At 41.8% G+C, this 72,089-nt stretch overlaps 2 long non-coding RNA genes across 6 annotated transcripts; one reads left to right on the forward strand and one right to left on the reverse strand.

Annotated features, from left to right (window-relative positions):
- Positions 1–5,274: 5,274 nt before the first annotated feature.
- LOC139041489 (uncharacterized) lies at positions 5,275–34,057 on the reverse strand. 2 transcript variants are annotated; one of them, XR_011496722.1, is made up of 3 exons: positions 33,843–34,055; positions 29,059–29,173; positions 5,275–8,156 (listed from the first exon to the last, which is right to left on the reverse strand). It is a non-coding gene; the product is annotated as an uncharacterized lncRNA (long non-coding RNA). The 2 variants fall into 2 exon arrangements; XR_011496723.1 differs by lacking the exon at positions 5,275–8,156 and adding an exon at positions 19,542–21,578 and having other exon boundaries at positions 33,843–34,057.
- A 393-nt stretch (positions 34,058–34,450) lies between these two features.
- Positions 34,451–47,931, forward strand: LOC106836574 (uncharacterized). Of its 4 annotated transcripts, none has more exons than XR_011496718.1 (8): positions 34,451–35,006; positions 37,428–37,532; positions 38,072–38,193; positions 38,800–38,882; positions 41,848–42,132; positions 42,532–42,690; positions 43,989–44,338; positions 44,594–47,931. It is a non-coding gene; the product is annotated as an uncharacterized lncRNA (long non-coding RNA). The 4 variants fall into 4 exon arrangements; XR_011496721.1 differs by having other exon boundaries at positions 38,075–38,193; XR_011496720.1 differs by having other exon boundaries at positions 38,107–38,193.
- Positions 47,932–72,089: the final 24,158 nt, after the last annotated feature.

A 72,089-nucleotide genomic window follows, 5' to 3' on the forward strand; every position in this document is an offset into this window, starting at 1 on the left:
AGCATGCGAATTTAACCACTCAGCCATGGGGCCAGAACCTATGTAAATGTTTTTAATGGAGAAATTTGCAAACATTTGTAAATGTGCAGAGGACCAGGTCGTCCCCAGTCTTCTATCACATATACCCCCATCCGCTCAACCCTTCCTCCTATTTTTACAGGAAACCTAGATTTCATATAGTTTAGTAAATATTTCTCTATGTGTAAGGTAAAGACTTTTTAAAAACACAATCACAGTAATTGTATCTCTATTTTTTTGAAGTTACTTTTATGACTTGCGGTTAGTTATATTCAGTAACCAGAATTTGCTGACAAAGTTAATTTTTCGTTTAGAATGGGAGATCCTGATTTGACCTGTTTCCATGAAAGGATGACTCATTTGAAATTGGTAATTTGTTTCATCATTCAAAAAAACCCCAAATGATAAATGCATTCTTTTAAATAGATTGGACAAGCTTTAGGGTCTCATTAATAGAGTTGGTTTGTTCAGGACACCCTTGTCATGTATCAAGGGGGAAAACATGGCCCCCTCTACTTCTTAAGTCTCATGGGGCAAGGATTCTCATCAGCAGTGTCATCTGATATTCATTCATTCCACAACTTTTGGAGCATTTTGTACTTTGCAACCTAAAATACTTTAAAAATAGTTATTTCATTCTTTGCAACAATCCTCTAAGTTGGTTTTTGTTAGATTCATCTCCATTTTAAAGAAGAGGAATTACAGCTCAGTGAGATGAAGTGCCCTGCAAGGTCTGAGTCAGTCTCCAAAAATCCTGGGCCATTTTACCCAATCACAGTGTTTTTCTATGAATCCTTCCATTACGGCTCTCCTGCAAAGATGTCCGTCTTTTCCATGATCAAACTTTCAGACCCTTAGGTCAGGAGAAAAGGGAAAAACGAGCATGTGTCTCGCACTCCCAACCTGACGAGGCTGCTGATGCTCCATGCAGGTTCTTTTTGCATCACATTCACACGTAACGTACGTCACAGCTTGTGATGCTAGGCTGGGAATATTGCCGGGGTCAGAAGGTGGAACCAAACAAGCATCTTTTCCTCCTGCAGAAAAACGATCTCTTCTGAGAGGGATTTCTTGTCCAACGCAAAGTTCTCTTCCTTCAGCTTTGACTAAAGTTATGTTCTTAAGGATCTATAGGATATAAGATTTGCTAAAACAAATAGAGGAACTTGATTCTTGGAAAACTTGTAATCTCTCCTGATGATGCTTTTTTTTCCTCTTCCCATCATATTGGTAAAGCTCATTCCTGAATTAATTTTCACCGTTTCTGTTTTCAATGACAGTTTTGTATTGTGTTACTATGAATCAGTACAAGAAGATTCAATTCACGTTACAGATCCAGAATTGATCAGTGGAGCACTCAAAACAACACAAATTGAGATTATGATGCTTCCCCAGAGCAGGATTGCTCTTTTTCAAAAAAGATTTTTTCAGGGAAAGATTCTCCCTGAGCTAACATCTGTTCCCCGTCTTCGTCTGTTTTGGCCGCAGTGCATAGTCTATCATATTCTAGTTGTAAGTCATTCTCGGTCTTCTCTCTGAGCCTCGGCCTCAGCATGGCTGCTGACAGAGCAGTGATCTGGTTCCGAACCCGGGCTGCTGGAGTGCAATTCAATGAACTTTAACCTCTAGACCCTCAGGACTGGGTCCAAGCAGAACTGCTGTTAGTCAAATAAACTCTTGGTACATGGTCATTTTATGAAGAAAAAATGATGTTTGAACCTTGGAGAAGGAACAATTAAATTGACCACTTGAGATCATTTCGAAATTAATATGCTAAATAATTATTGCAATTTAGTGATCATCATCATCAATTGTTTGTCTGTTTCTTCTTTGGGGGAGAGCTTTACTGCTCTCTCCTCCTCCCCCTGTAATTGCCCTGAGGGCCTTAGCCTCATCCGTGATTCCAACTCCTTAGCCACAGTGGTATGTGGGGCAGGTCGCTGGGTCAGGCTAGTGTGGTCACAGTGCCTGCATCCCGCACTCTGGAACCCGGTGACTGGCCTGTGACTCAGGCCAGCCAGAAGAATCTTTCCACAGAGTTCTGGCAGCTGCAGCTGTGGATGAGTGTTTGTTTCCTCTGGTCACAGGTAAGTAGAGTATAAATCAGGAGCTTTTAGAAGCCCGATCTGCTCCTCTGAGACATCTGTCTTAGAGAGTGCAGCCCAGGGCAGAGGGCAGTGGAGGAGAAACCATGGCGGGAGAGTCCGGGCAGTGCAGGGCCGCAGGGCTGCTGACCTCTGGCTCCTCCCCGCTCTTTCCCACATTTGGAATATTCGGCCAGCAAACACTTCCTTCCCACTTTTCTGCTTCGGCTGGTTCGAGTGAAATTTTTTTTAATTAAAAAAATTTTTTTTTAAAGATTGGCACTTGAACTAACAACTGTTGCCAATCTTCTTTTTTTTTTTTTCTGCTTTATCTCCCCAAACCCCCCGTACACAGTTGTATATCTTAGTTGCAGGTCCTTCTAGTTGTGGGATGTGGGACGCTGCCTCAACGTGGCCTGACGAGCGGTGCCATGTCCGCACGCAGGATCTGAACCCTGGGCCAACGCAGCGGAGCGCAAGAACTTAACCACTTGGCCACGGAGCCAGGCCCTCAAGTGAAATTTTTGTCATTTGCCAAAAAAAAAAAATTGTGTCTGTAGTACCATGCACAATCTTTATTTCTAATGCAGAAGTAGTTGTAGACTAGAATCCCTGTTCTACCGCTTACTTGCTGTGTATCCTTGAGTAATTGACTTAAACTCTCAACACTCCAATTTGTCATCTGTCATGAGGATAATATTTATTAATGACTCATTTACGAGCTGGTTGTGTGGATTAAATGAGACACTGTATGTAAAATGCATAACTAGTTGAGACTAAATTATACCTGCTCTTATTGGTATCTGTGGCCCACTTTGTTTACTTATTGAGTCAGAAAACGTGGTAGATTGAATTCTTGGGCTCAATTGTCCATCCCTTCCTGTATCCATCTCCTTTGTCTGTAGCTGTGTGATTTCTCCCTCTAAAGGCAGGTATATTTCCTCACCCCAATGACTTTGACCTTGGCCACATGACTATTTTGGCTACAGCTTGCTGGCAGACGTAATGTAAGCAGAGTGTTGAGTAGTAGTTGCATGACAGGGTGTGCTCTCTCGCACTCTGCCATTGCCCTGAGAAGAGCACATCCCAGCTGGTCTCAGGAGGATGTGAGGCACGTGGAGCGGAGCCATCCCCAGGGACTCACAGGATCTTGAGTAAAATTAATACTCCCTGTGATTCCAAACCTTTGAGATTTTGTGGTTAGTTAATAGCCACATTCCAGTAGGTTTTAATTCCAACTGATTTCATTATACCAGGAAAAACATTCAATACAAGTGCATATATTCTACTAAGGGAAAAGAATAACTATTCATTAAAAATACTGGAAGAGAAAGGTTTCATGTCTACAGACGTAGCTGAAAATGACCAAAGATATTGATTCTTAACCCCTGGGGATCATGGACCCTTAAGAGTATGAGCAGAGCCCTGAACCCTCAAGAGTCCTTTGCAAACACAATATTTTATACACCGTTACATGGAGCTTGCAGATGCATGAATGCCCACTGAGGCTGAGGAGTCTGTAATGCTCAGACAGGATTCCCAGCGTGGTGAGTGTCAGTGTGAAAACACTGAATTAGCTGTGTATCTTTGGGAGTCTGTAGCTTTGAAAGAAAGTCTGATTCTGGGAAATGATATATAAGCATAGTTTGCAGGGGCTGTGACTTAAACGTATATTTCAGCCTGACCTTACCTGATGTCCCCAGGATTATTCAGTCTGAAAAATAAGCACATGGTACCAAACCTCTTAATCTCAAGTTGTGTGCCCATGCCCAGTAGGCCAATCGCTCAAACATTGGTGCTTGCAGATGGAGAAAGGTCTATTCAAACTGGCCAAAGCAAGAAGGCCAGAGGATAGGTTCTCTCAAATCTACCTTAACAAGAGAAAAAAGCAGGGGGTTTTATAGAGCAAAGGGCTTGGCAGGAAGAGTTTCCGAGAAACAAAGGGACCATCCATGTTTCTTTCAGTCCAGATAAGGCCCTGGGCAATCTCACTTTCTGTGTTCAACAGCAGCTGGGGGCTGGTTAGCTAGTGACGGCAACCTCCTTGAAGGCCTCTCCTTCTTCTGTAAAGCAAGGTCATAAATCCTTGTGCCCCTTATGTCACCCCTCAGGTTAAACAAGAAAACAGCAAATTGACAAGATTAACTTCTTTTCGTCTGAGTCTGTGTTGGGAAGAAGATCAAAAGGTAATCTTATTGAATATTTACAGTAACCCTCAGGTATCCAGCTTCACACATAGTAATTATTTAATTAAATATGGATTGTTAGTTGGGATTTACTGTTTTATATGGTATTTTTTCCTTTATCATGTGTATATACTATACATATCTACACATCAATGCTATAAGACTTCAACAGAAAAAACAATGACCAGGGGTTGGGTGTGGTTGAGAAGGTTTCCTGAAATACAGAGGCTTTGGCCTCACCTTGAAGGGAGTATGACTCAGAAGTCAGTAGAAAAGATGGAAAACACCATTTCACGTGGACATGAATTTGAGGAAATGGGTAGAGATGAAAACATACATCATGTGTTGTGATGGTTAATTTTGTGTGTCATCTTGACTGGGCCACAGGGGTGCCCAGATATTTGGTTAAACTTTATTCTGGGTGTGTCTGTGAGGGTGTTTCCAGATGAGATTAACATATGAATTGGCAGACTCAGCCGAGTAGATTGCCCTCCCTAGTGTGGGTGGGCCTGATCCCATCCGTTGAAGACCTGAAGAGAACAAAAGGCTGAGTAAGGGAGAAGGTGCCTCTCGGCCTGACTGTATTCCAGCTGGACATCAGAATCTGCCTCTGGACTTGGGCTCAGGCCAGAACTTGCACCATCTGCTCTCCTGCGTCTCCATCTTGCCAACTGCAGATCTTGGGAACGTCAGCATCCATAACTGTCTTGGGAACCAATTCCTTATTATAATAAATTTCTCTCCATAAATATAGACACATACATCTTGTCAACACAAAATGATCAATAACTGTTATATAGATAAGAGAGAGAAGGTAAGTTTTACTTGAGCCAGGGTGAAGACTATAACCTGGGAAGACAATCTCCACAAAGGAAGAAAGTGTTCTGGAGAAGCTTGGTTTTCAGTAGAGTCTTAAAGAATTTTATTTATTTATTTATTTATTTATTTATTTATTTTTTTTTAGGAAGATTATCCCTGAGCTAACACCACTTGCCAATCCTCCACTTTTTGCTGAGGAAGACTGGCCCTGAGCTAACATCTGTGTCCATCTTCCTCTATTTTATATGTGGGATGCCTGCCACAGCATGGCTTGACAAGAGGTGCCATGTCCACACCTGGGATCTGAACCAACAAACCCCGGGCCACCGAAGTGGAACATGTGAGCTTAACTGCTGCACCACCGGGCTGGCCCCATAGAACAGAGAACACATATTAAACACAATCAGGATACATATTCATCAAAGTCTCAGAGAGGTTCAGTTGCAAATTAGCAGCTCAATATGACCCTGATGTTGGGAAAGGGACTAATATGGACATGTTGACGAAAATAATCCATAACCAATCCATAAATGAAAATTTGGGTGAGTTTATTCTGAGCCAAAATCTGAGGGCCATATAGCTGGGGGCCTTTCTTCCTGAGGGAAGAAAGGGCACCAAAGAAGTGGGGTGAGCAGAGTGGTTATCTACCCTCAAAGAGCATGTTTCACATATGATTGAAATGTCCCTTTTACAATAGTCATGCTGACTCTATAGGCCCAGCAATTAATGGACACAGCAGGTAGCCGGTCTGCTGTCCTGGTGGACACAGGAGGGTGGCAGGTCTCTTGTCTTGAGCTGGGTGGTCACAAGTGAGCACAGCAATCAGTTCCTAGCCTAGGGAGAGATGCTTATCCTTAAGGAAATGCCACTGTGGGAGAAGTTGCATCTTTATCCTAAGGCCATTTGTTCTTGTCTTTGGGACACAGCAAATGCTTAAGCGGATATACAATGCATGCTCAGTGGAGGGCCTTGAACATTATGTTAAAAGTGACAAAAAAGTGTCTATGTGCGTGTTGCTTTGGATTGGAGGAGTTATGTGCAAAATCATGATTTAATGATAATCACATGAAAACACAGACTGATGGATTGGAGAACAAAAATCACCTGAATTGGCAGGTCCATGCCGCACTGTCATTCGACATAAATTTAGAATGTACAGAACACTGTGTTGGGGCATTCAGAAGACGCAGTCTTTCCTAGCTCTTTCCTAGCACGGAATTGATGACACGTGGAATGGCACCTATGTTATAACAGCACCTGTATATTTAAGACAGTATTAAAGTACCTGTAATATACTCAGAGGAAAATGACAAAGAGAGAGAAACAAATGAGTAAGTACTTTCATTGTTAATATCGCATGTGGAGGATTGGAGTTGGCCACCCCAAGATATGTCTTTTTGGCATGAGGATTATTTTGTGCTGGTTACTTTTAAAAGCTGCAGACATGAGAGAAACAATGGAAAGTAGAAATCACCCTTTGTAAGAGACATTCACATTTGTGAGGGAAATTGCCATCTGTAAGGGTGTCTCCCTCTCTGTACCAGGAAGAAGGGGGAATGACCTTATCTATAGAAACTCTTATCAAAGTGGAAGGCAAGGACTTAAATCTGCATAATAACCTTACCCTTGTTTACTGTGCTTTTCCTGTAATCTCCCATAACTGACTCTCCCACCCCCAACATCCTCCTTTGCCTTCAGCTGAGGATGGTATTTAAGGTGAGAACCTCCGCCATTTTGGAGAGTTGCTCAGTTTTCCTGAGTGTCTCCCATGTATACATGTTATGAGGCTTTGTTTGATTTTCTCCTACTATTCTGTCTCATGTCAACTTAATTCGTAGCCCAGCCAAAAGAACCCAGAGTGGGCAGAGGAAATGTCTTCCTCCCCTACATCTGTTTCCAAAAAAAGGTGACAATCAGGTAGTTTGAGATTAAATGACGGAGAGTTAGTGCCACCAGTTCTCAGGGAAAGGTAAGATAAACGCAGAACAAAGTCAACCAAGTACGGATGATTGAGGGGCTATGGTTTTCTTTCTTATTCTTCAAAGAGCCTTAACATGAAAATTTAATATTTTTTCAAAATATAAGAATGAAAGGATTCATAATTTTAGTTTTTTTGAGAAATTATGTTTTCATTTAACACTGGATGAGAAAATCCAATTAAGTATACTTTCACTATTGACCAAGTGATGAGGCAGCTATGGCTCGGCTCATGTGCTCTCTTTGACTTCTTGTTACCTCGCCTCTGGTGATTTCTGAGAACGGTAATGAACTACCGTGTAAACGCTGCTTCTCTAGCTCCCCCTCCATTAGGGGAGCAGATTATTTAATGTGGGCGGCAGTCAATAGGAGTTCACCGTACCGGCTCATGTTTTGCTTTGGTTTCCAGCATAACTTGCGAATGTGGACAGAACCCGGGGAGGAAGCATTGCTGATAAACAGCACTAGAGCCCTGATCCGTTCTGAACTCTCGCCTGCCTCAGCCTCGCACTGTGACCTCAGGTTCCTGACTTCCTACCTGCATGGTTGAGAGATGTGGACTGGCGGCATTCCTGTTTGAGAAGCAGAGAGAGGATGCATTTGGTGGAGGGCAGGGATAGAGGAGCTTAACTGAGGCATGTGGATTTGGTTTACTAGGAAATTGAAGGAAGAGGAGGCTTCATTTGCAGGGTATGAGGACAATGTTTGCAAAGCCATATTGTAGGCTGCAGGGGGTTGCAGAGTGAATGATACAAGAGGCTGAGAGGAGTGTGTGGGCAAAGATCTCCAAACTGGGGAACCCGGATGCAATAGGTTGCTAGATGGGAGAACAGCCAAGACGTGAAGAAAGTACAAGAGAGGAAGTGGTGATGAGATGACAGGGGAGGAAGCCCTGGTGATAACAACTGCTTAGGAGCTGCATCTTGAGAGCGGAGTCACTTCAGGACTGCAGGAAACTGTCCTGTGAGGGTGACCACACGTGAGCAGGCTGACCAGCAGCAGGAAGTACAGGGTTCAATGGAGCAGGCGGTGGGAGGAGTCAGAAGCCGATTGCCGTGCTGTGTTAATTTACCTGGAGATCAGCAAAGAGGAAGAGGAAATAAATTTTGAACCTTAGACATCAAAACAGTTTTTCCTTTTGCAATAGAATTTGGGGCACTTATTTGGTAAAAGATTTATTCCGACAGAGACATAATAAGGCATTTTTCCTACACAGAGAAGAAATATAATTAGTAGAAAGTAGCATATGAGATTGTTTTCTTCTCTTTTTGATGATTTAAAATTGAAAACAAAGGCTTAATTATGTTATAAATATCAGATGCTGAATAAGCCAAGGGAAACACTTTCCATAACAATTTTTAAAATAAAACATTATTTCCACAACGTTTAAGAGATTTTGAAGATCTATTGTCAATATCAACAATATAATGAATGTGTCCAAAGGGTGTAATATTTTATTGCTTCAAATTTAAAGCTCCAGTCTATATCACTCTTTTTTTTTTTGGTGAGGAAGATTGGCCCTGAGCTAACATCTGTGCCAGTCTTCTGCTATTTTATGTGGAATGCCAGCACAGTGTGGCTTGACTAGTAGTGCTGGGTCCATGCCTGGGATCCAAACCTGGGAACCCTGCGCCTTTGAAGCAGAGCGCGCGAAGTTAACCGCTACGCCACTGGGCCAGCCCCTATATCACTCTTAATATGACGGTGTTTTACATTAATAAATAATTTACAAAGTTAATTTGCAAATAAAGAAACAAATGATGCCTCACCAAGTTATTTATTAATGTGTCAAAATACTGAGTTTATGAACGCTACATCTTTGAGTTATGAATGGTTTTTTCTTCTTAGTCTATTCTTTGAAGTCAGATTCATGCTCTACTTTTATAGATTAATTTCTGAGCAGGATAAGAAGTCACAGAAAGTTTGAAGGTCTTCATTTAGCTTTGCTTCTTACGGATTACAACATCTAGAAAAGCTGCTATCACATGAAACCCCCGTTGGCTGAAGAAAACCTTCACATAGGAGGCAACTCCCCCTGCTGTGATGTCTGGGAAAGGGAAATAGAAGCCTGTGGCTGAGAGATGTTAAAATGTGGAGGTTTCCATAGAATTGATAGTGCTTGGGTTATTGTCTTTTTATATCCAGGATGGGATGAGTAAACACTCTCGTTGTCAATATCATGTTACTAAAAAGAAAACAGAAGCAATCGTCAACATATGAACGTGCAGCTTTTTGTTATCTTCAAGAGCTCTTTAGGCAGAATGTTGCGTTTTATTTCATTCTACCACACAGCGCCCTTCACTTCTGCTTCAGCTTTAGTCACTCTTAATTGTGTTAAAACTTTTCCACCCGGCAGGCAGAGGTTCAGGATAAACCACATTTTCAAAAGAACGTCTGCTTTTGGATATGGAAGAGAGGGAATTGTTTCTAAATTTCATCTTTTATCAAGCATGTGTGTGTGGTTAATGATTTTAAAGAGGTTTTGTTTACGGACCATATAAACAGTCAATAAAGCACCTGTAAACACTCAGAGTGAAATGACGGAGACAGAGATGCAATGGACGGTGTGGTACAGAACCGGCTCAGTGTGGCTGGCTCTCGACTGATAATAAGAACATTCAGTTTCTAAGCAATAGGCACTGCAGGCATCTGTGTTCTTCAAAACCTTTAAACACATTTATCTTGATAACAACACACTTGGATAGCAAAGAGAAAACATTTCTTCTTTCGATTGTTCTTTCTAATTATAAGGGGCTGATGAATCTGGTTTCTGGCTGGCCTTCCGACTGAGTCAGCAGAGGGAGCCAGATTACCTAGCCAGCGGTCCTGACCCAGCAGCTGCAACTGGGCAAGAAAAGGGATGTATGTGGCCAGCAAGCCTGTGCTCCAAACGATGGCACAGGTGCAGCGAGGGTGGCAGAGGTCTTCTGAATCAGACGTGGCGAGACTTTTGTTGAATGCTTTGGTGTCTCATAAAAAAAGACTCAGCATTAACAAATAGGATCTCTATGATTTCCCAGGATAAGAGCTACATTTGTAATTTGTGCAAATTAGGCCTTGCATAGTCTACTTATACGCGGTTCTGTTTGGAAGTACACTATGAGCTTGTGGAAGTTGTGTTGTCTTAGGCACTGATGTGAGAGTAAGTATACAGAGTAGCGTGGGGGACTGGAATTGGCCACGCCAAGATATGTCTCTTTGGCATGAGGATTATTTCAGGGTGGTTACTTTTAAAAACCGCAGACATGAGAGAAGCTCAGAAAAGTAGAATTTACTTACCCTTTGTTAAGAGACATTTACATTTGTAAAGTTAATCTCCTTCCGTAAGGGTATCTCCCTCTCTGCACCAGGAAGAAGGAGGGATGACTTATCTCTAGAGACTCTTATCAATGAGGAAGGACTTAAATCTGCATAATAACCTTATTCTTGTTTACTGTCCTTTTCTGGTGATCTCCCATAACTGACTCCCCCACCCCCAACATCCTCCTTTGCCTTCAGCTGAGGAGGATATTTAAGATGAAAGTCTCTGCTATTAGGGCGAGTTGCTCAGTTTTCCCGAGTGTCTCCCATGTATACACATTATAAAGCTTTGTTTGATTTTCTCCCATTATTCTGTCTCATGTGAATTTAATTCATAGCCCAGCTAGAAGGACCCAGAGTGGGTAAAGGAAATGTCTTCCTCCCCAACAGTAGTAAATGGCTAGGTTTCATCATAGTTCTTAATTAGGTTCCCATCAGAGCCATGGTTCTCTCTCTTCTGGATGCTGCCATGGCCTCTGACGTGACTGGTGCTCTCACTGTCACCCCTCCCTCTGCCTTCAACAAGGGAGCCGGAGCGACCCTTCACACACACATGGTTGTTCAAAGATCTGCAATGGCTTCCCAGCTTGGAGAAAGAGCTGACATCCTCACCGTGGCCTCCAAAGTCCCCACTACTTGGTGCTTCCTAATCCTCTGACTTCGTCACCTGCAGCCCCTCTGCTCCTTAGGCTCCCGCCAGCAGCCCTGCAGCTCCACAGACACCAAGCTCATGCTCACCTTAGAGGCTCTGCAGTGCCTGTTCCCCCCCACCGAATGCTTTTCCCCAGGCAAACGCCACCCTCCTAATTCCCTGCTCAACCACCCTCTCCGTAGGAGACCCAGCGCTTCTCCCAGCTCCCATTACCCTGCCCTGCTTTCTTCTGTAATACTTCACTCTCTAACATACTATACAATTTACTTATTTACTATGTGTGTTACTTTTTGTCTGTCTCCAGCCTCAAGAATTTAAGCTCTGAGGGTTAGGGATCTTTAAAAAACGCATTTTCAGATGATTGTGGATTCATATTCAGTTGTGAGAAATAACACAAAGAGATCCTGCAGCCTGGTCACCCGTTTCACCCAGCGGTAGTGTCTTACAAAGCAATAGCACAGTATCACAGCCAGAAAATCGTCCTGATACAACTCATCCGGCTTGTTCAGAGCTCACTAATCTCACATGATGCATGTGTGTCTTCAGCTCCATGCGGTCATATTGCGAGTGTACACTTGTGTGACCATCATCACAGTTAAGATACAGAACAGCTCCCTCACCAGGACCAAGGGCAGGAATTTTTGATTGTTCAATTCATTGCTGTATTTAATGGAATGGCACATAACGTGTACTCAGTACATATTTGTTTAATAAATAGATCATTTTATGCAAAGGAACTCATATAATAATATCATCAGCATTATGTCCCAAATAATTTGAAATCATATTCAAGTTGAGTTTTCTGTTGTTCTTGGTGATTTAAAATGTATTTATAAACATGATTCTTTGAGAACATACACAATGATCTCTGTTTCTGAAGGCCTGGCTGTTATGATGTGATGGCTGCAAATGTGATTTAATATGAATCCTAAAAGCATTGCTGCTCAAGAACTTAGGACATTATTTAATATCCTTGATTTTCTAACTCTCCATTTTAATGTAGTGTTTTGGGGAAACAAAACACAAATATTCTACTGATAAGCTAGCCACATTTCAAATATATGCCGGGAGTATGAGAGTGAGTCATGGCAACTGAACTGGCAAGCCATCTTGTCATCGTTCTGCCCTTTCTTAAGGGGACTCATGAACACGCAAAACTGGAATCAGACAAGGCTTTTTCCACAGGGACAATATTCTAATCATTATTATCTACCTAATTCTTTCTTGTTGTTCTGTGGATTCCTCCACAGTGACAGCAATGGTCGCTCCATCTCATCTGATTGGTAGTTTATGAAAGGCTGACATGCTTGGTTAGTCTGGAAACCAGGAGAGTTCTTCTTTCTGTAAAGTTTCTTGGCATGTTCAGGCATTGAACTCAAATTTTTAACCGTATTAACAGCATAACAGGACAATAGGAGACTGGGGTAGATAACCCTGAAGCAGCCTTCTAAGTTCAATGATTCCTAACAAGATGGCTCTCCAACCAATGGAGTAAAAGGACTTGACACCTATCAGATTCTTCACAAACCGGTAAGGCTTCTTCTCATCTCCTATATGCATGAGTTAAAGATCAGGAATCTAAAAGCAACCTGACTTCTTCCTATTTTTCCTACGATTGAATATCTCTTGAAGTTTTGGAGGATATTATTTAGTAGATCAGAAAAAAAAGTAAACCAAACACACACCAGCTGAGATCCAGGGTCATCTCAGAACGCAGCTCCCTGCACTTAGCCGCTTCCCAGTACTTTCTCTTTTGTGCTAGAGATATAGCAAGTTTTGACTAAGTCTAAACTAATTTTAATAACTTCGTTTTTTCATCCAGATCGTAAGTCTCATAGCTTATGTGGAATGTTAGAGGAAAATGTAGCTAAATCATGTGGCATTAAAAATAATCTAAGGTCTATGATTTAAAAACAGTAAATGAGGAAACTGAAGAAAATATTAGAGGTCTAGCTGGGGTAGGATTTCAGCAGATGAAAACTGTTAGAGGAAATTGCAAACAAAAGGATCAACAGATGTGATTAAAATGCAAAGTTTTACATTTAAAAAGAGACCATATGTATATATTTAAAAGACAAACCACCAACAGGGAAATATTTAAGGCAAATAAATAGGTAAAACTTAATATCCTTAACATATGAAGCATCTTTGCCTTCAGCTCTATTTCAAGTACCTTATAGGGTTTGTCACATCATAACTTGTAAATATATATCAAAAGTCTTAAAATTATTAGCATTTTTTTACCAAGTAATTGCATTTCTGGGGTTCTGCTCTAAGCAAATAATTACAAATGAAGACAAAGATTTATTCTAGAAAGGTACTCATTACATCAAAGAACAGTTAGACACGACAGCATATTTATAGAAATCAGCTTTTATACAGCTATTAAAGTCATATTTAAGAAGCATTTTGAATGATCTAGAAAAATTTATATGATGGAATATAAAATGTCATTTAGTTTGATCACAACTATGAAAAAAAGGCATAGAAAGATTTTGGAAAGAAAAATTCAAACTTAAAAATAGCTGCCTTTAAGTGATTTTAGGGGGGACATACTTAGAAAATTATATAATTTAGATAATCATGTACATAAACTATAATTATATAATTTCCCTAAATTATACAATGTCTGCATTGCTTTTATAATATAAATCCATAAAAAATACTTTGTCAGCTCAATACCTTAGTTTAAAGCCTTTAGTTCAATTCTTACATGGATATAAACTCAGAACTCTTATTTTCAAATTTTTCCTAAATTGATTAAAAAAAAAAAAACCAGCCACCACAGCAACAATAACAAACCATGACACTGGTACTTTTACTATCTTCATTTTATACATGAATAGATGATGGAACCAAGGCACAGAGAGGTTAAGTAACTCTTCCAAGATCACACAGCCAGTAAGTGGTAGAGCTGGGATTCCCACCAAAGCCATCATGCTACGTACTGCCAGGACTGGTTTGAAAGATACTAAGGCCAGAAAGTAAACAGGACTTGGCAACCAGAGGACTTGTCTTCATACACCTCTTCACATACTACTTATAACTGCTTGACTCTGATGGATTTATTTATGCAAAATATCAACTTCCCAATCTAAACAATTGGTATAATAATTCTCACTTTAGAGGAATTTGGTGAATATTATAAGTGAAAATGTCTAGCCATTATGGAAGTCTGATAAATGTTAGTTGAATCTGAACATAAATTAAACACAATTATTGCTCTGTATTCCACTTGGCCATTTTACTCAAGAAGGCATAAAAGTATTTTTCAAATTAAATATTTGACATTTATATTTGAAGTGGTGATAAAGCACATGGCATCACTTAATCATCTTTAAACGATGTTTAGAGAGGAGGGAACCCACACACCATCAGTGTATCTATCTCGCCTTCTTTTCCGTTTTACTTTCAGCTATCGCTATTTTTCTAACATTTCTGTATTCAACCATAATCCCCCCCCCCTCCTTTTTTTGGTTTGCTGTAGTTTCCGCTCATAAAAGGAATTAATACTCATTGCCCATCAGTTCCCCACAGTGTTTCCAGGCATCTCATGGTTGGCTGAAGTTTGTCTTCTCACAGTTTATTTTTTTTACTTAACCTTGTTGTCCAGCTTTACTGAGATATAACAGACATTTAACATTGTGTCCGTTTAAGGTGCACAACGTCAGGCTCTGATACATGTGTATTGTGACCTGACAGTTTTGAAGAAGAACTGATGGGAAATTCATTCTCTGGGTCCTCACATATTCAGAAGATTTTTCAGTGGCATTGGTACTTGCACAAGGTTTGGCTACACGCGTGCTGTTTGGGTCGCACTTTCTTTCTTGGTGGGCTTTGTGGGTCCTGCTCCCACCATACTGAGAGTGGATGTGTCTCTGGAAACGTCTGCTTGTTTTCTCGCAGATGAAGTGATTGTTACGCCTGCGGGTTCAAAGGATCCCTTATCTCAGAATCCCAAAAGTTTACTAGGCTGTATCTCAACGTTTACCATCCTTGCCTTCCTTTTTTTTGGGTTTGAGATACAATGTGCCCTTTCAATCAGTAGATTCAACTCTTCTTTTCTTTCTGGAAACTTTTCTTGAAGTTAACCCTCAAGCATCTGTTGTCTTTATTATTTTAGTTTCCTTTCTTGTGACACCAGTTACGCACCCGTCGTCCATCTTCTGCCCATCCTCTATGTTCATTATTTTCCTTCTAAAAATATTTTTAAATGTTTTGTTCATTTATATTTCATTACTCACTTGTCTCGGTCCTGTTCTTTACATACTTTCTGTATTTTTCATCTGCTTTCTGTATGTTTCTTGGCCTTCATTTCTGCAATATTTTCATCTTTTTTCTTGAGTTCTGTGAGCTCACTTTTCCTCTCCATTTGTTGTCTCCCCATCCTCAGCTCTTATATATCAGTTAAAGCTCTTTTTAATTTTTAAAAAATTCTGCACCAGTAAGTTTGATTATATTTTCGTTTGTTTCCTGGCAGCTATTTTTCCAGTTTCCTTACTCTCCATGTTTGCTATGGCTGTCTTCCGTTTTTCCTTCCATTATTCTGCGTCACGTCTGTGTTCGTTCCTTTTCGATTTTTATTCATCTTTAAATTGGGTACGTCCTCCTGGACCGGCTCTTCGCGGGAAGTTCGTGAAGGGTGGGACAGGCCAGCATTTCACAGCAGCAGACGCTTGCTATTGGCCTCAGGATTGGTGCCTGTGAGCTCTCTAGGCGCTTTACCCCCCAAAGGCCACCCAGCATTGACCCTGCAGGGCCGAGAGGAGGCGGGCGCTCCGTCTGCCCCGGGGGCACCTGGGCCTGTGGCACGTCCTCCCGCAGCCCCTCCGCTCTCGCCGCGCGGGGGGCAGACAGGCTCCACCCCCAGACCTCCCACCCTTTTCCTGGTGTCGTGATCAGGGGCTTGTTAGTTTTGAAGCCATTTCTTTTTCTTGCAGCGGGAGTGCTGCCCTCCTTGTTGGAGCACGTGGTCTGCGGGACCGGCTTCCAGCTTCCCTCCAGCCTGTTCCGCCTGCGCAGTGTCGGCGGCTCTTTGCTCAAGTCCTGATTCGGGGTTTTCTTTGTTTTCTAGATTCCTCGGGCATGGAGTTTGCATTTTGCTTCTTGTTCTCCTTGTGGGTTTTAGGTGATTTTTGAGAGGGAAATGGGGAAGATCCAGGTTTATTGAGACTACAAGTCTGGCTGTAAACATGTCACTGCTTTTTGTTTGTGTTCAGAAAACAAGTGGGGTGAGTCATAATATACCCTGAAGAGTTTTTGGAGTTTTGACTTGTTTAGGAACAGTTCCAAAAAGAACCAGCGACGCTTAAATCTATCTGCTTTTCACTTTTTCCTGGTTCTTTCTACTTGTTCTTTGGATAGCAGTTTCCCGGTTTTCTATTCACTGGATTCCCGTCTTCTCTCATCGTCTTTTCATTCCGAGTAAGTTTAGTCATCGTGCTGATTTCGTGACAAGGGCTCAAAGAGAAGGATGTAGAGCGAGGAGAGGATGGTCGAGGAAGGCGGCGGAGAGCCGGAGAGCAGCGAGGATGGAGGGGAAGGGGCGTGAGGACCATCTGAGCTGCTTTCAGCGGGAGCCTGGGAGGCATGTGCTCAGGCCGAGGGCGCGCGGATGTTCACAAACCGACTCCAAGGCCGCAAGCGTGGAAACAGGAAATCTCCGCATCATGAATTTGTTTTTACGAAGACAAATCATCACGGAACGACTTTGGACATGGAATATTTCACACACACGTGCTATTTAGATACTTTTGGATGGCACTGCATAATAGAATCTTGTCCAGTTTGTCCACATCAAAGTCCAGAAGCCAAAGGAAATTCTCTCTCTGAGTGTTCATGTTTTTAATATAAAATAAAAATTGCACCTTTTTCTTTTCTTTCTCAAAGTGAAGATCGGAACTCCTTTATTAACCTTGGGGTTGGTCCGTGGGCTCCCCTGGGAGGGAGGTGACTGCGGGGAAGCTCGTGTTGGCTCTGGAACAGACCCGGAGGCGCTGGTGACTGCGCTCTGCGGCGGACCCCACACGGCTGGGCAGCAGGTCGGCCACGGAGGGTTCTGGGCGCCACGTGTCGGTGTCTACCACAGAGGAAATCTGGACTTGCCCCTGTCTTCCAGCAAGGACCCTGGCAGAGTGGCGTGCTCTTGGCTGGCCTTTTAAACTTGGTGATTTCTGTATCTTGGGTAGAGTGGGATGCACAGTTACCCTCTGGCCCCTTTCCTCTTGCTTCTCTTGTTCAGGGCTCACTGTCGCCAGGGTGAAACGATGGACTGTTTGCCTTTGCTCACGAGTTGTATGAATTCCATCTTTGGTAAGAAAACCCATCCTCCAACACTGGCTTAGCGGTTTTTGCAGTTACTGACAGTTCCTAATACTTCCAGCACCATGGCTCTCATCTTACGTTGTTATTACTTATTTAATTCTCTCTTTTCCTGGGGTTAAGGATGCGACCTTCCTGGTTCGCTAAAATCCCTAACACCTAGCAGAGTGAAATAGAATAACTGTTTATAGCATGAATAAACTATAGTGTATGTTAATAAAAACTCCCTAACTTCCTGGAGCCATGGTGAGGAGGCAATACCGAGTAATATCTAAGAGCATAAACCCTGTAACCTGCTGTGCTCCTGGGCAAATTCCTCTCTCTAACTCAGTTTCCTTATCTATAAAAAAGAGGACACTAACAATGGCCACTTCTGAAGATTGATGCGAGTACTAAACAAATTAAATATGATTTATTTAGCACAGGACTTGGCATAGCATCTTGTCGTTGCTGTTATAGTTAATGTTGTTGCTGTTATCATTATTTGGCAGAAGGGAAGGAGAAATAGAAAGTATAAGTTTGACGGGTTTGTTATTGACATAAAACAAAAAATCAATCTACTGCTGGTTCCTGGAAAACAAGAGACAGGTGCTTGTATGTACATGGCAGCCAATGACATTCAAGACTTAGTCTGGTCATAGAGAAGTGAAGCATTTTATAAATAGAGGAAAATAGCTTTTGGGAGTAGATTTTTTGATGAACGCCTTGCCAGTCATCGGTTAACTAACATCACTAACAAGTCACATATGACAAAGACCATCTCAAGCAGAACTTAGTTTTTAAGCACTTTAAGCCTACAATTTACCATTTCTTTAAATCCATCTTAAGATTTCTCTTTCTTATAATCTTGTTAGTAATTTTAATTATAAATATTTCAAAGGTAATAAAAATAGTGAAAATAACGACTACCCGCCTTTTTAATGCACGACTCTCATGTTAACTTTTGCTATGGTGTCTTTAGATCTCTCTCTCTCCGTCTTGTTTCCCGCGTCAACTCTGCCGCCTAAAGAACTTCTGTCTTATTTCACGAGGCTGAACTTCTTAGGAGCTGTCTGGATCTCATGGGCACTCCTTCCCCCTCACTAAGATTTGATGGCATCATTTTGGTGACTAAGACTGGGTAGCACAGTTGTTTTCCTTCCCGACTGAAAGATTTAATTGTCAAGTAATATTTCAAGTCTTTAACCCCTTTGCTTGTGAATGAGGCTATAAATTCCTTTATTTGGGAGGGGTGGGGAGGGGTCCTTTGGGGTCCAGTGTTAATTGTTTCTACTTCTGCCTCAACTGTCTTCATCTCGCTTGAATGTTGGTACGTGCTCTTTTCCTCTGTGATAAAACCTCATATAATAATGTAAAGAAAAGAAATAATCACCTTTGGTAACTTAAAAGATGAAAAGAACTGTACGTTGCCATGGATACTGGAGTCTTGCTGGCCTTCTCTCATCATTAAAACACCAATATTATAACATTCTGGTCTAAACTTCCCCAGAGTTACAATAATGAGTTAGTTAAAAACGTAATTATTTCAAAGCTTTAAGGCAGGAAAATGCCATGGTTCCTACAAATCATCACATATTTGGTATAAAAGCCATAATCAAAGTGAAAATATTAACTTTGTATTCAATAATTTGCAAATATGCTTAAGGCTGCCTTGAAGATAAACACAGAGCATTTACTAATCTATCCTTTGGAAAGTTAGTCAGGCCTCTTCCCAAATATATGAGCTCTTTACAGTGGAAGAAATGAGTTGCATAGTCACAGGTTGAGCCGATGAAATGTGTGCATATGAGCACATATGCCTTATTTATCATTCCACAAATATTTATTAAGCGCTTACAGCATGCAAAGTACTGTTCTAGACGCTGGGGATGTAGTAGTGAACCAAACAGAGGAAAAAAGATCTGCCCACACGGGGCTTATATTTCAGGAAGGAGATGCTGATAATTCATGTATTAGATAATTGCATGTTTTTCTCCAGCCATCGTAACTGCCGCAAAGCAGTTAGGGGTCAAGCAGAGAGTTGAGTTTAACCGGAGTAGGGGTTTTGCCATGTGAGGGCAACGAAGAGAAGTCAGAGTGAGGAGTTCCGAGCGTGTGCGAAGGACTACCCTAAGGCTTGCCCGTAGAACTGAATCTTCTTGGGTGAGAAGTGACTTTTTGGCAGGGGGTGAGTGGGTGGGGACGTGGTTAGAGAGGGGAGGGAGAAATGCCAGAGAAAAAGTACTTGGGTCAATGGGTTGTAGGTCCCAGTGCAGTTGAAGGACTGAGGGAGTAAGATGCTTGAATGGGTGCTTGGAGCTAAGATTTTAGAGGGATTGCTTCATTTGTAGTGACAAGGTCTGGGATCAACCATGGGAGCGTGGGGTTGAGGTATTCTAGAGGACACAGTCATTGGAGCAGAGGAATTCTGAGCCTTAGGAGATGAGGGTGTTGGAAGGGTGATGCAAACAGATTAAATCACTAAGGGACAGTGTTGGACAGAGTGCCAATGAGCTAGGGGATAAGATCTTCCAAGAGTGAAGGGAAGGAGTGTAGAGTCAGTGAAAGACTGCAGCAAAGAAGTAAGTACAGGATTATCTAACATTTTATACATGAGGGAGCTGAGGTCCAAACTGAACTGACGTCCCGGGGTCATACGTTACTGCATCAGCCGTACAACTCAAACCCAGGTAATCCATCTCCAAGCTAAATGCTTTTTCCACCATTCCACACTATCACCCATAATCATTTCTGTGAATTCAACACTGAATGAGGATAAGAAATACCAGGAAGCAGGAAGTTTGTTGAGTGGTGGGTGGGGAGACGATGAATTTATTTTTTGCAACTTGAATTTGGAGTGCCTGTGGACACTATAGTGAAAAGGGCTGTTAATTGATTGGAGGTTACACGTTCAAATGGAGAGGTTTTGTCAGCCATTGGAGATTCAGAGATACAGCTTCACCAGCCATTCGTCCACGATGGCATTAGAAGCAATACATATGGATGAGATAAAACAGGGAGAGAGTGCAGAGGGAGAAGGAATTGGGGAACATCATCTAAGGGGTGAACAGAGGAAATGGAATCTTGCAGGAAACTGGGAGAAGAGAGTCAAAGAGGTACAAGAACCAAGAATTCAAGAATTTCCGGTAATAGAGAGTGATCAATAGCATCAAATGTCCCAAAGAGATCAAGTGGGATAAGGAACATAAAGAGTCCTGGATTTGTCGCTAGGAAGGTCATGGGACTACAGAATTGAGTTATTGTTTAATAAGGAACAATATTTAACAGTGAACAATAAACATTAAGCACTGGAATTTCAGGGTCAATCGAAGGTGGAAGAGACCAGTCATGATCACCACAGTTTTGCTAAAATCATTGTCCACTAAATCATGGGAAAGCTCTGTGGTCTCGGCATAGAGAAGAGTCGCAACGAAGTGTCAAAGGTTTGCAGGTAACGAATTACAGAAGCATTTTCTAGAACGCTTGTCCAAAAGATAGTCCTTAACATAGTAGTTCAATGGTCAGATAATTTGGGAAACTGACACGTAATTCCTCTTGGAAAGGTACAGTCCATTTTAGCATGTTCAAGGTCTGGGAAGTCCTGCAGCAACGAAACTAACTTGATTAGCTCAACCTTTCCTAAGCTTGTTGAATCAAAGAATCACCTCCTTCTCCTCTTCCTCCTTATTATTATGACTGTGGTGATTTGCTAAGTGCCTTTTAACATTCTACGGTTAGGATTCTGCAGAACACACTGGATTAACGCTGATTGATAGCATCAGGCCAGAATACACTGGGGAAAAGAAAATACTTCAAGCCATTAACTTCTTAGGGGGCGAAAAACAAGACGACGGATAATAGACGGACTGGAGCAACACTAAACGAGGCGTGTTTTCTTCCTCAAGTCCCCAGGAACTACAGCTAGCATTACTTTCACTTATTGCCATTATTATTATGATAATTTAAACTCTGACAAACCAAAGTTTTGGGTCAATTAGATTGTACTTTAGTTATCAAGTCACCTCAAATCGTTTTCCATACATTGAGTTTACAATGATGATTGTGTTGGAAACTCCTTAAAAGCGTCTTGATTTAAGTTCGTAATAACAGACTGATCAATTCTGATAAAGGAAAAATAAGCCTCAACCTGCCTAGAATTTGGATCTGTGTTTTGGCCTCGGGGGAGAATATGCTGTTCATCTGGGGCTGTCGGAGACTTCCTCTGGGATTTATAGACGGTCCCTGGTGAGGGTATGAAAGAGAAAATGACATCAGAATTATTTGTGGCTGACACTCGTCAATTTTTAGATTGGCATATTACTAATAGGATATCTAGTTAAGGACATTCTTGGTAATGACAAATGACATCATTATTGAATTTAAACTGCCAAGGAGAGAAATGGCCTTAAAGCCAGTATCAAAAGGAGAGATTTCAAACACTTACCTTTAAGTGGGCAATTTTTGAGATTAAGACTTACTTGAACAATGGAAATTAACCTATTACATGAGAAATTTTCTGATTTGTTTTTTGGGTAAAATCGATGACTGCACATGACTTTGTCACACGCTACAGAATAGGTAGTTTTTTCTGAATGCTCATTTCTCTTAGCATGCGAATAGAAATATCTTAGGGAAAATCGGGGTAATTTCTTTGTTTCTAAGAGACATGGGGTAAATAAAGAAGACACAGTCAACATTACAAGTGATGGGATTTTAAAAGTGGAACCCATCTTTGAAACAGTAGGTTCTTCACGTTTGTTTATTCAATCAACAAACACTTACTGAATGCTTACCATGTAACAGACACTATTTGAGACCTGGAGGATACGGCAGTAAGGTATATAAAGTCCATGTGCTCATGAAACTTCCATTCCCATGAGGGAAGCAGACAAGTTAAAAGAAGCAAATGGATAATTTCTATAGTAGCATGTGTTATGGCAAAAAGTTAAGCAGGGGAAGTGAGGGAGCGTAGAGAAGGTGTTGGGAGCCTTCTCTGAGGAGGTGGTATTTGTGCAGAGACCTGAATAGTGAGGTTGGCACTAAGAAGTTGGAGGAAAAGAGCCTTTCTTGGCAGAAGGAAGGGCAGGGAGAAGGTGCAGGGACCCATAATCTCTGAGTGTGAGAATAGTAAGTGAGCAAGTGCAGGGAGGTGAGAGGTGAGGCCCAGAGGTAAGAGGGGCCGGGTCATGGTGGTCAAGAATTGGGAGTTTGTCCTGAACTCGATAGGAAGCCATTGGTCAGTCGGAAGCAGAGGAAAAGGCATGATCTGATGCACGTGTTTTAAAGACCCCTCTGAGTGCTGAATGGAGAGTGGGCCGTAGGACAGCAGGAGAGAGGGGACGCTGGGATGGGCCCAGATGGCAAAGGTGACTGTGGGGAGCAGTGATCAGACCAGGACCTATTCGGGAGGCGCAGGGGACAGGCCCAGATGAGGGAGGAATAGCAAGGATTAAGACTCAGTTTGGCCTGAGCGAGTCGGTGGATGACGCAGTGATGGAGAAGGTGAAGAGAAGAGTGGGCTTATGCCAAGTGCGAAAAGAAACATGATCGCGTGAACACAACTCGGGAGTTCCCAAAAGTTCCTTATGGCTGTTTTCGTAAAGTTAATTTACTGTGATATAGAAAGCCCACTAGAATTTCAGTCTTTAATGATGATAAATGTCTTCACTGGAGGAACAGGTGGCAAGCATGTATATTCAAGTTAGAAGCTGCTATTTGCAAAGTTTTTTATTACTTTGGGAACATAAGCAAGGACAAAATTAGCTTATAATAAGATATAAATTTATATCTCTTAACATCAGAAAGATTTCAACGTCTCTGGTGTATGTCCTTCTAAACAAGCTAAACTAGATAGTATTTTCAGTAAAAACAAAAGAGTTTACTTATACTTAAACAAAAAGCAACGATTTTCCCCCATAGACACACAATGGAAAAAACAAATCAGCAGCTAGGGAGTGTGACTTGCCTTTAGAAATAAAAGTAGCTTTATTCATGTTGAGTTATATATGACGAAGAATGACTTGCTAACCTCTCCTTTCCCTGAAAACGTGAGAACAAATTATAGAAGCAGTGACTGGAGTTAGGCACAGAGAAAGAGTTTTTTTGGCAATAACTGTGTCTTATAAACAAGTAGATGGTAGCAAGAGCCCTTCAGACTGGATTATAATGAAACATGTTTATATGGCAGGCTGATAAAGAAACAATAAACTCTGTTTTATCTCTATAGGAATCTGTTCCTGCAATTACTATTACGTAAGAGAGGAGTGGAGAATAATTCTACTTATCTGAAGATGCAGCCACTCTTTCTTCACTAATGCTGACAGCTTCATGACGATGTTTGGGCCCCGTTTTATTTGTTGAAATAATCTCTAAGCTGCCCTATGGAGACTGTTTAGTGCATAAGCAAATTTCAGCAACTCTTTTTTGTGGTATGCTTTGAATGTCCCTCCCGTGATTAAACCAATAAATTGAAGTGTGTGTTTTGACTTCAGACATGGACTAGACAGTGTTTCATTAGGTTTTCCAGTCGATGTCAATGTTAATTTTTTTTCTCAGTTTCATGAAGTTTGACACATGAGTACTTCTCATAGGCCACGACACAATAAAAATAATTATCTAACTTTTCATGGGCTATGGCTTTAAAAACGAGTGAACAAATCCTGTATGATCACAACTTTTTGTGGAATCCATTGGATTTTAGTTGTTTTCAAGTCATCTTTATGGGTGCAACTGAATTATGGAATGCTCAATTCTTTGAAAATTAGGAAATCATGGGAAGTCAGAATTGCAAGATTTTCCAGAATGATCACCCCAGGACCTGGAGAGATAAGGGCTGCTGTTTTCTCTAAGTTTACTGCAGGCAGTAAATGCGGATCGGATTGCCTTTGCTTAGGTTTGTTCAAAAATGTGAAGCGGGGGCCGGCCCTGTGGCCGAGTGGTTAAGTTCGCGTGCTCCGCTGCAGCGGCCCAGGGTTCAGATCCTGGGCGCGGACATGGCACTGCTGGTCAGGTCACGTTGAGGTGGCGTCCCACATGCCACAACTAGAAGGACCCACAACTAAGATATACAACTATGTATGGGGGGGCGGGGTTTGGGGAGATAACAGCAGAAAAAAAAAAAAAGATCAGCAACGGTTGTTAGCTCAGGTGCCAATCTTAAAAAAGAAAAAAAAAAGTGAAGCGTACCCACATTTTGAAAGGAGAGAAATACAAGAAAGGGAAAGTAATTTTTCACAGTGAAATGCTCTCAACAACAGGGAACATTGCCACAAATTGTGATTTCAGTTTTCCTAAATGCCCATTGGCTAGGTCAGTATGGAAACTTAAATTTATTTTCTATGATGTGTGAATTTACCATTCTCATTAGACTTGTAGGGGCAATCTTGGCTCTGTTACTAGAATGCACGATCCCAAGAAAAGCCACTGCAAATCGAATCAATACTCAAGAAATGTTCCTATTCACTGCCTTATAGGTGTGACATTGCTTTAAACAGTTTCATATTGATTGCCTCACTTTTCTATTCATTGGAAATGTATAACAGTAAACTATTGGTTTAATTCAGCATAAATTACTGGATAAAAATCTAACTAAATTTGCTCATGGAAGAGAGTAAGCCAGCTCAAGATTGTGTTTCTTTATATTCAACCATCTTTAGAGTGATATGAAATGCTTAATTAATTCAGACATTTTATGAGATGAGTTAAAGTAAACAACCGTCCTATTTCCATGCCTTATTATGTTAAATGTACTTGATAGTCAGAACTAAATTTTCAAAGGAATGCTGTCAACCTCTCATGATAAGAATCTGTCCCCACCTAATCTTTTCAGAGCTAGCATTGCTTTCTACAGACGTGAAGAGCCAGGTGACGCAGTGTGGGCCGCCATCTTCAGCAAGGCTCGATGAAGCGATTTAGGTTGACCTTGTCTGGCAGGCGGTACTGTCTACTGTGTGGTGAAAAGGTGGGCTCGAGGCAATTTTCTCCTCTCAAAATATAAACCAAGAGTGACTTATCTCTGTGTGCTTTGCAAACATCAGATGAGATGGAAAATTTAGCTTAAAACACGAACATTTTGATTCTCCTTTGAGGACCCGAAGTTGAAAACTTGACAAGCTTGGTAATTACTGCCAACCAGGGAACCCTGCCAAGCTGTAGAAGACGCCAAAGGGCAGAGCAGCCAAAAGCCTTTAAACAAGTAAATCTTCAAGGTGAAGTCGGCAGATAGTGGAGGCAAGCATGAACACAGGCTGTCTAACAGTCTGCTTCTTTCTGGCAGTAGGGGAAGGGGCTGTGCAGGGAGAGTGCCCCCAGGATGTGCTCGGGAAATCACCCAGTGAGGGACGAGAAACACAGCTCAGAGTGAGCCAACTCCTGATTATAGTTCTCAGGAATATCTGACTGCTCATAAAAGGCTTCACTTAACTAAACTAATTGAGGGATGTGATGGAATTAGACTGGGAAGCTGTGAGCTATCCTATCTTTGAGAGTTGCCAAGGCAACTCAGAAGGATTGAATTGGGTATCTATGGGGTAGGTTTATAAATGAGACCCGGAGGAGGTAGAGAAGGGGGAGGACCAGAAAGAACAAACAGCTGGTATTAAACAGCAGCTAAAGGCAAGAGGCCTGGGAGGCTCAGCTTGTGAACAAGGCTGATGGGGCCCTGCAGCTCATGCTGAGCCTTTGGAATTCATATACAAGACGAATTTAGCAAGTCATGGGTTGGTCTGGCATATATTCTGGACCAAATAATGTGCAAAGCAGAGCTGCACATTGAATGTGATAAGGTAATTGGAGTCTACTGTTGTTATTGATTGTACGTCTCCATTTATTCTAACCATTTTTCATGTGTATTCCTAAGAATACTGCATTTGAAGTAGATGAAATGAAAAGAATTCCTAAAATCTGGTCCAAATTTCAACCAAGAAAAGTAGTGAAAGATAACTAATAAATCTGTTGCGCTTTATCTATCCCCCCAAATCTGAAACCAAAATGTCTTACTGTGACAGAGTACATCTCTACCCTCCAGCTTCCTTTCCTCAAATTCATGCTGTCAAATCCCGATACACTGTACCAAAAGCCTCGCTCCTCCCTGCCTCCCCCAGGGCTGTGTTGTTTTCGTCTGGAGGCGTGTGTATGTTGAATATTTTTTTCTGAACTTTAAACCCAAGTCAATTAAAAATAAAGATCACTTCTTTTAACGTGGAATAATTACTTGTGATTATTTTAAAAATCCAATCCGTTTTCCTCAGGCTTATTTTTGAAACAGCTTTTTGTAGGTGTGTATGAAATTTTAATTAACTACTGCCCAAGGATGCCTATTCATAGCCCTTGGAAAAGAATTTGATTTTAAACAGCTAGTCCTAAAAAGCATGCAACCAGACCCAGAACAGTTGATGCTGAGCTTAAAATGTGGTCTTTGCCATCGTCTCTCTGTTTTGAACTTACCTATGCCAATTTGATCATGCACAAGGCATGAGTTATTTTGAGCAGACACACTGACAGTGTCTGCTAAAAAAGTTTTGAGCTGGACAAGCATTGGCTATGCTGCCATAACTCAACCATGTGCTGATAAATGTGACACAACTGGGTCTGAAAAATGTGTGTGCATGGTATAGGTTTATTACAGATTTTACTGATATAAAAGATGTGAAGAGCACTATTTACAAATAATAATGAAATATATAATATTCATTGTTGAAGCTTGTGTACAGCCAATTGATTCCCATGGAACGTCCACTGATTTTGGCCGAACTCTCGTATCTATAGCCAACCTCTGGCTGCAGTTGATAAATGAGTTGGTCCTCCATGAACATTAGTTAATATTTTGCTTTTTGTTGGAGGTTCACCATTCAGGCTCTCACTCAGCTGGGAAGTCTGTAGAGCCAAGCAAGGGGCCATCACAGAATCCTGACCTGGGAGGACCAGGGTGGTCCTTCATCTCTACCGAAAGGTCATCCGCATTTGATTTACAGGCACAGCGGCTAAGAAAAAGCAGTTAGCGAGACAGAAGCTCCTAAACTATGTTTTCTTGCTGTTTAAAACATTTTATTTTTATCTATTTATTTTTTTTTGAGGAAGATTAGCCTTGAGCTAACATCCACCACCAATCCTCCTCTTTTTGCTGAGGAAAATTGGCCCTGAGCTACCATTCTGGCCCGTCTTCCTCCATTTTTTATATGTGGGATGCCTGCCACAGTGTAGCTTGATAAACCGTGCATATGTCTGTGCCTGGGATCCGACCTGCGAACCCTGGGCTGCTGAAGCAGAGCACATGAACCTAACTGCTGTGTCACTGGGCTGACTGCATAAAACATTTTATTTTTATTTTTGATCAGAATCATATAGGTGTTTAATTTTGAAGACACCAGAGTGTAGGTTTTAGGAAGGCCCTGAGAATATCTCTTTTGCTCCCTGGATTTCCAGGGCCTGGCCCAGAGTAGGTGCTCAGTGAATACTGATGGATGAATGGATGGTGAAAGAAACACATCTTTCTGTGAGTGAAGCCTGGAGTGGATGTTTGTCATTGTGGTGGGCTGTCTCTAGGCTGACCCTGGTCATCTCTGCCTTGATATTTGCACTATTTGTACTCTCTTTGAGTGTGGGCTGAATCTATCGACCTACGTCTAGTGAATAGAGTATAGAAAGGTGATAGGATGTCACTTCTGAGATTAGGTTACAAAAAGACTGTGGCTTCTCTCTTGCTTGCCCAGACCCCTCAGAGCCCGCATTTTGCAGGAAGCAGGAGCTATGTTGCAAGGAGCCCAATGGAGAGGCCCGTGAGGCAAAGGGCTGATGCCTCTGGAGGACATCTGAGTGCAGCCTCCCAAGAGACTGACAGTCAGACACCCAGTGAAGCTGCCCCTTGATTCCTGACCCACAAAAAATTGTGAGATAACAACTGTTTGTTGTTTTAAGCCACTACTTTTTGGGGTAATTTGTTACACAGCAATAAAAAGTCAATACAGTTGAATTAATTTGTTGAATTGAATTCATTAGTTATAAAAACCCCACTAACAGGATAATCCCTGAAAGATATCGATAGCGTGTTGAGAAATATAATCCTTCTATTTCAAACTTATTTCAATAGCTGTGTAGTCTAAAACCAAATTGCTTCACTAAAAGGCATAAATTACTTCAAATAGTTAAAATAGGGTATTTATTCTGGATTACTCCAATAAGAATAAGAAGCAGGAACATCTTGATGCCCTTTTCACCGTTATGTGGGTGAGCATTGCATCCAGATGAAGGTGAGTAAAGTGCTTATTTAGCCATTTAGCATCTTCAACCAACTGTGCCCACACATTCAGGGGAGTCCCTGGGCGGCGTGCTGTGGTGACGACTGTGGCCCAGCGTGTCAGAACTGCCTGGAGGGCAGCCCAGCTTTACTGCTTGTTAACGTGATAAATTTGGGCACGTCACTTATCTGCATTAGTTTCCCCATTTCTGAGGGAAAGGGACTGAGTTGTAAAGATATGTGAAATATATAAAGAGTAGTCCAGAGGGGTGATGAGATCCTCTGTGCTCTGGGGGAATGAATAATCCACAATTTCACTTTTTCATGGTGTTTTCTCAAGGAAGTTCCATTTTTCCTGGTTTTTGCATTATTTGTCCCCCTGCTTGGATGGCATTAGGGCATTTCTGCATTCACAAAATCAGTGGGCAAATCGTCCATGCCAGTGCTCCTTTGCAAATTTTAAAAAATTTATCAAAATTATACACATACCTAGATCACAGTTGCTCAAATACAGTAGCCCCAGCCAGGCGGCTCCTGCACTCTCGAAACTTGGCTCTCGCTGAGAGGAGATGCTGCCCGTGTGACATACGCCCTGGATTTCAGACTTCAGGTGAAAAAAAGAAAGTTAAAGATCTCTTTAATAGTTTTCTGTAAAGATTACTGGTTGAAATATTTTGGATATATCAGGTTAAATAAAATATAGTATTAAAATTAATTTCACTTGTTTCTTTGTACTTTTTCTGGAGCGCGGCTCCCAGGGAACCCTCACTCACACCTGCGGCTCTCATCCGGCGTCTTCACAAGCACCACGGCCCTGGGGTTGTTAAGAAGGACGGCAGTGAACGCCCCGTCTTCTCTCTGCCTCCACATCACCCTCTGTGTGCATCTTCCCCTCTTACAGGCGACTGAGTCAGGAATCATAATTTCGTCTCTCGATAACGTGTTTCTGTGTCTGCTTCTTGACTTTTCATTCCCAGGCATTATCGCCTGGCTTCACTTTCAGCCTGCTCTGTTCTCCCTCAGTCCCCAAGGACCGTTTCGTCCCAGAGCAGCATTTGCATCATCGTGATGCAAGAGCCCCACTCACGGCCCAGGCAGAGGGGCGCGTGGGCGCTGACCGCCTTTCTGTCGGCTTTCTGTTTCCTGGAGTAACACATGCCATCTTGATTTTCACCTGCTATGTTTTCTATGTCCTTACAGGTAACAAGCCCCAAACCTTTGACCGGCTTTCTAGATCTCCGCCGAAGATGTCACACGTGTCTGATACTCTCTCAGTTCATCTTTCTGCAGAAGTCCCCTCAGAGCCATCAAACCTTCTCCGAACCACACAGGGTGTTCTTTTCACCAGGCGCCCAGCCACAGCCCGGAATCTTCCCTCTGCAGTGTCCCTGGGGTTCCCCTCATCATCTCTTCTGTTGGGTCAACTCTTTTCTAGACCAGGCCTTCCTCTTTCTTGGATTATTTCCTCATTTTGATGAGCTATATTTTCCAAAAGTTTTCAAGGAAGAGGTCAAGAGAGGTGAATTTTTGAGACTTGCACGTCTGAAGTTGTTTTCACACTAGAAGAGCTTGGCTGTGGAGAATCATGTAGAATTTTCCTTTTGAATTTTGAAAGGCTCTTTAGAATTGTCTAGCTTTCTGTGCTGCTATGGAGAAGTCTGAAGTCGTTATGAGTCCATATACTTTGTCTGTGATGATATTTTTTCTCTCTCTGGAAGCTTATGGGGTCTTTGTTTTATTCCCAGCGCTCAGTAATTTCACTGAGATGTGTGTTGATTTGGTTCTTCTTTCTTTCATTCCTTTTTTTTTTTTAAAGATTGGCACCTGAGCTAACATCTGTTGCCAATCTTCTTTTTTTCATTCCTTTTTCTCCCTAAAGCCCCAGTACCTAGTTGTATATTCTAGCTGTAGGTCCTTCTGGTTGTGCTGCGTGAGACGCCACCTCAGCACGGCCTGATGAGAGGTGCCAGGTGTGCACCCAGGATCCAAACCAGCGAAACCCTGGGCCACAGAAGTGGGGAGCACAACTTAACCACTTGACCACACGCCGGCCCTGCTACTTTCGACTAATGGTTATTTCCTCTGCCTGGAACACTGATCCCCCAGTATCCATTTGGCTGCAGCTGTCACCTCCTTCTCAGTGACACCTACTCTGACTGCTCGCTTAAAATTGCATGCAGACCCCCCCTCCACTGGCACTCTGACGCCTTTATCCTGCGCTGTGTTTTCATAGCACAACAAGAATGTCATCAAGTCTATTTCCCAGTTCATTGATTCTCTTTATAGTTTGACCTGTTCTGCTCTTTAATCCATCTATTTTATTTCAACTTTTATATATTTATTTCTAAAAGTTCTATTTTTTTCCAAATATGTTTGGTCATTTTTGATAGTCTCTTTCTCCTGACTCATCTTTTTTACGCCCTCTTTTATATCTTTAAACATCACAAATACGTGTTTACTTTGTACTCAGAATTGAATGATTCCTGTATCTGAAGTCTTTGTCTGGTTTTGTTGTTTGTTGTGACTGCTGACTCCTATTTCCTTGTTGGTGTGCTTGCGTTAGTAACTACACATTCTTAGTTTTTAAAATTCTGTGCAGGAATTCTGTGAGGGCTGAGTAGCGAGAGAATCAACATTTACTTCTGCTAGTGCTGGGGGCCTACACCGTCCGCTCGTCTTTAATAAGCTCCTTCTTGCAGTATTTTGGGACCTGATGTGCAATTCTAGGCTTGCGTGGGTTGGCTTATCCTTGCCAAATCCCATAGATTTCTTTTTGTTTTTCTGTTAGCTAAAATACAGAGATTAGACAGTTTTATTTTTAGTCTACCATTGCTAAAAGGGCTTTCTTATAGATCATCCTGTTTTTGTATGCATAGTACTATCAGAGTCCCAGCTCTATGTGGGGTGGGTTCAGGTCTTCTCTCCTGCCCTGTGCAGGGGCCTGAGGCTCCAGGCTGCTGCACGAATCCCCTGGATGCCCTCAGGTGGTGCCACGCTCAGTTTCTCACACCTGCTGGAGTTTTCTGCTTCTGCTTTGCTCCTGGCTGCAGGGTAAAGCCCCAACTGTTTTACATACTAGTCCATCAGTTACAAAATATTCTGTATGGCATTTTTAACTGTTTATACATGAGGAATTTTAGGATTGTTAGTGTACTGTAACAATGGAAACAGAACACTGGAAACAGAAATACAAGGCATTTTTAAAGCTCTGAATTATTTTGTCGTACATATATAACATACAATGTGTGTAATGTAAAGCATAATGTACATAACGTTCATGCCTCCACCACCAGCTTAAGAACCAGAACGTTTCCAGTCTACTTGAAGCTCCTTGTTTGCCTTCCATGATTACATTGTCTTCTCTCCGTCCGTAACAGAGATGTCATTCTTCTGAATTTTGTGATAACATTTCCTGGTTTGTCTTGATAATTTCATTGCTTATGTAAATATCCCTTAAAAATCATGTTTACTTTTGTGTATCTTCAAACTTTATATCAAAATCACACTGGTGCAATTTATCTGCAACTCGTTGTTTTTAATTTGAAGGAGATTTTGAGATTCTATAAAAAGCTTTTTAGTTCCTCAAAAATAAACTAACCATTAGTCATGTCAATGAATAAACGTCATAAAACAAATAATTACTAGAGGGCTAGGAAATTTCTGCATTTTCTTTTTACTGGAAATGAAAGTTCAGATGAAAAGCTTAATATTGACTTTCACTCTAATTAGAAAAAAATGTGTCATGTTTACATGGAAAGCGATGCAAGTTCTTCTGCTGTGGCAGCCATTTTATGTCACGTTTGCTTTTCCTACAAACTCAGTGCCAGCCGCACCATTCCAGACGTGTTCAATAATGCTGATATTTAACTCACTTTTTAAAGATTATGCAACTAAGCAGGAATGGAAACTGTAAATAATACCACCAGGCTTCCCGTTTATTTCCAGATGCATGCACACACATTTTAAACTGTTAAGAATTTTGAATTGGATAAAATGCGTTTACTTTTATTTATCCATTTGACTCAGACAGGCTCACCCATCTAACATTTCCTCCCTTCTTTGTTTATTCTGTTTTCAGGGGAAGGCTGAAAACATTTCTTAAAGGATTACATATACATCTTATAAAATTCCCTCTTTTTTTTCCCAGTCTGTTTTTGGACGAGTTAATCTCTAAATCAGGAGTTAATTTCTGGGATGATAAAAGCCAAATGCAGAGAACACATTAAAGAGGAAAGACTCCTGGGAAAATGTCATCCTCTCGCTGGGAGAGAGAGAACATACATTCCCAACGTGCTGGGGAATTTCTGTCGCATCTCCCATACGCTACTGAGTTTATAAGACTCAGAGACGGGAAATGGAGCGTTAACCCCTTCTCCGTCCATCATAGCAAGTGCCACGGCTTCTCAAATATTTAAGTGACTGAGGTCTTATCTAGTACTCATCAGGCTAGGAGACTAGGAGAAAGGAGTTTTCCTAAAAAACAATAGGCTAGATGTCACCAGCTAACTACCCTGAGAAACAGTTTGTATTAAACAAAGCAGATGCTTAATAAGTGTTTTTTTTTCTTTAAGTAAATTTCAAGTTTCCATTCAGATTTTTACCTACAATTGCCTCTTAAAATAAACATATATGCCATAATACAAATTCAGTAAAATCAACGTTAAAACATACTTTATGCTTCTTCATAAATACCACCTAATAGGGATTCTATTATTACAGAGATTCTTTAGCATTAAATTTAGTCACAAGTATTTCTGATGTATTGTCAACATTTGGAAGTTATAATATTTTTCTGTGCAAATTATCGTCTGGAATGTCCTTCTGAAATACTCAGGGTGTGTATTACCCAGCACTACTGTACATTGTCTTCGGTTTTTCTGTTCTCTTCGTTTGTGCGTGCTTTCACTTCTCAACCAGACACTCAGTTTCTTCCGCTTTCTAATTTCTACACATTAGCCACTTACACTAAGATATTGTTGGACACCCTATCATCCAGCTGATGTGTACAGAGCACCGCTGTATATCAGGCATTGGCTCGGGGGCTCAGGATACAGGATAAGAAAGACCAACACTCTGCTCTTAGGTAACTTATGTTATGCTGGAGAGACAGGCAATAAAGAAGAAATCAGACAAAAAAGAATGAGATGATGGTTTCAGGCAGTAACGAGTACAATGAAAAACAAAGAAATGAGAGAGATGTGAAGGAGAGTGCCAGGAGGTGAGAGCCTTCCTTACCTTTTCTTAAGAAAAATTATGCAAATTGCACTGCTTACCCTTAATTGTCATTCTGGACCGCTGTCTATCAGATCCACCAGGCGGTTCTCCAACGTTAGGGGACCGAGCTTGGGTTGACTTCGCTTTACTACTGTCAGGGTCCAGACTGTGGAAAGTTCCAGGAAGCCTGTTGTCCCATTGAGATACCCATGGGTTCTGTCTGGCAGAGAAGAAAACCCTGAAGTTCACGGCTTTATTGTCTTGTGGAATATAACCAGTTTTGTCTGTAACGGCGAATTTATTTCAGTGTACCTTTCCTGAGTGATACACAAGCATCTGTTCCTCAAATTCTCCTTGGAAAACTTTACCATCTTTATTGTTCTCTTATGAATGAGTTAAAAAGTTTAATACTCATTCTGCATCAGTATGAGAGTCTTAATTTTAATTTTTTGAAAATTGTAATTTGACCAGGGGATGAAAGGAAACACTTTTCTGAAAAAGGAACATTTGAGCTCAAATCTAAATGACAAGAGGAGAAACCACGTGAACCTCTGGAGACAGAGCCCTCCAGGCTGACGGAACAGGGCCTTGAAAGCCTAAAACAGGAATGAACTCGGCATGGCGAGGGGTGCAAGACCTCCGTGGAGGAGGAGCAGGAGGACAGGACCCCAGAGAGCTAGTGGAGCTCTGAGACTATGATAGTGACTGCACTAAATATGCTATTTCCTAGGAAATCTCTGTCCATATGCGCTTGCTTCCACACCTGAGAGAAGTCCTTCAATTCCTGTAAAAAAAGTTGGGATAACATAATGGAAAAAAACACAGGAATTCGCACAGAGGAAGGGAAAACTAGAAAAGATATTTCCAGTTAAGAAAATCTATTGAATTGTGCTCTGGGAGATCGTGGTTTCCTTCAAATTGAAGACTCGCGTGGGTACAAACCTTTCTGCAGGTGCCCCCTTCCCTCCTTGTTTTTCTCAGTAAAATTGTCTGAATTGTCAGAGATCTGTGGAGGAGAAAATAGAAGCAGGCTCTGAGCCCAATCCCGCCTCCGATTGATTGTGATTTTAATAGTGTGTTAGCTGCCCTGTCTCTACGGTGAGCATCTGATTGCCTAGGGAGCTGAGTGGTTCCTTCGTTCCTTAAAGGTTTTAAGACAGATGAAGTGAGCTGTAAATCATCCTGCCTTTCTAAGAGAAAGATTCCAGACTCCGTGGCTTCAGGTTGGTCATCTCCCACCCCATTGCCCCGTGTCCCTCACGTGGAGAGGTAACAGAGAGGGGAAGGGCAGCTCCGTGCCTGGCTCCTCCCTCCTGTGACCAGAGTGCTCTGCGCTGTTCACGTTTCGCTTCTTAATTTATAAAAGGTCATAATCCCCTGTTTGTTCTATGTGGTCTCATTTCAGTAATTTGTCTTAGTTTGTTAGGGAAGAAAATGCAAAGTACTAACATGAGATCATGGGATATTTCATGTTTGTTAGTTTTTTACTTGCCTGCTTGTCCTAGTTTCTTTACTGTTGCGTCCTGACCTTTTGGCAAAGTTCATTTTTGGTTTCTGTTTTGCTTTCCCAATGTTGTGGAAAGCTCTCAACTGTCCCCAGGCGGCAGAAATCCACCAGAAAATCCAAACTGGGGAAATCTCAGAGTTGAAAAGAAGAAATGTTTTTAAAGAAAAAACCTCACCCAAATAAGCATGCTCAGGAATACTCTTGTTTGCTAGTGAGGTGATCTGTAGAAAACTCTGAGGTAAGGGATGGGAAAAATAAGAAAATGCAGGCACAATTAATGATCAGAGTATCAACTGATGCTACAGATGTTTCAAAGCCCAGCTTCTAGATGAAATACATATTAGCAAACTATTCTGTGCTTCTGCCCTGTTAATTTTGTACTCAAAAATTCCCATGATAGTGTTCAGGTATCCACACCACATGAGGGCACATTTCATGCCAAAACCAGTTTAGGAATTCTGCAGATCAGGAGAGGAAGGTAGGCTGCAGCTGGGAATGGACCCTTCTGAGACATCGTGCAAGGGTGGGCTCAGAAGTGCGCGCTCTTTTGAATGCTGTCTGGGTACTGACAGGCCATTCAAACAGAGTCTGCAAACAATGGAGCCCTGGGGATTGTGTGTGTCTCGAGAAGTAATTTGAGTGGCATATATTTAAGACAATCCACTCATATTTGAGCAAACCCAAGCAATTTATGTCAGCTTGGATGGGAGCACAGAAGAATGGTGACGCTTCACTCTCATTTTAGATAAAAATCATGTATTTACACTTTAATTTATGTCACAGAAATATGTCAAGAAAGCAGGACCTTCATACACTGCTGTTGAAAGCGTAAATTGTTACAAACTTCCGTGGGGGACAATATGGAATTTATATCCAAAAGCCTAAAAGTATTCATGATCTCTGACTCACCAATTTTTTAAGGAAATAGGAAGATAGATGTTTGGGATTGCATAACTTATTTATTATGTTGTCTTTGCATTTATAATAGTGAAAATCTGGAAAGAGACTACAGAGCCAGAGAGAGAGGAATGTTTAATAATGGCTTATTCACATGGTAGAATACTGTGCAGTGTATACAAATGACAATAAGGATTTATAATTATTGACACGGAATAGGTTTTTAAGTGATAAAATCAGGCTACAACATGGTATTTAAAGCATCAGCCCATTTTGGTAACAATATATTTTTATTCATTTGCTGATACATATGAATAAAAACTCTTTCAAATCATTAAATGATATTTTAGTTGTTCTCGTTGGCTTAAACTTTTATTTTCCTATTCTTTACTACCAGAACATTTTTGGACTATAATGTCATAGCAGACTCTATTATAGATTGTGACTAAGGCAATTGAAATTTAGTAACTAAGGATGCACTCAAAGACATGAAAGGACAAGATGTTGTCCTCCTTGCTGGCCCAGAAGTTTAGTTATCCTATAGAGTACATCTGCAATCCCAGGAAACATTAAAACGCATTTTAATGCAGAGAAGTCATCTTATGGCTTCTGTAAATATAAAGCCCAAATATCACAGTGCTTTGTTCTAGCTGAATTCTAATATGTATGAAAATTAAACTGCTACAACACATGAAAATTTCATAAAATATTTATGACAAGATCAGTCCTTGTTGAGAAAAACAAAACACCCGAAGTGTGCAAATTAGCCAACACGTAGTTGAAATTGTGTGTGTGCACCTTTAAATTTATTGGAGGATTTAGGTTACAAATAAAGGCAGGTTTTCAACAAATTTGATCCATAATGGGGTCTAATTCATAATTGTGTCTTATCTTTCAGTTCATTTGGGTCTTCTTTAATTTACTTTCAATAATACTTTATGGTTTCCTGGGTGAATATGTTAAAAATAATTGATTAGATTTATTCTTAGACAGTTTTTTTTTTTATGTTCTTGTAAATGGTATCTTAAAAATTAAAATTGAATTTTTGGGGCTGGAATATAAACATTATAGTATCTAGCAATCTCACTAAGATTTTTTCTTGAGTCTAATACTTTATTTGTAGGTTATTTAGGAATTTCTATGTACCAGCATGTTGTCTGTAAATAATGATGACTTTATTTCTTCTTTTTCAACCTTTATGATATTTTGTTTCTTTTTCTTGTCCTTTTACATTGACCAGGACCTTCAGCAGAATGTTTAACAGAAATGAAAATGGTGGATATCCTTTATTTACTCATGATCCATGACAGGTGGAGCATCCTGGGAAGCAGATGTTGAGATGGAGGTCAGCATGCAGGAAATTTTGGGGGAGGGCTGTTGGTAGCGAGAATGTGGGTGGAATGGAGTGAAGGAGGATTGGATGGAGAGGTAAGTTAGGCTACGACGTGAGCTCAACAAATGCCTCAGCCAACCCATGGGGAGCCCTGAAACTGAGTCTGTCTTTCAAGTTGCTCCATGTCGGGGTAGGTGACCAGGCCTTTATAGCTCTGTATAGAGCAGCAGTTGGTGGGAGACTACTCAGGGAAGACGATGTGACTCTAAATGAGCCGACTCTTCAGACAGGACGATTCCTAAGAGGGTGGACAGTGAACGGCTCTGTGCTGGATGTCCCCCCCGAGGTGGATGCTGAGCCCTTCAGTTCTGCAGGGCCGTCTGGACAGCTTCCAGTCCACAGGCTTTCATGGGGAAAGGTCATCATTCCACAGTATTTGTGCTTTAGTGTTCCCTAAACAATAGATGTAACAACAACAACAAAAATAATGGTGATACTGACAACAATAAGAAGAGGAAAACAATAAATAAGAATAACTGACATTTCTGTAGCAGACCGTGGAAGGGTCCTTTTCCCGTTGTCTCAGGATTCCCATCGTCCAGTGGAGGCCTGGGCAAACCGATGACAACTCACATATTTTAAAGACACATTTCTATGCAGGACTTACTGAAAGGTATGTGGCTTTGTGTTCATTACTTCAAATAATCTGTAGAAAAGAATGTGAGAAATTTGAAGAGGAAAAGTTTCCTATGTCTTATTTTTCTCTCATTTAAGACGAACTGAGGGACTTTCTAAAGAGATTTGTGGTGGCTGATGTTTTGTGGGTTTTTTCCCCCAAGAGAAGAGACTGGAGTTTTATTCCCCAGCTAGATACAAAACTGCTGAAATGCATTGTCCTGCCTTACACTACTGTTGCTGAACTTTTCAGCATTTGGGAAGGTATATTAACACAGAGACTGGCCCCTGCGTCCAATCTGGGTAATTTTTAAGTGTGAGGCAGGTTGGAGCTGTCTATTACAGCAGGAGGGGCAAAGAAGGCAGTGTGGGTATCAGCAGCATGGATGCAAATTTCCATGGATCAAGTGAATCCGGGGAAAAATAGCCCCTTGTGCCATCTTGAAGGACCCTGTTGAAGGAAGTTGTGTATGGAGTGTGAAGATCCTAGCTGAAAGAGTCTGGGTCGCCACCGGGAGGAGAGGGGAGGGTGCAGAGCTGCAAGGGGTCCTGAGGGGCCAGCAGGAAAGTTCATCACCTGTGTCAAGGAATGGTGCCCTTACAGGTCCTAGTGGGAGTCTCCAGACAACCTGCGTTTAGAACCTGCCATAGCTGAGGACGTCTATAGCTTATAACAGCATCAGACAGGTAAGACTTTGACCTTTTCCTTGAACTCCCTCTCCACCAACTATCCTCATCGTCCAACTCTCTCCCACCCCCATGACCCTGGGGGTGTCAGCACCAGGACAAGCAGGAGGGGAAGGATAAGAGATCAACAAACCTTCTCAAGCTACAGATCTGGCCTGAGCTGATGGGAGTGGGGGCATAGGAAAGGAGGGGTAGTGTTGTGGGAGCAGATGGTGAACTAGATTTGGTGTTACAGTTCGATTGAGTCTGGATTGTTAGAACTGTGACTAGTCCTAAAACTCTAATTTTTCCAGACAACTACCATATCTGTTCACAATATTGCCAAGAGGTGGAAAAGGGGATCTTACCTACTGCTAAAGGCAGAGAGAGAAAAATATAGCCCTGACTTTCCTTCAGACAGAACGACGCTAGTACTAACAGGGAAAGTATGGCCAGCCTTTGTTCAGGGTCTCACCTGTTATGAAGCACTCTCACCTGGTCTCACTTACATACATGACATTCTTGGTCTTCCTCTATACGACTATCGTCAATATGGTTTTTCTTTCCCTTTCAGAAGCTTGGAGCCATCTGTAGCCTCCTTCTAAAATGCTCTGCCTCCTGTTTTAGGTTGATTTTCATTGCAATTTCAGAGCCCAAATCAAATGTTTTTGCCACAAGGAAGCGGTCTCTGACCCTCCAGTCAGATTTGTCCATTCTGTGCTTTCATAGCACCCACTATTTCCACTTCATAATACTTTTCACAGTTATACTTTAAACATTATGTAATCAATTCATTAAAACCTATCTCCCAGCTAGAGTGCTGGCTTCTTAAGGGCAGCGTCTAGTGGATCCTGCTCAGTATTGATCTTCTGGCATCTCCCACAGAGCCTTTCACATAGTAGGGCTCAACAGATATCAGTTGAGTAAATGGAGAAATGATGAAAGAAAGAACCACCATGCTTTGAGACCCCTTGTTCCTGGCTAGCACGAGTTTCTTTGGATTCCACGGTCAGTCAAGCTGCCAGCCAAAATGCCTTCTTGGTAGTGGCCGTTGGTGGCTTGATGTCATATTTCGCTATGGCCTGTTAAGAGACACTGAGCTGGGCGGCAGGGTCATCACTTGCCAGGAGGTGGGTGTGGGAAGGAAGGAGACGGGAGAGAGCCGAGGGAGGTGGGCCACGGGGAGCTGGTTAGTTTTTTTCGGACAGCCCCTCAATTCATCAGCAAGAATACGAGTCCCTCCACCTTCATCTCTAAAAAGATAATGGAAGATTGACATTTTTTTAAGGCAAGTTCTTTGGTTCCTTTGAAGGAAAGTGCTATATGAGTCCATGATGTTATTTTTGACTAATCAAAGGGGAAAATGCCAGGCTAACATCAAGGACAATGCTTTTGATAATTCTTTAAAAGGTTATACATGCTATCTTTTATTCTGCAGCCGGTCAAACTCCTTCGTTTTTAAACATAAAACTGAGAAGCTGATATTTCTCTTTTTAATGGCAATTTCTTACCATGAAAAATTGAGCATGTTTTTCCGATGAGTTATTAGAAAAGATCAGCCACCCATCCATGAAAGCTTGTAAGACCGCTATATCCCCTCCTTGGCATTTTAAAACATTTTAATTAGTTTGGTAACATTTTTGAATTCTACTCAGTTTATAGTATTTCCAAAAATACACAAATAAAGGTTTACCCTGAGGCTTCCAATTAAGCTAAAACAAGTTTCATTTCACTGAAACGGTTTTTCTCCCTTGACTTTTGAAGACGATGGTTAAAATCCTTTCCAGAGTCAGAATACAATCCACTCACTTCCTTTCTAAATAGGTCAGCCTTTTAGTCTTCATTTCTTGATGGCTGTCTTTAGAATGATCAACTAAGAGCACCAAAGAAAACAAGAAGGAGGCAAGTTAAATAGATTAAATGAATTTCAGGAAACTCTTCCTAGAAGGGTCGTCTGTGTAAAATATAATAAATGTGGTCAATACCATGTGTCTAAATTAAGTGCAACACCTTAATGAAAGAATTCAATTAAATTATTTACTATTATTGCTAACAACAGAGATCTATAGTAGCCAATAATTACATGACCAATAATTATAAAATTATTATATGATTTTCTTTTATTTAATCATAAATGAGTTTATAAGCCAAAGCATGTGAGAAGTAAATTTATGAATAAAGGGAATATTTTTCCCTCCATTAATCTGGTTTAATTATAATTATGGGCCAAATCTTTCTTAGGAAAATAATCAAACCACACTACCAGACCTGCCAGAATTCCAGAGATGTACCTGGCTTGGGCTCAAGCTGAAAAGTTTTGTCTCGACCGTGAACTTTCATGATGAGCAGAATAAGGATCAGAATCTTATTAACTTACATATTGAAAGCACTATGATTTTATTTTGTGTTCCCAAAGCTGGTGACACTTGACAGATAGGTTAAAGCTATTATTTAATTTAGAAAAAAATTGATCTTGTAACTAATGGTCAGTTTCCCACTTAAGGATAAGATATTGTGCCTTACGTATTCAAGCCTTCATCTGTATCTCTAGCGGAGTTTTCAGCCTAAGCAGGCACACCTCTGGAACTCTGACAGATGCGGTGTATCTGGGAAATTGATCCTGGGCAGTGACCCTGAGGCTTAATTGCCTGAGAGAATAAGGCATCTCCTGGAAGAGAACGGATTCTCAGGGAAGAGGGTATCAGCAACAAGTGAAATCAGCGACAAGTCCTTGGACATGGGTGGGGAACCGGAAGACTAGGAGCTGTCAGTGGGGCACAGCGTTTACCTCCTGTTGCAGCCATGCTCCCCTCACTCCATTCTTGGTTCACATCTAAATTCCCTGGAGGAGAAATTCTGTAACTAAAAGGAGAAAAATACCATGTTCCCATAAACTGCTCGAGTCCTCAGGTCACAGGTATGTTTCTTTGGTCCTCCTCTAACAAATTACAGTCCCAGATGTGGGCAGGGCCTTCTCTCGTTGCAGCCCAGCACTGGACACTGGACTCAGCAGGAAGCAAGACTCTCACCAGTGCACATGGGAGGGGCTATCCCGCCCCACAGAGGTGGCAGCCGTGCCTGGCAGGGAGAGGGAAAGGACATCCCTAGGGGAAGTCGTGTACCCCCTAAAGGAAGCAGAGTGTCTGGAAGGGATGGTGGAGTTTAACAAGAAGTGCGCAACAGAGGAAGGAGCACCTGCTGGAAACAGAAGTGGCGATGCAGAGCGCCCATCGCCAGAAATGGCTCCCGGGGAAGCTCAGCTCAGCTGCAGGTGCCAGGGACTGTTGCTGGCTTTATTTTAGCCTTTTGGGAAAGGGAAGAACATCTCCAAAGGGAGGCACAGCAGGAAGGGAAATTGCCATAAGGCTGATGGCTTCTCGGCTAATGGGGGACATTGCCTGGGACTTCTAGATGGAGGGGCGGCTAGGGGAGGAAATTTTGCAGGAGAAAGGAATTCTGAACAAGCAGGTGGGACAAGGGGCTGTGTGTGTGTCTTATTGGTATCGGAGAAATACAATTTTAATTTTGGGATGGAACCCTCTGGGGAAACAGGCCACAGGTACTCTAAGCAGCTTTCTTCATAAAGTCGTAAATATCGTATGTGTCGGTTGGTTTGATTTTTTTTTAAAGATTTTATTTTTCCGGTACATAGTTGCATATTTGTTTTTAGTTGTGGGTCCTTCTAGTTGCGGCATGTGGGATGCCACCTCAGCATGGCTTGATGAGCGGTGCTATGTCCGCGCCCAGGACCTGAACTGGCGAAACCGTGGGCCACTGAAGCAGAGCGCACAAACTTAACCACTCGGCCATTTGATTTTTGATAACTACAGTAAGTTGAATTTTTTTGTGTTTTTGTATCTTAATTGATTTTTATTCCACCTGTTTCTCAAAACAAACAAAAATTTGAAAAAATAAAAAAATTATTAGAGCAAATTACAATAAAAGAATAAATATAAGAAGTGCCAAAAATTAATGTAAAGGTGACAGTTGGGTAGGCAATGAAAAGAGAGAATTATATATATAAAAAAACCACACAACAAGATGACGAGGCTTCCGTGTAGCTTAGCTACTACAATTGGATGTAAAAATAAGTTTTGAATATTCTAGCAGTCAAAACAAAAAGACAATTATGATAGGTTGTATAATACTTTTACATTTTTTGGTGCTAGTATCCTCATTTTAAGTTATTGTTTAACTCTTTTTAAGTGTTTTCTCTTACAAGCAACACACAAACACATCTTATTTAAATAATTCAAGTGGTACAAAGTAGATACAATAAAATAAGGATTCTACTTTCTCTGCCAGAAGTACTTGCACATATGATGTGTGTCCTTGCATTCGTCTTTCTATACATGTTGGCTGTCCGTACCTATGGGGAGGCCCTCGAGAGATCCGTATAAGAAGGCTTCCCGTGGGCATTCTGGCCTGAGTCAGCCGTGTCCTTGAGGGTTGTAGTTTCCACGTATTAAAAAAAATTGGAAGATGATAGCTAAAATGCTAATATTTTCCTTGAGTGTAGAAGAATAAAGGTGATTAGAATTTTTTCAAAGATTCCTGTATTTTCCAAATGTTTCATATCCACTATGTAATATATATTAAATTAAAAAAAAAAAAAAAGAGGGGCTGGCCCTGTGGCCGAGTGGTTAAGTTTGTGGGCTCCACTTTGACGGCCCATGGTTTCACCGGTTCAGATCCTGGGCGCGGGCAAGGCACAGCTCATCAGGCCATGCTGAGGTGGCGTCCCACAGAACACAACCAGAGGCACTCACAACTGGAATCTACAACTATGTCCCGGGGGCTTTGGAGAGAAGAAGGAAAGCAAAAAGATTGGCAACAGATGTCAGCGCAGGTGCCAATCTTAAAAAAAAAAAGAAGTGTGAATTTAAATGAATAATACCAGTCAGTTTCTAAGATGCAAAAAGAAGACTTTGAGGCAGAGGCTTAAATTTTAGGCCAGTTGTAATGTTTGAATGGTAAAAACACCATTAGAAGTTTATATAAAATTGTTTAATAGTACTAACACACTGTCCACAGCTTGTTTTTTTCTCAGTTTTATGAATAACCTCTGGTTTCTTAATAGTCAATTCACAGCCCCAGTTTAAGACTTATTTCCTTCTCCATACTCAGCTTTGGTTCCTGCACAAAAGGATTTTTCAAGCATTGAGGGCCCACAGGCCGACTTAGGAGTCACGGCATTGGGGTTTTCTTTTGAAAGTCTCCATAAACTCTGTACAGATCATATAATGTCATCTACATCCATTTGTTGAAGTTAAATTCTTTACAACAAATGTTTACTGAGCGTCTCCTACTTGCTGGACATGTTGCTAGATACCAACAGTACAAAGATCAAGACACACAGAGCCGGCTTTCACGCCCAGTGATAGAAGGCAGCCACTCAGATGGCTGAAGGTTAACACTCTGAGATGCTCTGGTCCAGACAGAAGCGAAAAACTGAAGGAAGAGCCGATGTGGAGCTGGTAAGTAAAACCCCTGTAGCCCGGCCTACTTTTCTTTCTCCATAAGTAATGTCATGGATTCTTCATTGTAGTAAAATATCTGGAAATTAACGGGGTCTCCTTATAAGTTTCCTGTGTTTGGAGTCCTAAACGCTACGATTCACAGTTAGACGTTGGATGTAGGTTTTCCTCTGTTAGTAGCGGTTCTCTAGACTTTGCATCAAAATTTGCTCTAACAGTTTACTTTTTTCCTTTTCCTTTTTTTGTCTTTTACAGATCAGCCTAAATTTGAAGCACAGTTCACCAGTGTGCTTCCACCAAAGGCTTCCAGGCTCCCCTCCACGCTGCGGTATAAGTTAAGGTCTCTCTGCTGGCACCGCATTGTGGGCTGACATTTGTGCAGCTTGATTTTGCTGCGTAGGTTCATAACCAAGCTGTGATCGGCATGGAATCCTAGGAGAGAGCTAGCTCATTTGAAAAGAATTAAGATCCAGCGGAGAATTAGCTGATAAATACAAAAGATTTGCTTAACCAACTAAAGTAGTTACAGGGCAGCCTTTCCTGTAAGAGTTTTATCCTTTATGCGTAATATTCATGAGTGCCGATCCATGCAAAGTTCTCTTAGGAGGCTCCAAATAACGCTAATTAGATGAGAACAGGGATATTGTATCCGCTGTAGCTGTTTTCTGACAGATTACATTGTAAAAAAGTTTACCCAGAAGGAATGTTCCAACACCCACTCGACAGACTAGCAAGAGAAGTTCTTTTCCGGAAATTCAAGCTCTGATGGAAGCATTTTCCAAGCTTGCATAGCACAGCACCTCCAATAAATCCAGGGAAGCCCACCTTGTTTGGGGGAATATTTGCTGAGTTTCATTGCACTAGAACCATAAGACTCATTTGAGTTACAAAACGACCTGACCATCTGAAGAAGCACCTAGAGTGGATGCTGACTCCTATTCGCAGTGCTAACAGATGAAGTTTACTTTTTTAAACTCTTTTAGTTTCACTAATTTCACAACATAAATGTTCTGACTCGTTTCTGCCTTGTCAAGCGTTTACGAAACATTTTTATTAATGTCATTTAAAATAGTGAACTCGTTCATGATTTGTGTATTTTAAGCTTTACATCCAAATAATCTTTAACTTTCTTTCCTTAGAAAAGTTGGGGTGGGAGTAAAACAGTATCTCAGGGCCTCTTGTTTTCGTCTGAGATTTAATGACTAGGAAGGATAAGAATTTACTCTTTCACTGAAGTGACTATTCTCAGTTGCCACCAAAAGTAGGACGTGCCGAAACAGATAGAGGAATAAATTCTTACGTAAGAGCGAATGGGGACAATGGAGACTATAGGCTTGAGAATGTTTAATGAGAGAGTGTGGTTTCACAAATAATGCATCCCCCAATAGTCAAAAGTGACTTTGAATTTTATGGGTGAACCCCAACATGAGATCAAATATTATAAAAGAAGACAGTGGAGATTTCCTAGACGCAGAGGTGGCATTCTGTAGCATGCTGATCTTGGGTCTGGGAGTTTGGAAGATTCCTTTCAAGAAAATAGGTTCTCTGGCTCAGAGCAAGATCTGAGCCAGCAATTTTAAAGGGCATGTTGTGAAAAGAAAGGAGGCTCCTCAGAATTAAAATTTAGGCTCAAGGATGCAATTGCCAATCTGGCTTGGCCATTTGTTACCAGGCTCAGTGGGAATGTTTTAAGGATATGGATGAGAAAAAGGAGATGCTAAGCGAACAGAAAGAAGATACCAGATGGAGAACGAGGAACCTGGGATTCAGTGAAGGTAATGGGAACTTAGTCTTACAAATTCATTAAGAATCTTATCAAGGTTCCTATTAACAGGCTTTGGAGACTCTACCCAACTCTTACATAGAAAGGAATTGGATCGTTAGGAGGACAATATATAGTTGGATATAAATTACAATCGACACAAAATAAATGATTTGAACACGTGTTGACTAGTATCTACCTATAATTACTACTTTGGATATTTCCTGTTGGCCTCTCATTGTATTTAAGCATGTATTTATCCATGATAAGTTAATCTCCATCAATGAAGTGATGTGGGAAGGGCCTATGATGCTAGAAGCTTCCTTTATGACTGTGGCTTTTCTCTGTTGCTTTCACGTGATCTCAGTTCTGTGGCATGTTGGCAACAGTCCATGTCTGCTCTCAGAGCATGTGCTGGTGGCATTTGATAGATACTGTGGTTTAAGATTGTGAAATCTTATTTGCATCACGCTGGGGGCTGTTTCCCCAGGAACTGCTGACCTTTGCCGGCTCTTGTTCATAGTTTTAGCTGACTTAAGTATCTTTGGCAACACATTTTTACATTTCAACCTGAAGCCAGAGGCTCAGACAAGGAAAGACACCACTTCCTAGAGATTAGGAATCTTGAAGACAGTGCCGAGCCTGGCCTGAAGAAAAAACAAAGGTTAGGGGCAAGAGGAGGGGACAAGAATGGGGTCAAATAACAGTAATTTCTGGACAGGACTGCCCCTTCAAGAATGGGTTCAGCAATTCCATCAAACACCTCCTCATCTTTCACAGGATGTGCATTTAGGAATTTATTCTTAGGGTTTCCCTCCAAATCCCATTTTTTTTGGTTACTCTTCTCAAATGGCCTTTGCAGCATTTCAGTGTGTGACTGCTGTTTCATTGCCCCGTCTGAACTAAACAAATAACACAATTTACCCATTGACGTGTAGTTCGTGCCCTTCCTTCCGTCACGCTGTAGAACAGTTGTTAACTGGACCAAGTGTGTAGAATGCTCTCATCCCCCCGCCCCACTGGCCCAACCTCATGGAGCTCTTGAACCATTTTAAACCCAACTCCAAACTTTTCCCGCTACAGCACTTCACCAGTGCAAGCGGCTCAACAAAACAACGCTTCACTATAAACTACTTCCCTGTAAAAAGTCGACTGGGGCTCCCTGTTACTTATAAGATTTAGTCTATTTTTCTTTTTTTATTTCCCTCCTTTGTCGCTAAAACTTCTTTGCAGCCTTTTCCCCTCCCTCTTCTGTGGTTCTCTAGCATGGCTGATAATTAAAATCCCCTGGGAAACTTTTTAAAAAAGCGATGCCTGGGCTTGACCCCTAGAGTTTTTGGTTAAGGGGCCTGGGGTGTGGCCTGGAGGATAACTATTTTCTTCTTTGCTTTTAACTCTTAAGTATTTCTACCTTGCAGCCAGGCTTAAGAAGCACTTATTTAAACTGGTGATTCTCAAAGTGTGGTTCCAGACCAGGAGCGTCTGCATCACCTGGTAACTTGTTAGAAAGGCAAATTACTGAGCCCGCCCCAGACCTATTGATCAGAAACTGTGGCAATGGGACCAGCAATCTGTGCTTGAACAAGCCCTCATGTGGTTCTGACATGCTTCAAAGCTGTGCTGTCCAATGTGTTGCCCACTCGGTATGTGTGGCCACTGAGCACTTGAGAAGTGGCCAGTTCCAACTGAGATGAGCTGTAATGTCAGGTACACAATGGACATCAAAGATGCGGTACAAAAACAGCCCGTAAAAGTCACATGAATGACTTTAAATTAATTTCATGTTGAAATGATAATATATCTGTAGGTTGAGTTAAATAAAATATATTGTTAAAATGAATTTTACCTATTTCTTGTTTAATGTGCCTGCTAGAAAATTCGACATTACATTCTTTGGGGTGCGTTATATTTCTATTGGACGACACTGGTCTAAAATTGGAGAACCCCTGATCTATGTCATCACTGTTTTCCTATACAGAATTTTTTCTCAATGTTTACCCAGATCACAGGTTGGGTTTTTATTCCACACCTCTGTGCCTTTCGGGCGCCATCCCCACTGCTAGAAGGTCCTTGCCAGCCCTCCGTTCTCATCCCACTCTGGCTGACTCCTTAGGCTGGGCTCTTCCCGTCTTCTTATCTCAGAAGCACCTCCCAGCCACTCCAACTGTGGCGATGCCCCTTCTTTATTTTTGTAAGTTCTGATTCCAGAAAGTAGGAGAGATTTAGAAAGGAAACAATTATGATTATAGAACTCACAGAAAAGAGGCATTTGTGCTCAGTCTTCAAGGATGGTGGACTTGTCAAAAGGTGGAAGAGGAGAGTGACAGGCCCATCAGACTGCGGGAGCGAGGCTGGTGTTCCTGGACGTCAGAGTCCGTCCCTCCCTTTCTGCATCCCCCCTAGTGCAGTGCAGTGTGTGTCCTGCAGGACAGGAGCCCGGTCGCCATTTGAGGCTGATGAAGTTGTTGGGCCTTAGAGGCTAGAGGAAGGCAGGGAAACTGCTGGAAAAGTGGATAAAAGCCACGGGACCTGGAATAAGGTCTCTTTTTGAACAAAGAAAAATCTCTTGCTTCCATTTTACTGGGACAGAAAATTCACCAGGTTAATTGGTTTTAGTAATTTCTAGAAATCAATCCATCTATTTGGAGCTTTTGTGATGGTGAGAGCGGGGCATCTGCAGAGGGAGCATTTCATTGTAGGTCAGTAATACATTACAGGATTTTTCTTACATGTTTCCTGTGCTTTATCTTACATTGGGTACAATTTTGCGTAAAGGATGGAAGAGAGACAAGATGACTCCAAAAGACTATTTTCTGCTCAGGACTCTATTGCCTACATCACGCAAGGCCGACTGTCAACAGTGGAGGAGAGGTAATCCGCTCGCTAGTCTGCAGTCATGCATCACTTAAGGATGGGGACATGTTCGGAGAAATGCATCGTTAGGCGATTTCCTTGTGTGAACATCACGGAGTGTACTGAGTGGGAACAAAATTTGCCACCCCAAAATGTATTTTTTTAATATGAGGATTACTCTAGGCTGATTACTTTTAAGAAACAAAAGACTCAGGAAGTTTTTCTTGTTACCTCCCCCTTAACTGCCTAAAAGAATTCAGATTAAAAGAAACTGTCTCAGGAAGCCAGTGATCACCTCAGCATCACATGAACTAGGTGGTGGACAGGGAGGAGCCTAGGAAAGTCTGTTTGTTGGGCTCCCCTCTGTGTCTTCTGTTTCTGTGGCCAAACACTTGTTTTCCAATGTGTGCTCCTTTTCACCTGCCTGTGAATTGCCTTCCTTCTCTTTGAAGTCTCCAACTCTCCTCACCCTCGGTGTCTTTGTTTGTCTTTAGCTGAGGATGGTATTTAAGGTGAGGGCTTGGCCATTTCCAGGAGTTATTCGGTTTTCCTGGGTTTCTCTCATGTATACGTTATTAAACTTTTGTTTGTTTTTCTCCTGTTAATCTGTCTAATGTCAATTTAGTTATTAGGACAGCCAGAAGGACCTAGAAGGGTAGAGAAAAATTTCTTCTTCTCCTACAGTAATCACACAAACATAGATGGTGCAGCCTACTACACACTTAGGCTATACGGTACTCATCTTATGGGACCACCATCGTACATGCAGTCTGTCATTGATCAAAACATTATACGGTGCACAACTGTGTTTAAAATCTAACAAGAGTGCCCCCTCTGAGCATTCCTCTACTTTCTCAGCATCTTCTTTCTTGTCATTTCCCACCATCATGTGATATTAAAATAGAAAGGAGAATGATGCGTTAGAGATGTGAAAGGGGAATTTCTAAAGAGGAAAAATAATAAGCAAACCATGCTTCTCCTTATATGTAACTTACTTGCTAACCCTAGACCACTCTAGTGCATGAATTCATTTCATTCCTTCTCTAATCATGCATTTTTAGAAAGTTAATGTTTAACATTTCCCAGAAAGGACCGTTTAAACCACCAGACATCCCAGATGCTTTAACAGTTGCTTCAAGCACTTCAAAAAGTCCTTTCATGAAAACACGGATTCGATCTTTGCAGGCTCCTCATGAGAACAAGCAGTACCTCCCGGATTGATCAGAACTCTCTGCCTCCAGAATCCTTTCATCCTCACTAATTAGAAGAGAAATATCTACTTGCAAATACTTTCTGAGACTCAAGTAGTGATGTTCTAAATTCAATCAAGGTGTATGAATCCCAAGACAATGAAGTACCTAAGTACGATATTATCAAGTTATAAATTACCAATTTCTCATCACCGTCTTGAAAAAAGTTAAAAAAAAGAATGAACCTAACTGCAAATGAACCTGTGCAATACCACTAGCCAAGCATGAGACTGGGATAAAGCGTTCCATCCAAGTGTCCATAGGTCATTTCTTTCAGGTGTAGATGAGTATCTTGCAAGTTATCACCCAGCGCACATTTTCATAGTCACACTGGAGGGAAATGTTATCATAGCTTGCTGGGTTTTTTTAATGACAAGAGGAAATGTGATCAATAAAAAAACAAAAGAGCAGATTTAAAACAGACATCAATTTTAAATGGGGAAAGAAAGATAAAAAGGGTGTTATTTTGTTTCCAAAACCTGTGTACTCTCTTAGTCTATTTTACTTTTTATGTCTCTTTTTTACCCAGCCATCATTTTGGTTTCCAGTTCCCAGGAACCAACTGTGCTACTGCCAAAGCTGTGTTGCTGACATGGGTTTTCAAGATCAAGAGTGGCTCTATCGATTTTCTTTTTTTCCCCCAAAGATGATTGAATGTTGTAAGTCTCCCCTGCCCACCCCAATTTACTGTAAATAGAATTGTACTCCTTTAGGAGGTGGCAAAGCTAAGAATTAGAGGGGACGTCTGTATTCTCTCAGAACACTCACCAGACATTAATAGTAACTTTGCCTTACATATTTCAAATTGCAAGCCAGGTCTACTTCCTTATGCAGAGCAAGCTTTGGGCTTGCAAATTGGCTGGGGAGCTGTTGGTCACACCTGGCTTGAGTAGCTGCCACTTCAGAGACTCAGAGTCCTAAGCCGCTTTCCTCGTCCAAATCCAGAGTCACTAAATGCAGGAAATCTGCTGACTACTCTGTTCTCAGACTGGAGTTACGGGCTCACCCTTCTAAGGGTGGCTGCCCTCAGTTTCCCTAAGGGGTGCCCCCGGGGGCTCCCTCCTGGCTGTGAGATAGAGCTCCCAACCTTCTCCTGCCCTGGTCTGAGTAGCTCTTGGTAGGTTCATCCAAGGGGAGGCAAGATTGGGGTCAGGAGATGGGAAGATGGCAGTGGTGTTTTCCTGCCTTTTTTCTGACTTTCATGGCATTCTGGCAGCATCTCTTCCGTACTTCCAGTTTCTGCCAGGCGGCCCCTCTTCTGTGGTCCCAGTGGCCTCTGGTCAATGCCTGCCATGTCTGGATCCCACAGGATGGCCTGGTTTGTGGGCTCTGGTATCACCACCTCCTCTGGTTGTCTCTCCGGGCCCAGGAACGGTAGCTTCCTCCTGCTCTTGCCCAGCTCTGGGCGGCCTCATTGCCTCTCATGGGTTCTGCTTTCCCAGCAGCTGCTGCAGGAGATAGTCTGGCTTCTGCCCAGGTCCCCTCACTGGCCTGGTGCACCCCTTGCCTGTTGCCATGAGCTTTGACTGCTGAGGGCTCAAAACTGGCCTGCGTCCCTGAGACTCGACATAACGGAGCAGCTGCAGCCAACGACGACGGATACGGGTCGTGAAACGCTGGCCGCCTTGGGTCAAGGAAGTGCCAGTTTTGTGGTGTGGTTGATGTCCCAGAGTCCTCCTCCTGTGGGCCAGGCAAGGCTGTGCCTGGCTTGAGCCACTGCCTTTGGCTCTTTGCCCTTCTCTGTCCTGCTTTGCTCTCTCCCTCACAAGCTTTTCCCGAAGGGCACACCCTCAGAAAATCACAGGCACCTGAATCCCTGTCTTCAAGCTGTCCTTTCCAAGTGACCAATCTGAGGAAGCTGTGTAACCAGATCCCACATTTTGAGAGTCTTAGAGCAGTTTGTGTTTTGCCGGCTGTATCCTGAATGACACAGGAATCTAAAGTGACCCTCAGCAGCCCACTTGCTGGAAAACCCACGTCAGGAGCCCCAATGGGTGTCCTAGGACACAGGCACTCCCAAGTCCCTGACTGATGTCTTCATCACGCTCTGAGGTGCCGCTTCTCATTCTTGTCTCCCTCGGGTCCTGGGGGTGTTCTGTTAGTTTCGTTAACACAATGTGTGTTTTTCCACCTCAGATTCATTCCTCTGTGCCCTTACATCTTTCCGGAATAAGGGTGAAAACATTAGGTGACTTGTCTACAGGACGACTAATTCAGGAGCTAGAACTGATCATAAAGATTTTCTGAGACCCAGAACAGGGAGTTTTCCATTGGCCCCCTTCCTTCCAATTAGGAAGCAGCCGCATGGGAAATTCTTTATAAGGAGGAAATTACCACGATAAAGTAAAAAGACTTTCAAGATTGCACTTCTCACTTCCTGTCCTTGTACTGAGAGGCAAATTACCTGTCCTTGATGCTCATCTAGAGAACTTGGGTCCTTCTGAGAAGAAGAGCAGAAGCCGAGGCAAATCTGGGCATCCTTGCGGTACTTCTCATTAGCATCCTTACACTCTCCTCCAGCCAGGGGAATATACCCACCAACACAATTCTGAGGGAGCCCCGGCAAGGGAGCTACTGAGTGGTGGTCATGCTTCCACTACCATCCTCTCCACCCCAGTTCCATCATCAACCAGCTTACTTTCAATTCCACATGGATGACCTCTCCAGTGCACTCCCACGTAGCTCCTTCATCTATGTAACTCCACTGACTTCCACATTCACTCACCTTCCTCATAATTTGGAAGGCTCCTCCTTTGAAATATCAAACTTCAATAACTCATCCTCAGACCACAACCTCGTATCTTTCTAGGTTTTCCTCCCTCACCACAGCATACTCGTCCACCTCATAAAAAGTTATAAGTACTTGATTGATTAATTTTCTTCCAAGTCCTCAATTATTTGCTGCCTTTACTTTCTTTCTTGTCTTGCTTAGACTCCATGATCTATGGTGTCCAGCTATAAGGAGCATAGTAATCCCTGGTCTTGAACTATTCATTTGCCAGCAACCTTGGCTCCATCTCCACCCTTATGGCACTATTCCAACCTACAGATCTGTAGTTTCTCCTCTCAGCTCCTACCCCAAGGTGACTAAGTATTGCTTGAGTAAGAGAATACTCTCTCTGGCACTATGAGCAGATAGAAATCTCCTGTTTCACTTGGACAATAGCAATCATTTAGTGAGCTTACCCAAAACATCGACATTCTACCCACCATTCCAGTCTGATGATGAGATGTTCTTCTTGCTCAGAGACAAACCCAGGCAGACAAAACATCTCCTCCCATGAGTTCACTGAGAACATGTACATGTTTTATTCCTATTTTATGAATATTGGAACCTGGGACATGTGAATAGTCAATAAGTGTTCCACTTAACAACTCACTCTCTTTTCTATATTTTTATGTAGCTTATACCATACTTATTTATATGATTATTTACCCTACTCAGTTGCAAGTTCCTTGAGGACAGGAATTATTTTTTAGTCATCTTTTATCCCTTGTACTTGGCAATGCCTGAAAAATAGTAGGTATGAGTGAAAAGGATGAGAACAAAATGAATATCTTGGTGACATATCGATTTTTATGCAATTGAATATTGTTAGCTGCATTGATAAATGGGTGTCTAAATAAGGAAATTAGTAAAATAACAAGTCCAAGTGTACAGTTATGGCAACTCAAAGAGCTCTAAGTTATTTTACCTCCAAACAAATTTAGATAATTATTTTCAGCTCAAATTCAAATCAATTCATTAAAAAGACTAATTAGAGGATTTCTAGTCAAGAGAATGGATGATCCGAGGGCCCCACATTTCCTTTTGCTTGTGCTCCCTTTCATACCACTCGACAGAGTTGAAGATGACCCCTTGTGCACAGACCTACACTCTTGTCCTGAAACCACTTTATCTTTTCTCTTTGGTCATTTAGTTTAGATCCTTACATACTTTCCTTTAGGATGGTCCCCTTGATGTGGGTTTTTTCTTGTTATCATAGCACAAATCATCAAAGAGTTATAACTCCTATCTTCCTAATACAACATTTCAGTCTCTTTATTGCTGGCCATTGCGCAATCATGGTAACACACACACACACACACACACACATACGTATGGTACCGAGAATAGAATTAAGATGCTGGAACACTTGCAACTGCCCAGGATACAAGCTTTCCAGCCTTTCTTGATTTGAGTAAGCCATACAGGAACCTCCAGGTACTACATTCACTTCCCTGAGGTCTCCAGACCACTCAATAAATGTTCTTCAGGAATCTGACTTTTTTTTTTTAACTGCAAAAGAATTTCACCATAAACTCCTACTTTACCACAAGCCTCTAAAGAATGTCAGATGAGAACAGAGCTCTCCTTTCCTCTTGTTATAAAAATCCGAGTTTCTGGCTACTCATGAAGTAAGAAACTATGCTCTTAGCGCAGGGCACTTGACCATCCCCCAACACAGTTAATCCCTGATTATTCAGGTTTCAGGCGTGTACTGCTGAGTTTTCTGTTGTTTGTAGTTCCAGGCTGGATTGTTCCTCTTGCCCTGCATAGTTCTAGACTATCTCCTCTTTGTTGTTTACGTGTGGTAACGATCCACAAGCTTTAAAAACATTCACCTAGTAAAATATAATTAGGGAGTTAAATATGTTGCCCCCAAATCATGTAAGACAGTCCAAACCAAGAGAACAGTGTCTGGCACCCCACCCGGCTCTCCCTTCAAGATGGAGGCACCCATTCTCCTAACTTCAAGGACCGTGGCATCCTGAGAGCTCCCTGCAGTCTCTCCCCAGGAATTGCCCCTGAGGGAAAGGAGCTGCTTTGCCTGGTGTTGTAAGCTGCCCCACACAGCAGCCTATATGCCATGACCCTTTAATGTCGGAAGTTACAAAACCCACCTCTCATCTGCTCCCTACAATTTGGATAGGCCACTCCGGTTCCAGCGCTCCCCAAGCAACCAGCTGCGACTTCTGTGGCATCAGAAAGATAATGAAAGGCTGAGGGTGATTAATCATCAATTTAAAGCAAAATATGAAAGTTAGATGGTCTTCTTGGTGGCAAATTAAAAAAAAACTTTGCCTCCTGCTGTGGAGGGGCAGAAAGACTTGAAGAGTTAGTGATAAGGGTGGTGGACATCTGGAAGAGTTGAATTCTCCACCCCTGCAAGGCAAGTCGATGATGCTAATGTCAGGGTCTGGTTAGGAAGGAGGGAGACCCTGAGACTTGTCATGGGGACATCTGAGTCGACACATTAAAGAACCCTGCAACCTCAGGGTTTTCTGGACAATCTCGTTCTGCATAAGTGGCCCAGTTCTCCCCACTGGAAGTTACCATTCCCTCTTGGCTTGAAAAACAATTCAAAAGAGTTTGTCTGGCAAAGCAACGTGCACCGTCTGTCCTCTGCTGGAATCTACCTGCGCACTCTCCCTCAGCCACCAGACAACAGAAACCGTAATCGGGAGACAATATGATCTGCTCTTGGAAGTGCTGGGCCTGTAAGGGAGGAAAGGGACGGTCCCAGGTCTTAGAAGACATGTGCTGTCAGGAGCTGGAAGACCATCCTGAGAACGAGTTGTGGGGAGAAAGTCCAAGTTGGACAAGGGAGAATTTATTGACACGAGAATGACACAGGACGGAACTTGTTGGCAAGGACCCTGGAATCTGTGCCAATACGCTACTCATTGGCTTTTAGAGGTCTGGAAAAAGTGATAGCCCTTAATAAGAGAGCTAGAAATTCCAGAACTGCCATGGAAACAGTGGAAAGAGATCAAAAGGCTTAGAGAAATGAGCATGTTGGAGGGTGTATCCTACAGAAGGCCCGGATACCTGCCAGCTGACTGTTCTGGGGGAGGGCCCAGAGAACGCATTATCTACCAACGCGATAGAAAGTGTGCCCGTGAGAAGAGGCCAGCATCGCTGAGTATCTCAGGAGCGTCTCTCAGACCGGTGCTAATGGTAGGCCAATGGTAGGCTCCCTCGGCAGGTAGGTAGCAGCGGGGACCCAAGATAAAAAAGGCGGATGGTGGCATTCAACAGTCAGAAACAAGGTGAGTGTGGTCATCACAATGGAGTGGCCCCCAGGCCTTGACCAGTGAAGAACTGTGGAGAAAGTTGATGGAACATGCATACAGAAGGCAAGATAGCTGGGAGCTGACAAGGGCCACTCAGTGATCCAGTCAAAAGAAATCAAGCTGAATGGTCAGGGGCTCGAGGAAGCGGTCCCAATAAAAGGGCCCGTTTCTTTGCCCTGTTTTCAAACTGGAGTTAGTTTTCTGACCCAGAAGTCATTGATGGAAGGAGAGGCCGGGTCCCCTGGAGGAAGTGTCCTGAGACATGACTGCGAGTGGACATGGTCATGATTCCTCCAGTTCTTTCTCAAAGGCACCTGTGGCAAATTACCTGGATAACCTCTTACTAGGAGAATGAGAAAATTGAGACATTTTAATGACTCTTGAACATGGGGTTTGACATAACATTAACATCCAGGGACCAAAAATATCATTCCGGACTCTGTGTTAGAACAGGGCCATACAGGAGCCAAGAGATAAATGGAGTCCCATCACAGGTCTGGTTCGCAGTAGGGCCCTGGTCCATATGCCCCCTACCGGTAATTTCATCACTCCCCTAAACAGACAACTGGAATGGACACACGAGGTAATTGTAAGAACCGCAGTATTGAGTTCTAGGCATATGGGGTAACAGCTTTTTAATTGGGAAGGCCAGGTGGAAGCTGCTGAAATGGCCCGCATCTTCTAATACCGTAAGTTGAAAACAATATCCAGCCCAGGAGGAAAGGCAGAGACGTACCTAAAGATGTAGTGCCACCCTAAAGACGTAGAGGTATCGCTGGTGGGAAATGATGCCACGTGGAGTGTCTGGTAAGCCCCACTAGAAAAATCAAAATGAAATTCCTTAAGTTCTGGAACAAACCCAGGCCATTTGCAGTAGAGAATTATACATCTTTCAAAACAGCTCCTGGCTTGCTACTGGGTCCTGATAGAGACAGAGCAGCTCTCCGTACGATACTGAGCGACTGTATGGTCCACCGTGTCAGAGCTGTCCATCATAAGCGGGGTTCTCTTAGGCTCACTTTCTTGAAGACATAAGATTGAGAGAGCCCAGCAGCATCCTATCCTGGCAGCATTCTATCATTAGAATGCACATCCAGGATTGGGCATGGGTAGGGCCAGATAGCACAAATAAGCTGCATAAACAGTGGCCCAGATCCACTGGCCATCCACCAGTTACATTTGTGCCTCTCTCTCAGCTCACACCCAATGCCTTTTGATCAGCTGATAGAGAAGGAAAAAGGCTAGCTTTGGTTCATGGGTGAGTGATCTCCACATTTACATACAAGCTGCAAGCTGCAAGTGGACCATGGCTGTGTGACAGTCCCATTCAGCTGTGGCCTGAATGACAGCAATGAGGGAAGATTCTCTCATGGACAGAGCATCAGACACCGGGATGTCTACTTTAAATGGAAAGACAAATGGCCCAAGCTAAGACTGTACATGCACTTCTAAGCAGGTGGTGTGGCTGCTTGATCAGAGCTGGGGAAGGAGAAAGACTGAAATTTAGGGAGCAATTGGGTCTCAGGAAGGGGACAGCTCGGTCTGAGGAAGAAGCGTGTGATGGACCGATGGGAGTGAGCACAGTGTGATGGTCTCTGTCTAACTTGTTAATGCCCACCACAGAGCATCTACCATGAAAGAAGCGCTGACAGCCGCATAGAATGACTCTGTCTGCTGCGGGCAGACACATGACAGCCAGCCTCTGTCATTAGCCACTGCAGTGCTGAGAGCATGAACAGAGTACCTACCATGTCCAGGATGGAGGCTATGCCTGGGTCCAACCAACATCGTGGGCTCACAGGCACTGTGGCTGATCTATCTACTTCTCTATCAGATGGCCAACCAGCCAGCATCGAAGAACAAAACTGAGACCTATTGGGGCGCCATCTCCCAAGGAGACCAACTCATCACTTGTTGGCAAGTCAGTTACATCTGGAAGAGGCAGCAATTTATCTTTACTGGAGTCAGCACCTATGCCGGGTATGGGTTTGAATTTCCCACATGTAGGTAGGGCCCCAGCCATCTCCAATGTTTACAGAATGTTTGATCCACAGACATGGTATCCCACCTGACAATACATCAGACCATGGACCACTGTAAAGCAAGAGAGGTATGGCAGTGGACGTATGACAATGGAACACACCATTCTTATAAGAGACCATACCACTGAAAAGCTGCCAGACGTACAGAATGATGGGATCACCTTCTGCAGGCATCGCTGAAGCATAAGCATGGAGGTGATACCTTGTGAAGATGGGCTGCCATCCTCTAGGATACAGGATGCATCCTAAATTAGTGATCATTATATAGTGCTGGTTCCACGTAGATGGAAGATGTAAATAGAGTGGCTCCTTTCCCTATCACTTTCAGAGATTCACTTGAAGAACTTGTGCCTCTGACTCTGCAACGATAGGCTTTGCAGGTCTAGAGGTTTTGTTCCCAGAAGACGAATGCTTTCATTAGCAAGACTTTAAGTTCTGTTTGTAGATGCTGTCCTGTGCCACCCAGATCCTCATGTCAGGACCAAGCCCTTCCTTCCCCAGCAGCTGTGAGGGTGGCTGATACCGGTGTAGAGCTCAGTCGTTCCCTAGGAATTGCGTGGGTAGAAGCGAGCTGCCTTGCCCAATGTTAGCTCTCCTCCCCAACAGCTGCTCACATCCAGTACCTGCTCCATGTGGGACGGTGCTGCTGGGGATGGTATAAAAGTCAATTTGGGTAATCTCTGAAGAGCCATCCAAGACTCAGGGCTCCCTATGCGATTTGCTGAGGCCCCCATGCAACCAACCATGTTGCAATTCAACTTTTCCCTCCACCCAGCTCTATTTTTTTTATTCCCCCGCAGATGCTAATCCCAAAGGCACTCTTTAATAGAATTCCTGCCTACAACCTTCTGTCTCCATCTGTTCCTTGGGGAACCTAACCTAAGATACTGGATTCATCTTACGAGACTTGTAGGCTCTTGGTCTGTAGCATCAATTGGTTTCCAATTTCCAAGGACACCTGTAGCATCCAAGAGTTTTTACTCTTCGCATTTCTTCCAAGCATTGAAAATCCTGGGCTCTGTATTTTGAAGATGGGTTTTACACTGTGGGGTGGGAGTGGGTGGATCAGGGCCGCCTGCTGTGAAATCCTCTCTCTAGCTGGGAGGCCAGCACGGATTCTCCTCACACCAACGCAAGACAGAAAATGGGAAAGGATGGCTCATAATATCTCGTCATTAAAAATATTTTTTAAACTTTTAAATATAGAAACTAATAACTAGAAATTAGTTCAGATGCAGCAATGAAAATTCAAGGACTTCCAAATTTGAGAGGAATAATGATGAACACCTGTAAAGAATGCTTTTTCTCCTGATAGCCTAAATTTTTGTAAACTTTGGCTATCAGGACAAACCCTCTGCTAACGGCGTAAACATGAAATTCTTACGACTTATTTTTGAACCCCACCACCCCCAGGCCCCACCATCCCCAGGCCCCACCTGTCCCGGGCCCCACCTGCCCCAGGTACTTGAGTGGACTCCAGACTGCAGTATGGCCTTAACCTTCTTGATTTTCCAGGGCTCATATTCCTCAAACACAGAAGAATAAAACTTAACTATAATCAGTGATGAGAGAGACCGCAATTCAGACTAACCTAGCCTAATTACTTGGAAATATATCTTCCTTTTCTTTTCATGCTAAAATTAATTTAGACTTGGTCAAACAAGGAGTGCATCTGTTTCCTGCCATGTCGGGAAAAATAAAAAAGCCAAATAAAGCCCTCTTGCAAAATAACAAGTCATTTTACATATAATGGAAGTTTAGCTCCTTTCTATTATTTTCTGGAATCTATAATGTTTCAGGGAAATTCTGACACTTGTTTTAAAGATTAAAATCAGTGGAGAATCTTGCCAGTCCCATTTGTTGTTGACTCCTTATGCTGGGACTGACTGGAGCTCCGAGGGAGAGTGCATGCTTTTTTAAAAAAATTTTTTTTGAAATTTTATTATTTTTTTGAGGAAGATTAACCCTGAGCTAACTGCTGCCAATCATCCTCTTTTTGCTGAGGAAGCCTGGCCCTGAGCTAACATCCGTGCCCATCTTCCTCTACTTTATATGTGGGACGCCTACCACAGCATGGCGTGCCAAGTGGTGTCATGTCCACACCGGCATGCTGTTTTTATATCCGTGTTGCTAAGGTGATTTTGTGGGATGAAAACACACCAGCAACTCACTGTTAATTTGTTTACAAAAGAATATGAATGGGTTTCACCCTCTGCAGTCCGCGGCACTTCAGCTTCTGCCTCACTCCCCCCACCCGAATCCTGCTGCAGGGGACGAGGTCATTCTTTAGCAAACCATGAACCAATCAGCAAGTTCAGTAAAGACTCCTTCAGTCGTTGCTAGGATGCAATTACTCTCAGCAGGCATGTATACAATCTGTTAAATAGTCCCAATTAACTATTTAGGGCACTAACTGAAAAACTGGGTATGTGCGAAACTAAGTGAATAAAAGATCATTCAGTTCCAAAATGGAATTTACCTTGTTTTCAGAGCAAGTATCTTAACTCTCAGTAGAGCAAAATGATTTAGAAAAACACTTGGCTTGTTGGCTTGTGTGTGTGTGTGAATGTATAGAGTAATATATTGTTATTGGATCAAATAATCAGTTATTATTTAACACAACTGTGTCCTTTTGGACATGGGAGTGGGGAATGGGGCAGAGAGGGTGACTTGTCTGGGTTTGCATAAGTAATACCAGAGGAACTGACTTAGGGGCTAGAACACCGACCACGTTTTCCTGCTAATGGGCTGTGTTTCATTGCTTTGTTTAGCTCTGCTCAAAGTGGAGGCATGAGTGATCCTTCCCTCATCAGAGTGAGACTAACCGTGGACCACTGGTTCTATGATATGAGGCCGCTGGCAAAAAGAGTGTTACCACATGTAGGAAATAAAATTCTTATCCCGCCGTAGGAAAATGTTACTACAATGTAAGAGTCAGGGCAGTCAAGGGTTGTGCCCCTGGACTCCGGCGCTCACTGCTCATGTCTGCCCCTTTCTGCCTCATGATCTACGGCAAGTGACTTACCCTCTCTGTCCCGTCTTGTCCTCCATAAAAAAGGAACAATAAAGGTGAATATGCCATAAATGAGCAGAAAATCTGCTAATATATGTTAAGTGGCGAGTAAACATTGCATCAGTATGTTATAATTTTTAATATAAATGAAATAGTTTGAATTCTTCAATTAGTACGTAGAGAAAATTATCATACACTTCAAATTCCGGGGCCAAAAGCCTTTTTTTCTTAACATGAGAAAGTACCTTCTGTACAGTTTTGACACAAATTTATACCAAGACCTTTTGTTCCCCAACTCTTCAAATTAATTAAAAGAATCTCATGTTTTCGCTATAGACTGAGTCCTCAAGTTATTTGATTTGCTGGCAGCTCAGCTGTACTGCCCGTGGTAGACTGAAAACCAAGGAAAATCCTACTACAGTATGGCCACTTTTTCTGCTCTTGCGATTTTTATTGAGGAAAGGAATATGGATTTATAGAATCTTAGAGTGGAAAGGAATCTGAAAAGGCAAAACTCCACCCGAGTTTTTGCCTCACTCACTCATGTATTTATTCTGCTGATTATCCATCACTCCTTAAAGGCAGGGACTGTGTCTTATTTTAATTCTGTATATCTTGCCATTGATAGAGTGCCTGCACTGAGGTGATGCTTATTTGAAATGGAATATATTTATTCCCCCATTAGGCATATATTGAGTATCTAATAAATGCCAACACTTGGATAAGCTTTGGAGTTACAAGATAAATAGAACAGTTTCAGCTCTTCAAGAGCTCACCATATCAGAGTGTTGTGCAGACTGAATATTATACACTGGTGCTAGAAGAGACTGATGGACGGAGCATGGCGGGCTGTGCGTGAGTGCAGGGGTCCTGCTCAACTTCAGAAGGGGGACTGATGCCCGTGGTCTCACACCTGCTCTCCAGCTGCCTCGCCTGTACCCTAGCAGTGGCCAGCTCTGTAGGATAGCAGTGGTAATTCCTAAGCATGTCTTGGCATGTTTTCCAAAGGAGATTGTGAGGTCTTTTGACAAGTCTCTGTCTTTGGAGTTTTGAAATGTCCATCTCACGGTGACAATAAGAGTCAAGGCATGGGCCAGACCAGGAAGGAGAGGCTTCCTCATATCCTGCAGGTTTGAAAGCCTGAGACGGTGAGCTTCAGAGAACTGCCCTCACCCTGATAAGTGGTACTCAGAGGATGCTTAGTACCAGGAAGATCGCTGGTACTAAGGCAGCCCTTTCTATGGTCAAGATTCTTAGGTTAAACCTTATCTGCCTCCTTGCAATTGCCAGTCATCCATGTTGACTCTGCCATCTGATTCCCCCACAAGATACAAAATTAAACCCTCATCGTATAACATACATTTGAATGAGAGAAGAACCCGTCAGTTATTATGGCAACCCCTCTTCTTTTCTTTAGGTTATTTCCTCTCATTATAATTTCCATAGACTTCATCCCTCGCTTTTCTCTTTGAGGCACTCTATCAGTCAGTCATCCTCTTAAAGCATGGAACCCGGGCCTGGACACTGTAGGGCTCTGCACAGCACTGAAATAGCTCCGTGGGAGGCCTAGGTTACCCCAGGCAGAACGGAGCACAGAGGGTTTGCAGGAAGAACAATGGAGGCCCTTTGCAAACTGTAAAGGCCTTTACGAATGCACACTGTAATTAACGCTCTGTAGATTTTCTCTGGTGTTCCTTAAATTGCAGACATCAAAGGCATTAAATGACTTTGTTCAGAGCAGTGGCTCAGCAGTACCTGTAGTAGGAAAAAGCAGCCTTCATTATTTCTCAATTAAGACTCTTGTAGCATAAGGAGGTGTGGGGAAATTAATCTGACAGCCTGAAATTAACATGCATCACTTTAACAGTGATCTCTGACTTATTTTGGGGAAGCTAAGCAAGTATTGATTCATTTCTCCAGCTTTCTATGAGTAATCAAATTCAAAGCAAACAACATCAATTATTAAGAATCTGCTTTTGCATAATAACTGACTTTAGCCTGGAAGAGCAAATGTCAAACGCACTGGAAGAGAAAGTCTGACTTGATTTTCTGATAACCTTAAGAAAATCTCACAGAAAGCTAACTTATTTACAATGTGTCTTAGATTTTTTCTATATTACTTTTTGGAGAATCACTACATTTTCGTGCTGGAAGGAAACTCAAGGATCATCCAGCCCAATCCAGATAGAAATATGAGGAATTAAGAAAGATTTTATAGTTGTGAAAGCTGGATATTTAGTAAGAATTAATTTTTATATCACCAGCAAAATTTTTTTAGCTGGCGCAATTAATACCTAGACATTAACACTCAATGTCTAATGCTTAATACTTAGGCATCATACAACAGAATTGTGACTAAGTTGCGGTTCAGGACCAATCCCAGCTGAGCCTAACCAAGGAGAAGCGGGGAGGAACGGTCCGTTGCCTCTAGAGGTAATGGCCTGAAATTTTTAGTTAAGGGTCTGTTCTATTGGCTACTAAAAACACGTTAAAATGATTCGTTGATGTAAAAATGATGTAGTGTTTGGGCAAGATAAGTGTGGGGTTTGGACTTCTTTTTGTTTGTACTTTTCTGTACCATCTAATCTTTTTTTGCGTTGTACATATATTACTCGTCACGTGAAAAATCATAGGTGCTAATATTTTAGAGAATATATTTTCTGCTTCTGATTCTGATACAAACAGAAAACTAGGAGGTTACAGATGACTTCCTAATAAAAGTCTAAGAAGAGCACAATTTATCCAAGGGTACCTTTTCTTTCTGTATTTTACCCTCCGGCCTGGCGATAGCTGGACTCAGGCCCCCGGGTGTCAGTGCCCGCGATGCAACCAGTCTCTGCTCTGACTCTTCCCACGCCGATCCCGTCCCTCCCAGCACCACTGTTCATCTCACCTTCAAATCCCAGAGCTGGACAAGGGGCCTCCGGCTGCCCGCAGGGGTGGTGGCTGCTGTGCAGGTTTCTTTTCCGTGGTGGTGAGAGAGCAGCTACGTGACCATATATAGAAACACTTGCAACAGTGTCGTGTGGGACCTTGGCTGATTTAATTATTATTGTTTCTTTCTCCTACCTATATAGTCTATCTTTTCCATTTGGCAATATTATGTAACCTAAAAGTCGGTGACAGTTCTATAAGATACTGTTGTGAGTAGCCGTACTGGATACTGCTTGTGAATGGCTTTTAAAATAGCTTAATTTTTATTCTCTGCAACGTAGGGAGGATGCAGACTCCTGGAAGAGGTTGCCGTCAGTGATTTGTCTGTGATTAGACAGCAAGGAAATGGAGGGACTGAAACAATCTTCACTAAATAGATATCTTTTCCCTAGAGGTTTATTTTTTGGTCTTTTAAATTCAGTCTTAAAAAGCTGACGCAATTCAGTAGGAAATGGAAAGAGAAAGCCTGCAACCACTTTGTAGTTAAGACTAAATGCATTATATAATGGATTTTCTTTTCTTTTTCCTTAGAAACCAACATTTGCTAATTTTTCCTCTACTTTAATAAACATCCAATGCTAAATTGCTTTGGAAGAACTGAGTGAGGAATAGTAAGATTTGAGGGATTAACCATTTATTTTGCAAGTGTTTTGTATGAACAGGAACGAAGATGATATTGGCAAATACTTAGGGCAAGAAAATGTGGAGGAACGACAATGACTTTTGGAAGAAATTAAATCAGTTGCCTTAAAGAATATTCCATATTCTGGTTTTGATTTGTCAGCCAATCTAAAATTTTTTTTAAGTAGACAAGTTAAGCCTATTTACATTTATCAGTACGAGGGATGTTTGATCTTTTATAACATAGAATCATATATACTATGTATTTCATTAAGTAGATTATTTTCTTTGCTTTTTAGTTAAATTTCTCTTTTATTTTGTAATTTTTTTTGTTTAAAAAGATGTATATTTAAAAAAATTATTGCCTTATTTTAATACTTTTATTTAATGTTCTTAGTCAACTTTAAACAATTTCCTTTTACTTCTACCCCTTAACTTTGCAGCAATCAAGCAGTATATTCTATTTTCTCTTTTTTCCCAAGTTTCTTCTCGTTTTTTTGACTTTGACTTAGCAAAGAGTATTTGCAGACTACTCATCCACCTGTGTCAGTCTGAGATCCATGCTGAGTGCGTCCCACTCTCATGACCACTTCTTTGGCTGTTTCCTTCACCATCTCTCGGTTCAATGAGGTGCATCCTTGCCTAGATGGCCCAGGAAAGGCTCCTGGGCAGCAGTGATGTTTGCAGAATAGCTTGGCTGGATATAAATCCTCTACCTACCCTCCTTCTTTAAGCTTACGGCGAGTGTGGTTGCACTGCTTTCTTCCTTTGATTGTTGCTGACAAGAAGTCTGCTGCCAACCTGATTTTCTTTTCTTAAGTGACTTTTTGATTCTGCTTGGAAACCCAAAGGGGTCTTTATTTTCAAAGTTCAATTGTCTTACTAAGCTATGTCTTACAGTCGACTGTTCTGGATTGATTTTTTGAGATAAAAGATGGGCCTATTCAGTATTCAGATCCAGGTTTTCCTTTATTTCAGAGAACTTTTCTTGAATTACAGTATTAAATATTACTTCCCTTCCATTGGGAACTGGGGTGCTGGACAAGGCCAGGAGAGCCTTTCACCCTGTTCTTTGTGTTTTGTGCTATAATGTTACCTATTACAAATTAAATAAATAATTAATTTTAAAAAGTAGAATCTTTGTTTAATATATTGAATATGCTGTGCAATGTTTGTCACTTATTGTCAACAGAACTACGTTGAACTACTAAAGGTACGTGGACACCCAGCAGATGCTATGAAAAACAATTTAATGAGAGTAGATATTGTGTCTTCCATCAGGTCACTTTTAAGGCCATTGCTCAATGGTAAATCTCTGAATAGTCATGAAAGAAATTAGTTTATTGGCTTAGTATCAAGAAAGAGTTGTGTTTCTTTTGATAATCTGATTTGATTTTCAACTTGTATATACTAAACTGTACTGTCATAGTTTCACCTCTCTCTTTGGCAATTAAAAAGTCAATCTGAACTACAGTTATGTTATTAAAAGCAACACAAAATCTTTGTTCTCAAACATAATTTAAAATAATTATAGTCAAATTTGTGATCTGTCCAAAGTTAGTCAACAGGACTTTATGACATGCATTTAAAAAATAAATTATTAACTGCATTCTTCTCCCCATTTTTACGTTCCTATCCTTGTTCTAAGGTAGTGCTTAGTACCACATATGACTTCCAGAAAACCTCAATAAATGTAAGCTAGATATATTTTTTCATATTTTGATATATTTTATGGATCTTTGTGTGTTTATTTCAGTCATTTTTGAAAAAAATGCATGATGTAGACAGAGATGGAATTTCTGGGTTGCATAGTCTCCTTTCTCATGTGAGTGTGTTGAAGTAGCCATGTACAGATACTCACTAGAACCTAACCATACCACGCTCTCTTGTAGTGTGGCTCTCTGTACAGTGAATGTCTGTGTGAGAATAGCAGGAATATGACCACTGGGTAACTTTCTAGAACGTAAGAATATTTGAATTTTTGTTTCGTGAGTAACCATAAAAAAATCCAGCCAAGAAGGAGGGGGCTCAGCAGTATTATAAATTTTAACATAACTAGTTTTCCAGGTCAGGAACACTACCAGAGGTCTTCCCCAAATTCCATTGCGTGCTGTCACCGCACTGATTTCTTCAAAGTGGAGGTGTTCCATTGCTCCTTGGGGAAGAGAGTATGGCACAGGGAGAAAATCTTTGGCTATCGAAATAGACCGACCTGGATTCAGATTATGATTTTGTCACTTCCAAGCTTCATGACGTTGAAAAATTTACCCAGCCCCTTTAAGCTCCAATCTTTTCACAGAAATGAACATAAGAACATCTATTTTACTCGGTGGTTTTGGAGATTAATTGATAACATATGAAAAGTGATTAACATACGCTAAATATGTGTTGGCTCACTTATCTTTTCTGTTCTCTGTGGTTCATTTGGAATAACTTTTGAAAGAGCTGGTTCAGTAGACGTGAGTTCTTGCGCTATAGCCCTCAAGGATCATGTGACATTACTTGATGAGCCTGAAACGAAAGAGCAGCCTTATGGACAGTCCCCAAATCAGAGAATTCTTTACATTAATGTCTTCATTGACTTGTCCCCCTAAGCAAAAGGTCAACCCTCCAGGGGAGACTGTGTGACACCAAGCAGTGGCATTTATGACATTCCTGGATTATCTTCTATTTCCTGTATCTAATCAACTGGTCATAGGAATAAGGCATGCAGGTATTTATGATGTTGTGGGACTGGAATGTATAAATCTAAAGTTCACGACCTTAGGTAAGAAATCAGTGTAAGAGAAAATATTTGACGACAATAAAAGCCCTCACACTCCTAGTAAAACACTGGTTGCTCTACAGCCATCACAAAAATATCCACCTGAAATGGTTTCACATTTGTCTGATTAATCAATCATTGACCATTCTGTAGCCATGGTTGTAAGAAATCACCAAAACTTGTTTTAAATTTTCCTAATCAATCAATGACAGCTTGCTTCAGTGACTACACTTGTGAAAGCCAACCAGTCAGTGAGAGCCTCATGCCTTGAAAGTCAGCCAGTCAGCGGGAGACTCACCCCACTGAACACCAAGGAATTCGATACAAAATGCACTTTGGTACCCAACACAAAACATGTTTCTAAGACTGATGTCCCCATAGTCTTGCCTCTGTAACCAACACATCTCAAAGCAAACTCTTCTCTCCAAACCTACACCACAGCAACTGTTTGTTTTGCTCAAATGGGATTGTGTCTGCTAGCATCGTTCTTCCTTACTTAGGAAAATGATAGATTTAGCCCTAGGTTTTGTTTCACATTTTGAGTAGCGGTCTCAACCACTGACACATTCCTATCTGTTTTGAAGGAGGCAGCAAAAACCGTTAAGCAGATTATTTTCAAGCATTTAAGAAACACTGTCATAATCATTAGGAGTCAGCATGTGTTTCTCAAGAAAAAAACAATATAACTTTACTTAATTTCTTTGCTGCTTCAGTTAATTCCACAAATATTTATTGAATATCTACCGTGAGGTAGGGACCATTCAAGAAATTGGAGAGACATAGGCTAATAACACATGGTCCATTCCTTCAACTCTTAGAATATAGTGGCAGAAACAGATTACACACATAACTGTAGCAAAATATAAAGAGTGCAGTAAGTAGAGTCTGTAGTGTACTAAGACCCTAAAGAGGAAGGATTTGCTGTCTTCATCTATGGTGGTTGCCGGTTTAGGGTGGGGCTTCAGTGAGCAAATCACATTTAAGTTGCACTTTGAAAATATGTAGAAGTTGCAGTAACAGAGATAGTAGAGAATGATAAAATAGCATCTGCAAAACTCAGTCATGACCAAGTATGGGATGTTTATTTAGTGAGTGGAAAGAAATTTGGGATGATGGGTAAATGAAAGGAGTGACAGCAATAAGGCAGGCAAGGATAGGATGGAGCCAATCTGTGGAGAGACTTTTGTGAACACAGAATGAGCGAGGGCCAGTCTGAAAACGAGGTGTCCGTAACTGACTCAGCACAAGTCCCAAACAGTTTATGAAGGCCTGAGCCAAGGCCGTGGGGGAGGGGATGCGAAGCAGGAGGGAGAAGCCGCATAGATGATGGTGCTATTACACAAGGAAAGCATTGCTAGAAAGGAATGTGGATGTATGGCAAGATAAGGAATTTAATGTGAGATCTGTTGAATCTGAGATACATTTTCAACACCTGGGAGAAGTTTTTGAGAAGGCAGTTGATATACGAATCTTAAGCTCAGGGTAGGAATGTGGTGGGTGAGGATGTGTGTTAATACACATAGCATTGTAGTCAGAGGAGGAAGCCTGAATAAATTAATTACCAAGAGTATTCGTTTTGTTTTCTGGGGCGTGGTAAGTGCTTTTTTCTCCTGGATGTGAAAGTGGAAGCTGAGGAGGAGTACAGAAAGGTTAGACGGTCACGTTAGTGAATGGGAAAAATATCCGAACAGAGACAAATGGAGGATTGTCAAGCCACACTGAGGACCAAGTTGAGGTTGGAAATGGTAAATATGTAATAAATCCAAGCAATCCAGTTATGCAGTTTTTCTCCAGCGGAGCTTGGCAGCTTTGAAGCATCTGTTGAGCCAGCAGATGGTTGAATTAATCATAGGTTAGGGACCAGTAACTCAGATGGGCTGGAAGGACAGGGTTGAGAGACTGGAGGATACAAGCGAGAATTCATTGAATTGGTGGTCCAGCTTTAGAAGGGAAGGAAGAAATGGGGCTACTAATTTGGGAGACCAAAGCAATGCCATAAGTGAAGCACAATGCTGAGTGAATTTAGTACTTGTGGACAAGATGTGTAAATGTATTTTGTTGATAAGCAGTGGAGTAAGATGAATGAACTATATTCTGAATGCAATGTTAATGCCTGGGTGTTAAGCTGAATGGAAACATGGACTTGATGATTAGTTCTCCTTAGCTCAAGATTTTTATGCCTGCAATTTAGATAAAGATATGCTTATCCAAATGACAAAGAAAATAAAATCAATATTTAAAATCATATTTTATGCTGGAACCAAACAAAATAAACTGGCTCTTTCTTGGTTTTCCTCCTTATGGTAAATGGCATTATCTTTCCTAAGGGCTTAATCCAAAAACATAGACATCATCCCTAACTCTGTCTTCTTTCTCTCACATTGCACATTCAACCTCAGGAAGATTCTGTCAGTTCTACCTTTAAAATCTATAACACATTTTCCACATCTCACCACTTTTCTACCATAACCCTGGTCCAAGCCCCCATCCTCTCCCATCTAGTCACTGCGAAACCATCCTAACTGCTTCCACGTCCACATTTGCTTCCCTACGGTTTCCTCTTCCCTGAGCAGCCAGAGCTGTTCTTCAACAACATAAGTCAGCTCAGGCCATTCCTCTGCTCAAAAGTCTCATCATACTCTGCAAAAAATCCCACGCCGCTGCATGGTCTACAGTGGCCTGTGGGGTCTGATTCCTAATCACATTTTTACCTCATCCTCCACTATCTTCCACATCACTCACTGTGTTTCAGCCACGGTGGCCTTCTTGTTGTATCATTAATTATTTTTTAAATTGTTCATGTATTGAAATAATAAGATTTTAGATGTATTGAGTTATACAAAATATATTATTAAAATTTATTTGACCTGTTTCTCTTTACCTTTTTAATGTGGCTACTAGAAAATTTAAAATTGCACACTGGTTCACATTATACTTCCATGGGACATCATTGGGTGTTGCCTCTGTGCTGTGACCACCTCAGTGTGTCTTCCCCCAAGTGTCCATTAGTGGGCTGGGGGCTGCAGCATGATCAGTAGTCGAGAAGGAGACACAGCTGTGGAGCAGAGGAGTGTGAGGACAAGCTGAACGAAACCCTCCAAGCTCCTCTGCGCCTGCCCACCACTGTATCTGCCTGTGACGACCTTCAGAGCAATGGCCATGGCTTCCCCACCTGCTGAATCTTGTGCAGTTCCTCTTTTGGCTGCTCTAACTCAGAATCATACAGGGAAGAGGATGATGGGAAACATATTCTCAGACTAACCAATTTGTTGATAGAACAATTCAGCATGGCGTCTAAAGGAGGATTCCCTCCACTGTAGGGTCCAGAGACGGTGTCATTGGAAGAATTGTCTTATGGAACTGAAGATAATCTTTCTGGAGTGGGGAAGAGAGGATTAAAAAGGGGGCATGTCATCCCATAGTAGAAAGCCTATTTTATAGAAGAGGAAATTGACCTCACAAGTATAAGTCCTTTAAAACTTCTCTCCTAACCACTATAGAAGTCTATCGATATTTTTACTGATTAAAAATTCCTTCCCCCTGTTCTTATACTTGTCCGGGACAGACATGTGGGAGTTACAGGGACTCCAATTTCAATTCTACATGAGAGAGAACTTTCTAACACCTAGCCTAGAATTGTGAAAGGATCGAGTAGACTGTCTCTAAAGGTGGTGAGCTAAACATCAACTGGAGGTATTCAAACAGAAATTAGATGACCATTTATCAAGTGTACCAAAGAAGGGATTCCTGAACCTCTCCAAAGGTGGACTGGATGCCCTCTGAACTCTTAACTAAATCTAAAATTTTGTGATGCTATAAATTTCATTCACTGGTACCCAATTAGTTCCAACTACTGCTCAATTAAACCTTGGCTTTTCATTCTAGTCACAGGCAAATCTTTATTTCCTTTTATCTAGAGAGATACCTAGGACCTAAAAGCTCCATTCTTTGATCTTTTCGTAGCCTTGGTCTCCTGGCAAAATATTTGTAGTTTGTGCATTGAAAATGCTTCTTAATCTTTTTCCAGCTCTCTTTATTCTGATGAATATGACTTCTCTTAGTGATGCTTCATTATTATCAATTGACATAAATTTTTCTCCTTTTAAGAGTAATGTGTGCTCATTAAAAGTAAAGCATAAAAAAGAAAATGTTACCACAAAGTCCACTATCTAGAAATAAATTCTCCTAAAATGTTAGAGTAATTTCTCCCAGTTTTTCAAGCAGTCAGATATGTATCTTATTTTGCACAATTGAAATCATCCCATATATACAGTTGTATAACCTCTTGTTTCACTTAACATTAGGCTGTGAGCTTTTCATTATTTAAACCGACCTTCTTTAAAGACCTAGGTATTAATGGCTGTATGATATTCCATATCGGACATTTATAGAGACATTTCAAAATTTATTTAAATATTTCACTAATGTTGGATACTTAGTTTTTTTCTAATATTT

The sequence above is a fragment of the Equus asinus genome, chromosome 21, assembly GCF_041296235.1.
Source record: "Equus asinus isolate D_3611 breed Donkey chromosome 21, EquAss-T2T_v2, whole genome shotgun sequence".
Classification (NCBI taxonomy): Eukaryota; Metazoa; Chordata; class Mammalia; order Perissodactyla; family Equidae; genus Equus; species Equus asinus.